Genomic DNA, 72,089 nt, shown 5'->3' with positions numbered 1-72,089 from the left:
TTTTATATGATTAAAGAAATAAAAAATAGGTACTTCCTAACTAATGGGAACTTACATTTTGCCAAAGAAAGGAGAACATTGCAGACACAAATTTCTCAGAAATTTTGGCATGCAAAATATCAGTAGGCATTATGTTTCAACTCCTTAAGTACTCCTAATTTCTGTAAATCAGTGATTAACTATTCCATGTAAATGATTTCCAATAAGTTAAACTTATATCACTGGATACTGAAAACAAATCACTATTAAAATACACTACAGAGTTTTGGGTTATTTTGTTTGTTTGTTTCCAAGATGACAGATTAGAGGTCGTCAGCATGCCTCAGCCACTTAGAAATAGCAAAACAGTGCGTCAAGTTCAACTCTGTGAGCTTTAAATCAAAAAGGAAAATGGGAATTCACAGGAAGAGTGAAGGACACGTCAAACACGGGAGGAGAAGGTGTGCAAGTAGCCCTCACGATGATGTTTGGCTGATAAAGTGGGTGAAGCCTCAATATGTGAGAGGGGCAGCTAGTCTTCCTCTGTCTATCACCTTTTCAGTAGTGATCTTTGCAACCCGGGCCAAGGGAGAGTATCTGTTTCTACCAAGCCCAGGAGATAGCTTGGGGAGAGACAAAGAGACACAGAGAAGAAAAGACACTGGAAAAAGTTCAGGCATTTTCTCAGACCCAGAACTGAGAGGAAGATGCAATCTTTAATCAGAGCTCAAAAAAGTCAGTCATTGTTTGACAACCTGACAACCATGGCCACTGCAGACATTGGCCTGGCCAGTCTAAGGCTGGAGATTGGAGTGCTTGCTCTGGAGTAGGGTAAGAGCCCCACAGTCAGAACTGAGCAGTGAATGTGGAGAGCACCACAGCAGCAGGTGCTGGAATTACGCTCTCTCCCATCGCAGAACTTGAACAGAAGTAAATTTGCTGAAACTTAGGTTTCTTCTGAGTGGAATGGCTTGTTACTAGTGACAGCTTATCAACCTGGATCCAGTCTGTGTGTTTCACTGTGGAGTGCCCAGTCCACCCCCTTGGTCAGTTTGGGGATAGTGTCCCATCGGCTCTAAGAAGGGGGTAGGAGGTGAACTCTACTCTCTTAGATATCTAACCTTTGGTGTGGACTGCCACTAAGAAGAGGGCAGCACAGCCTGACAAAGCCACCCTTGGGTCAAAGGAAATGTGAATGTGGTGCCAGTCTTTGACAGAGAAAACAACAAAGCCACAGTAAGGACTTGTAGTCGGGAGTCATCTCTTGCCCCCTCCCGGTAACTAACTGCTGAAGACAGCAGCAGTTCTTCCATTGGGGCCCAGAGAGCATGGGCTGAAAGAGGTGCTTCCCAGGCTTCTCCAGCGGTTTCACCCTTGCCAAAGACCAACGTAGCTGGGGAAGAATATTTTTCGTGCTTCTCTATTTACTCCACCACTGCAGAAGGCCAGCCAAGTAAGAGCCTACCTGCCAGCTCTTACTCTGAAGCGCCGTCTACTGGAAGTCAGACTGAATTATACCACCACTACACCAAGCAATCTTGAGAAAGCCATCTGAAACCGAGGACCCTGCACAGAGCTCTGTATCTGTAAAAGCACTCAGAAATAATGCCAATTGATCATTCACAAAATACACCGGAGTCATGCCCTTGAGGGAAGAAAGAATAAACAATAAAAAATCAAAGCAATGGCAAATTCAAAAAGGAAGCACCAGTTCCCTTGATTGAGAAAGAATCAGTGCAAGAACTCCAACAATACAAAAAGCCAGAGTGTTTTGTCACCTCCAAAGGATCCCAATAGCTCCCTAACAATGAATCCTAACCAGAATAAAATATCTAAATGACATATATAAAACTTAGGATATGGATGGCAAGAATAATAAATGAAATCCAAGACAAAGTTGTAATCCAACCCAAAGGAAATGGGAAAAAAATCCAGGATTTGAAAGATGACACAACTATATGAAGACAGAACTGAACAGAACTTCTGGAACTGAAAAATTCCTTACAGGAATTTCAAAATGCAATTGGAAACCTTAACAACAGACTAGACCAAACAGACAAAAGAATTTAAGAGCTCCAAGAATGGTCCTTAAAATCAACACAGTTAGAACAAAAAAACAAAAACAAAAACAAAAAACAAACAAACAAAAAAACACATAATTTAAAAAAAAAAGCCTTAGAGAAATATGGGATTAGATGGGGCAAACAAATCTATGATGTATTGGAATTCCTAAGAGAGAAGAGAAAGAAATCAAATTGAAAAACATACGTGAGGATAAAATTCAGGAAAATTTCCCCTATCTTGGTAGAGAGGTTGACAGAAAGATACAGAAATACAGAGAACTACTGTGGGATAATATGCAAGACAACCATCCCCAAGACACAGCGTCATCAGACTATCCAAGGTCAGTATGAAAGAAAAAAATCTTAAAGACAGCTAAAGAAAAGGACCATATTACCTATAAAGGAAAATCCATCAGACTAACAGTGGGCTTCTTAGCCGAAACTGTACAAGTCAGAATAGATTGGAGGCCCATCTTTAGCATTATTGAAGGAAAGAAATAAAAGCCAAGAATGTCCTATCCCACCAAACTAACCTTCATAAGCAAAGGAGAAATAAAGTCTTTCCCAGGGAAACTATCACTAAGGGAATTCATTACCACCAAACAGCCCATACAAGAGTTGCTTAAGGGCATTCTAAACATGAAATGAAAGAATGAAACTTGTTGCCAGAAAAGCACATGTATAGCACACAGCCCACAGACTCTATAAAGCTACTGCACAACCAAGACTAGAAAGCAATTAGCAAACAACACTAAGACAGGACTAAAACCTCACATATCAATATTAATTTTGAAAGTAAATTGTCTAAATTCTCCACTAAAATAACATAGAGTGACAAATGGGATTAAGAAAAAAAGACTGATCCTTCTGCCCTCTTTGAGAGACCCATCTCATATGTAACGACTCTTATAGGCTCAAGATAAAATCATAAAGATGTATAACTTGAATGGGAAAAGAAGGAAGCAGGATCACTATTCTTGTATCAGATAAAACATATTTTAAACGAATAATAGTTTTTTAAAAGCCAAAAGGAGCATTAAATAAAGATAAATGATTCAGTTCACCAAGAAGATTTAACTATCCTAAATATACTCATTCAATATTGGAACAACCAGATTCATAAAACAATTACTTTAAGTCCAGGAAAAGACTTACACAGACACACAATAATAGTTGAAAACTTAAACACCCCACTGACAGTATTAGAAAGATTCTGATGGCAGAAAACCAACAAAGAAATTCTGGACTCAAATTTCATGCTAGATCAATTGTACCTAATAGACATCTATAGAATAAGAATAGTCCATCCAACAATCACATAATGTACATTCTTCTCATCTGCATACAGAGCGTACTCTAAGACTTACCACATGCTCAGTCATAAATCAAGTTTCAATACATTCAAAAAATCAAAATTATGCTGAACATCTCTTTGGACCACAGTGGAATAAAAATAGAAATTAATACCCAGAGGAGCTCTCAAAACCACACAATTACATGGAAACTAAACAACTTGCTCCTGAATGACTTTTGGATAAGCAACAAAATAAAAGCCGAAATTCTAAAAATCCATGAAATACGAAAATAGAGACACTACATATGCAACCTCTTGTATGCAGCAAAAGCAGTGTTAAGAACATTTACAACACTAAACACCCATGTCAAGAAGTTAGAGAGGTAACATTATACCATCATAACTAAAGGAACTAGATAAACAAGAAAAAGCTAATTCCAAAGATAGCAGAAGGAAATGAATAATTAAGTCAGAGCAGGACTAAATGAAACTGAGACGAAAATCCAAATAAGCACAATCAGAAATGACAAAGGTGACATTGCAAATGATCCCACAGAAATACAAAATATCTTCCAAAACTATTATGAACACCTCTATGCACACAAACTAGAAAATCTAGAAGAAATGAATAAATTCCTGGAAAGAAACAGACTTCTAAGATTGAATCAGGAAGAAATTGAAACCCAGAATATACCTATGAGTTCCAAAATTAAATCAGCAATAAAAACAGTTGCCAACCAAAACAAAACTATAGATGAGATGGATTCACGGCCAAATTCTAATAGACATACAAAGAAGAGTTGATACTAACCCTACTGAAACTATTCCAAAAAATGAGGATGAAGAATTCCTCTCTAACTCATTCTTTGAAACCACTATCTTCCTGACACCAAAATCTGGCAAAGCCACAACAAAAAAAGAAAACTATAGGCCAATATCCTTGGTAAGCACAGATGCAAAAAACTTCAAGAAAATACTAGCAAACTAAATCTAGCAGCACATCAGAATGTTAATTCACCATAATCAAGTGGGCTTTATTTCTGGCATGCAAGATTAGTTGAACATATGCAAATCAATAAATGTGAGTCACCACATAAACAGAATTAAAATTAAAAAAAAACATACGAGCATCTCAATAGATGAAGAAAAAGCATTTGATAAAATCCAAAATCTCTTCATGATAAAAACCCTCAAGTGACTAAGCATCAGAGGGACATACCTCAAATAATAAGAGCCATCTGACAAACCCACAGCCAACATTATACTAAATGGGGAAAAGTTATAGCATTCCTCCTAAGAACTGGATGAAGAAAAGGATTTACACTCTCAGCACTCCTATTCAGCATAATACCAGAAATCCTAGAGCAAAATCAGGCAAGGGAAAGAACTAGACATCCGAAAAGAAAAAGAGGAAGTCAAATTATCTGTCTTCACTGGTGATATGATTCGATACCTAGACAAGCCTAAAAACTTTGTCAAAAGACTCCTAGACCTGATAAATAACTTCAGCAAAGTTTCAGGATACAAAATCAATGTGCAAAAGTCAATAGCATTTCTAAACGTCAGTAACATTTAAGATGAGAGACAAATCAAGAACATGATTGCATTATAATAGCAAAAACAAACAAACAAACAAAAAACTCATAGAAATACATTTAACCAAGATCAAGAAGGTGAAAGATCTCTACAAAGAGAACTGCAGAACACTGCTGAAAGAAATGATAGATGACACAAAAAAATGGAAAACCATTCCATGCTCAAAGATTGAAAAAATCAATATTGCTAAAGTGTCCATACTGCCCAGAGCAATCAATTCATTCAAAAGTATTTCTATTAAATTACCAACAGCATTTTTTACAGAATTAGAAAAAAGTACTCTAAAATTTATATGAAACTAGAAAGAGCCCAAATATCCAAAGCAATCTTAAGCAAAAAGAGCAAAGATGAAGGAATCACATTACCTGAATTCAAGGTATGGTATAACCAAAACATCATGGTACTAGTACAAAAATAGACACATAGATCACTGGAATGAATTAGAGAACCCAGAAATAAAGCCACACACCTACAATCAACTGACCTTTGACAAAGTTGACAAAATTCAATAATTGGGAAAAAATCCTCTATTCAATAAATTCCGCTGGAAAAACTGGCTAATGATATCCAGAAGGAAGAAACTGGACTCCTACCTCTGACAACATACAAAAATTAACTCAAGATGAATTAATCATCTAAATGTAAGACCTCAAACTATGAGAATCCTAGAAAAAAAAACCTTGGAAATACCCTTCTTAATATCAGTCTTGGCAAATAATTTATGGCTAAGTCTTTAAAAGCAATTGCAACAATAACAAAAAATTAACAAGCGAAACCTAATAAAATTAAAGAGCTGTGTGGCAAAAGATACTATCAATAGAATAAATAATCAACCTACAGGATGCAAGAAAATATTTGCAAAACATTAATCCAACAATGGTCTAATATTCACAATCCATAAGGAATGTAAACAAATCAACAACAACAAAACAAATAACCCCAATAAAAAATGGGTAAAGAATATGAACAGACACTTCTTAAAAGAAAACATATATGTGGCCAATAAACCTGAAAAACTGCTCATCATCACCAATCATCAGAGAAATGCAAATCAAAACCACAGGGAGACACCATCTCATACCAGTCAGAATGGCTATTAAAAAGTCAAAAACTAAAACATGCTGGTGAGGCTGCATAGAAAAAGGAACACTTATACACCGTTGGTGGTAACGTAATTTGGTTCAGCCCCAGGGGAAAGCAGTTTGGTGATTTCTCCAAGAACTGAAAGTATAACTACTTTTCAACTCAAAAATCCCACTACTGGATATATACTCAAAAGATAATAAACCATTATATTAAAAAGACACCTACATTTGTATATTTTTTCACAGCACTATTCACAAGAGCAGAGACATAGAATCAGCCTAAGTGTCTGTTAATGGTGGATTTGAATTTTAAAAATGTGGTATGTATATACCATGGAATAGTATGCACCCATAGAAAAGAATGAAATCATGTTCTTTGCAGCAACATGGATGCATCTGGAGAACATTATCCTGAATGAATTAACACCTAAACAGAAAACCAAATATTACATGTTCTCACTTACAAGTGAGAACCTAAATGTTAGGTTCTCATGACATACAGATGGGAACAGTAGACACTGAGGACTCCAAGTGTGGGAAGGGATGGAGAAGCACAATGGCTGAAGAAGCTGGATATAGTGTTGGGTCCTATGTTCACTGTTTGGGTGACAGGGTAAATAGAAGGCCAAACATCAACATCACACAACATACCCTTGTAACAAACCTGGACATGTACCCCATGAATCTAAAGTAAAGAGAAATAATTTTTTTAAAAAACTACAAAAATGAAAACACTATTTTATTCAATCTATTAATCTGGTCATAGGTGTTCTTTTGATGCATTAAACTTGTAGCATTAATTCTATTTTTTCTTCTATCAAACAATAAATAGATTAAAATTATGCCTGGGAAAATCATGGTCTTCTGTGGGGAGAAGAGAAAAAGGAAAACTTCTCCTTAGGCACATAATCTGAAAATTTAAATTCACCAGTGCCCATCAATCCTTAGTTATTTTTTTCATGAACCTTGAAATATGTGACTGTGTATTTTTTATGTGTACATGTAAACTTTTAAGGTAAATAATATTGAATCTTTAATATGAATGCATCTTGACCAAGAGAGCAACCTTTTACTACAATGCAACCTAATATGGAGGCCATAGAGCTGTCCCACTGAGAACACAATTCTCAGCCAAGGAAAATCTTTTACCTAATACAGGGAAGTAATGACTAACAGTCATCAGGGTGGATTTCCTGAGAAGATCATTAGACCTTCTCAGACTCCTCTGAACCCTCAAAACCTACAGAGGTAGCCCATCTACCCTGTAAAGAGCTAGTATATTTATTTGAGAAAACTCTGCAGAGATATTCACCTGCAAAGCTAATAGGTGAACCCTCAGGAGCTAATCTGGGCTGATAATTATAGTTAAATCCCATCATAACCAGTCTGGTAATATGCAAAGTCTGATATAAGAGGAAGAAAATTACAACCCTAAAGAGCTGCAAAAATGAGCTAGCATGTAACAGGATCCAAGGGAGTAGGCCTGATACTGGATTTTATTCCTAGCAACACCATGTTTTATTAAATAACTCTTCAATCTTCTGTCAGTAAAAGCCCCCTTGGTTGCTGCTCTGACCTTGCTGGTTTTTACAGTGGTTCAGCAATACAACTTGGACACTACTGCTCTATTTCAAGGGCTCTGGAATGTAAACTAAATAGGTAAGAATTCATTGACTTAGGGTCACTTTTATGGAACACAAGATTTAATACCCTGGCAGGGATCCCAGGGGATTATGCAAACTAGTTGCTGGGGTGACTTTTTAAAACCCGGAGATCATATTTGTCTTTTTGTGCCTGGTTTATTTCACTTAGTTTAATGTCCTCCAGGCTCATCCATGTTTTCATAAATGGCAGAATTTTCTTCTTTTTTAAGGTGGATAAATACTGCCTGATTTCACTTACATGTGAAATCTAAAATAGTAAAACTCATAGAAAGAGTAAAATGCTCGTTATCATGGATTGGGGGCAGGAGAAATGAAAAGAGACTGGTCAAAAGGTACAAAGTTTCAGTTATGCAAGATGAATAATTCATGGTAATTTAATGTACAACAATGTGGCTATAGTTAATACTGTATTATAAACTTGAAATTTGCTAAGGTAAAAGATTTTAGTTTTCGTCTCACAAAAAAGAAAGAAAAGGAGAGATGATGGATGTAGTAATTAGCTAGACTACGTTAATCATTTCACAGTGTATATGTATATAAAAATATCAAGTTGTATGCCTTAAATATATGCAATTTTTATTTGTAAATTAAATAAAAATGTTTCAATAAAGCTGGAGATAAAACCTTGGAGAAGCTGATGGCTTATATTAAGTAAAGTTGAAGTACCTCAGTTACTGTGGCAGATGGTAGATAAAAGAAATAAAAGGACTCAGGGGTGTGTTCATAAAATGATTACATAATGTAAGGTCAGAGGAACTGCTAAAGGACATTATTGCATGGAAAGACCCAGAGCCCTTCACCTTTAGCCAAAGTCTTAATAATTGTACTGGCAAAAGTAACACTGGTCTAGCTAAAAAGTGACTCTCTTCTACAGACTAGTGGTGATGATGGTAGAAGATGTAGCCACAGAGCTTGTCTGTTAATAGTGAAGGAAATTATGGATTGCTAGAGGGATAGAGGCCAGGTGTTATTTCTTAAAGCCAGGGAGTAACATTGCTGTAAAGTTCAGCCAGATCAAAGGGATAGTACAGGGAGCTTTATTAACAAGTTGATGAGTTAGTTAATAGAAGAACATGTTACTGTTATTGTTTCCTAAGGGAAAAATAGATAATGAATAAAGATGTTGTTCAATAATTATAATCAGAAGAAACAAGAGTATTTGGGTGGCTTTCCCAATAAAATCTTGTGACCTCTTCATCAGTTACTAGCCAATGTTCGGGTCCAGAATCCACTGACTTAAGCAAGCATTTAATCATTCCTTCAGTTCTTCTCCATAAGGGTCTATGGACATTTACCCACGTGACTGTACACTGTGTGAATGTGAACACTCAGGTGTATGAGAACTTTTGGACATAGGGTCATAAATTGGGATTTATACCTGGAAGCTCAAAGTGCCATTAAAACCCCATATTTGAGTGGAGATATGCAGAAGGAAGATAGTAAACGCTTACATAAATATCCATGGCATTTTTCATTCCCTGAGTGTTACAATTGAGACAAAATCAGTAACTGCAACATAGGGCCCTTGGCCTGAAAAGTAGAGCTATAATTGAGGAAAGCTCAAAGGAAAGCCTCCAAAATTGTCCCTTACAAGCCAAGACGGTAAATCAGAACAACATTTCTTGAGGGAGCAGTGGCAGAAAGAGAGAGAATAAACTCAAACAATGGTGCAATTCTTTTTTTTTTTTTTTTTTTTTTTAGACAGAGTCTCACTCTGTCACCCAGGCTGGAGTGCAGCGGCATGATCTTGGACCACTGCAAGCTCTGCTTCCCGGGTTCACGCCATTCTCCTGACTCAGCCTCCCGAGTAGCTGGGACTACAGGCACCTGCCACCATGACTGGCTAATTTTTTGTATTTTTAGTAGAGACGGGGTTTCACTGTGTTAGCCAGGATGGTCTCCATCTCCTGACCTTGTGATCCGCCCACCTCCACCTTCCAAAGTGCTGGGATTACAGGTGTGAGCCACCATGCCCAGCCAATGGTGCAATTCCTGAAGTTCCAAAGGATTCAGGCATGGTAGTCCTAATTGTAACTCCCTTTAATTAACTAGTATGCCCTCTGCTGAAATCAGATGGTTCTTGGAGATCACTGTAACTCATACAAGTAGCCCCAGTTGCAGCAGTCATACTAGTCATACTTATTGTTTCTAGAGATTAATACAAGATCAGATGCATAGTATGCAGTCATTTATTTGGCAAATACACTTATTTTCATTGCAATCAGGAAAGAAGATTCAAACCATTTTATATCCACCTGGATACTACAGTAATATTCATATGCAGTTGTACCCAGGCCTATGTGAACGCTCCTGCCATCTGTCATAATATATTTCAAAGTGCTTTAGACTATCTGAAATATCCATCAAACATCATATTAATCCATTACATCAATGACATCATGCTGATTAAGCCTGATATACATGAGTTGGCCAGTTTGCCAGACACTTTGGGCAAGCTACATATACTCCAGAAGGTAGCAGATAAACCTTTTAAGATGAAAAGATCCGCAACTTCTATAAATGTTTAGTGATCCATTAAGCAGAACATGCCAAGACATTTCCTCCAATGTAAAAAATACGTTGCTGTACCTTGCATTACCTACTGCAAAAAAAAAAAAAACCATAATGCCTCACAAACTTACCTGCATTTTGGAGTGAATGTATTCTACAAGTAGGAATACTGCTATTGCCCATATTCTCTGTGACATAGGTGCCTGCCAGATTTAAGTAGGGCTGAAAATTCCACTTTACTTGTGTATTAAATGCTTTTTAAGAAGCAGCCTCTGGTACATTACAGGTCTAGGCCTCTCACAGAGACAATTGCTTCACTTTGTCTTACTAAATGCCTGGGAATTTGGGGCTGCTCCTTTAGAAGGCGAGTTTTATTGGACCTACAAAGTAATAAAGATAGATCGGCAAAGGATTAGTCCATCATAAGATCAAAATGCTGTATATAGTATTAAGCCCAAACAGGATTTATGTATGTCAGTCCTCTATAGAACTCATCATAGTGCAAAAAAAAAGTGCTCCAAGGTGAGAATATATACAGATCTCTGGACTGCACTTGATGGCTTAGACTTCTTCCACGTTCTGAAATGAGAAGATCTAAGACAAAGAAGTCTAGAGTAGAATCATTTACATGAGAATATAACATTGGATTAAGAATTATGAACATTTCAATTACATGTTAATGCATGTTTATTATAGATGCAATAAGATACCAAGTATATAAAACGAATTGCCTCATTGCTACCGACCGGCCTTCATCATTAGCGAGACTAGAATGATGAGCACATGAATGATCCAGCCACAGTGACAGATATAGAGGCCACACTTGGGCCCCAAAGCATAGATTTCCACCTACAGAGCCCATTGTAGCTATTTTCTCCTATGAATGACTGTTTTGTCAGTAGCAGAGACCCATACTGAGCCCCTTGTTTGTCACTATTACTCATGGAAAGAAAACAGCCATTTGGTTGTAAGTTCATCACTTTGGTCGTCTTCTGAACTGGAAGAGCTACGAGTTCATGGTCACAGGGATAAATATATTTTCTGAGGTTGGGTTTTCTTTCCTTATCTGTAAAGTCTCATCTAGCATCACTAAATGGGAGCTTGCTGTATTAGTCAGAGTTCTCTAGAGAGACAGGGCTAATAGGATAGATGTATATATGAAAGGCAGTTTATTAAGGAGTATTAGTATTGGTTCACATAATCACAAAGTGAAGTCCCACAATAGGCCATTTGCAAGCTGAGGAGCAAGGAAGCAAGTCCGAGTTCCAACACCTCAAAAGTAGGGAAGTCGACAGTGCAGCCTTCAGTCTGTAGCCAAAAGCCAGAGAGTTCCTGGCAAACAACTGGTATAGGTCCAAGCATCCAAAAACTAAAGAACGTGGAGTCTGATGTTCAAGGGTAGGAAGCTTCCAACATGGGGGAAAGATGGAGACCAGAAGACTCAACCAGTCTAGTACTTCCATGTTGCCCTCTCTGCTTCCATCCTAGCCACACTGGCAGCTGATTAGAAGTTGCTCACCCAGACTGAGAGTGGATCTGCCTCTCCCAGTCCACTGACTCAAATGTTTAATCTCCTTTGGCAACACCCTCAACAGACACACCCAGGAACAATACTTTGCATCCTTTAATCCAATCGAGTTGACACTCAGTATTAACCATCACACTTACCAAATGTCTTACCAATAGCTATAAAATCTCATAGACCATAGCATCCAACCAAGAAACACACTTCATAGAGTGAGACCATGACCTGTGAACTACTGATTGTATCACATGACATACTATAAAGAAGCAAACAGCCTGATAACTCATTGGGATGTCTTATTGACAATGCAGATGAAGTGCTAGCTCAGAGCAAATATCAAAAAAGGAGAAATTACTGTACCTTAGGATACATACACTAAAACACAGTGTGCCTCCCCAATAGAAAGGATACATGGTTCTGGTAACCAAAATGGGAAGAAGAAGTAGCCTACTTACCATCCCTACCAATGACCTGCTAGAGAACTTTGTGTCCCTGTCCGTGAAACTCTAGTTGAGTCCTGGTTTCCACAAAGGCCATATTCTTGCCTGGTAACATACCAAGAGTTCCACTGAAGTTCAGATTACAGCTATTATCTTAGCACTTCATGATTTTTTATTATTTTAAATTTGTTTTATTGTAGATTTGAGGGTACGTGTGCAAGTTTGTTATATGGATATGTGGTGTAATGGTGGATTTGGGGCTTCTAGTGTACCTATAGTAACCACTGTACCAAGTAGATAATTTTTGAACCTCATCATGTCCTAATCTTCCCACTTTGGAGTCTACAGTGTCTATTGTTGTCATCTTTATACTCATGTGTACCTATTGTTTAGCTCCCACTTACAAGTGAGAACATGTGGTATTTGATTTTCTTTTTCAGAGTTATTTCACTAAGGATAATGGCCTTCAGCTCCATCAGTGTTGCTCCAAAGGACATAATTTTATTGTGTTTTATGATAAAATAGAATTCCATGTGTATATATACCATATTTACTTTATACCATCAACTCTTGATGGACTTAGGTTGATTCCATGACTTTGCTATTATGAATAGTCCTATGATAAACATAGACACAGGTGTTTTTTTTAATACAATGATTTTTTTCTCTTTAGTTACCCAGTAGTAGGAATGCTGGGTTGAATGGTCCTACTATTTTTGGTTCTTTGAAAAATCTTTATACTGTTTTCCACCGGGGCAGAGCTAATTTACATTCCCTCTAATAGTGTATAGGTCTACCCTTTTCTCCACAGCCTCGATACAATCTGGTGCTTTTGATTTTTAACAATAATCATACTGACTGGTGTAGGATGATGTCTCATTGCAGTTTTCATTTGCATTTCCCTGTTGATTAGTAACAGTAATAGTGAGCTTTTTTTTCATATATTTGTTGGCTGCTTGTATATTTTCTTTTGAGAAATATCTGTTCAAGTCCTCTGCTCATTTCCTAATGGGGTCATTTACCTTTTCTTTGTTGATGTGTTTGAATTCCTTGTAGATTCTGGATATTGGTCCTGTGCTGGAGGCACAATTTAAAAATGTTTCTCCCATTCTTTAGGGTTTCTGTTTACTCTGCTGATTATTTCTTTTGCTGTACAGAAGCTTTTTAGCTTAATTAAGTTTAATTTATCTAATTTTGTTTCTATTGCATTTGTTTTTATGTTAAGCAGAAATTATTTCCTTACGGCAATGTCCAGAAGAGTTTTGTCTAGGTTTCCTTATAGTACTTTTATATTTTCCAATCTTACATTTAAGTTATTTATCCATCTTGAGTTAATTATTGTATATGGTGAGAGGTAGAGGTCCAGTTTTATTCTTCTGCAGATAGATAGCTAGCCAATTTTCCCAGCACCACTTATTGAATACAGTGTCCTTTCCCAATTGTTTATCTTTTTTAACTTTGCCAAAGCTCTGTTGGTTGTAAGTATGTGGCTTCCAAATTGTAAAAGAGGAAGTTGAATTATCTCTGTTTACTGATGAAATGACTTTAGAAAACCAAAACGACTCCTCTGGAAGACTCCTAGACATAAACGACTTTAGTCAAGTTTAAGGATACAATACCACTGCACTAAAATCAATAGCATTTCTTTTTTTTTTTTTTTTTTTGAGATGGAGTCTCCAGTAACAGTCAAGCTGGGAACCATTTCGAGAACTCAATCTCATTTACAATAGCCACACATTAAATATATACCTAAGAATATACTTATCCAAGAAAGTGAAAGATGTCTACAAGGATAACAACAAAACATTGATAAAAGGATTAATAGGTGACACAAACAAATGGAAAAACATCCCATTCTCATGGATTAGAGAAATCAATATTAGTAAAATTACCCAATTGCCCAAAACTATCTGCAGATACAACACAGTTCTGACCAAACTATCAATGCCATTCTTCACAGAATTAGGGAAAAAATCCTAAAGTTTATATGACACCAAAAAAAGAGCCTGGATAGCCAAAACGATCTTAAGCAAAAAGAACAAAGCCAGCCTGTCTCTACTAAAAATACAAAAAATATCCGGGCATGGTGGTGCACACCTGTAGTCCCAGCTACTTGGGAGGCTGAGGCGGGAGAATGGCTTGAACTCGGGAGGCAAAAGTTGCATCACATTACCTAACTTCAAATTATACTACAAGGCTATAGTAACTAAAACAGCATGGTACTGGTATAAAAATAGACACATAGATCAATGGCACAGAATAGAAAACCCTGAAATATCTGAGCACTTTGAGCTCTTTGGATCCAGGAACCAGTGGGTAAGAAGTCACTATCTTGGCAAGCTTCAGAGGAGGAGCCTGCTTTTTTTACCTGAATTCATAGGAGGATCCAGATGTTTTCACATAATGGAAGTCAGGATAGAATCCCAGGGATTTGTCTGTGTAACATTTGATTCTCTCTTGCCTAATTGTTGCAGTGAACAGGCAAATGCAGTCACCCTCACCTTGAGAAGCATAAGAATATCTAAGTCTTAGGCACTCATAATACAAGTTTGGGTCACACTACTAAAAAACCAAACACACACACACACACACACACAAAAACCACCACCACAACAAAAACCCGAAGAGGTGATAATTCCGAGAATAAGGGAATATTTAGAATGAATAATGGAGAAGGGAGAAGATGATTACCTGATTCAGTTCTGAGACCTGTATTAGAGGAAGTGACTATAATTTGTCCAACTAAGTTCTCTCTTTTAGGTTTCTTTTCTGAAGAGAAGGTCTCAGTAAACCTGCAGGAACTGCTTGCCAAAAATATGTGGAGTAGATTGGTACTGTGCAAGGGATATAAGAAGTCAGCCATGGCTGGGCTTGGTGGCTTACGCCTGTAATCACAGCACTTTAGGAGGCTGAGGTGGGAGATCACCTGAGGTCAGGAGTTCGAGACCAGCCTGGCCAACATGGTGAAACCCTGTCTCTACTAAAAATACAAAAATTATCCTGGCATGGTGGTGCACACCTGTAGTCCCAGCTACTTGGGAGGCTGAGGCAGGAGAATGGCTTGAACTCAGGAGGCAAAGGTTGCAGTGAGCCAGCATCATGCCACTGCACTCCATCCTAGGTGGCAGAGAGAGAGACTCTGTCTCAAAAAAAAAAAAAAAGCCGTTTAAGGTGTGCCACTGGACCTCCCTTCAAGTGAGAAACTACTCTGAGACTTACAGTCAGACAATAGCCTCCAGCTTTCACGCCTTCAGGATCTACTGCAACACTGAGGTCATATTCTCTTTGGGCTGCTCCCAGACAATGTCTAAGCTCAGCAGGAATACTAGAGGTACAAAGGCTATAGTCTCAGCTGCTCCCAACTACCATGTGTCCCCTTTCTCTTCTCTTTTCACAACTATCATATCTACATTGAAGTAAAAGTACTCCCTGCCAACTTCTGCTCCTTCCTCCCTTTAACTTTAGAAGGCATTACTCACACCAAATCCCATTCACATTCAATTCGCTTTATGTTTCTTCTTCCTAGAGGACCCAACATGGCACACTAACTTTACCAATCTACTAACTCTTGCCTTCATATGAGACAAAATAAGACCAACACTGTTTGTAACACTATAGTTCAATTACAGTCAATTCATTTCAAGATGCATTTACTGAGTACCTTATGTGTGACAAATAATATGGACATATGTTTATGTATATATACACAGCCACCCACACATACTAAAAAATTAGGCATGATTTCTATCTTTAAGAAATATAGAGTTTATCTGGAGAGACAAACAGATTTAAAATACTGTAATCCCATATTTTAATGGGAGTTCATTGAATTGCTTTGGGATAAGAGAAGCTCAAAACACTTATGACTAGGAGTCTCTGGGATAATTTTATAGTGAATGTTTCTAACACTTGACCCATTTGTGATACATTTTGTTTTCCAAAAATCGCCATAAGACCATTTTTAGTCTCATATGACGCTCCAGAAGCTTAGCAGTCTCTTCTAGAGGTGGAGTCCATTTTCCCTCCCTTGAACCTCTGATGGTGTTTGAAACTGCTGCTTTTAATAGAGTAGAATGCAGCAGAGGTGATACTGCATTACTTCTAAGTTTTAGGTAAAAAAAAAAAAAAAAAAAAAAAAAGTTGATACAATTTTCCTCTCAGGACATGCAAGCCAATATAAAAACCAAAACAAAACAAAACAAGAACCTGTGCTTCCTTAAAGAATCAATGTTGGAGAGACACAGGAAGAGACTCCATGGAGATAAAAAGAAATGCCCAAGAAGGCTTGGCTGTTTGAGGTGTCCTACTCCAAGCCTTAACATGTGTGTGAGCAAGACATCAGATAATTCTAGCAAACAGTCTTCCAACTGCACTGGGGTAGCAGAGACCAGCTTTCCCTTTCAAGGCCTTTCCAAATTTCAGAGTCATGACTAAAACTACTGTTATTTTAATCCACTCAAATTTGATGTAGTTCATTATGCAACAACAAATAACTGAAAAAGACAATTAGACAAAGTGTTTGGCAAAGCACTGAAGTATTTGTGATTTAAATTATGATTATTTAAGTGCCAGAATTAAAAAAAATAAATCAATAAACAAATACTAAATGTGAAAGATATGTCTGTTAAAAGTGCATCCCTGCATTTCTATCTCTCCATCTATACATACAGCATCTGTTATTCTGATAGGTATGGTTTATATATAACATCTTTTAGCATTATGCAATTTTTATTATGGGCAACAAGTTAAAGATTTTCTTTAAACCATCAAAGTCAGTGTTTTTTGGCAATATTTTCATCTTACACAATGTCAGTAAATATTTTTGAATGAATTAAATAATACGAACTTCAGAAAAATAAGATTATACTTTACTATCACATAAATGTCAGAAAAGGCTATAGCTTAATAATCAGAATTTTATAATATTCAATTTCTTGCAGATGCAATGTTTCTAGGATTATACATATAGAAATACCACATTATACTCAAAATATGAATATACTTTAAGACAGCATATATAGGCAAAAATATACAGGAAAATAAATTATATATGTATCTACTTAATATATATAATCACAGACAAAAATATAAAAAGAGCTCATCTGATATTAAAATTACTGCTTAATATTATTATTTCTATATAATAGGTTATCTAAGATTTACAAGTATAAGGAAGGATATGTGATTGAAATGTAATATGTGATTTAATAACTTTTTATATATTTGTATCTATAAATTTTGTTTGACTTCACTGAATGTTTCTCACCTTAAATCTATATCATGTACTGTGGTCCAGGAATCTATAAAATAGCTTTTACTTTTGCCTAGTAAAAAGAAAGAAAAAACTAGTGGAGATCACAGAAATTTGGTTTTAATACTAGAAAATGTGTATGTATTCACAGTCCTGGAAATATACGGCTAGAATAAAAAATTGTGGTCCACTAACACAATTTCCTCATTACACACTAAAAGATGATATTGGTCCAAAATACAAAATTTCAACAACAACAACAAAAAGTAAATAGAAAAAAAAATCCTCTCTCCAAGTTCATGAGGCAGGTTCTTTTTGAAATCAAATAATACTTCTTTGAATTCATCTGGGGTATTTTTTGTTTTTTATTTTATTTATTTATTTATTTTGGAGATAGTGTCTTGCTCTTTCACCCTGACTGTTGTGCAGTGGCACAATCTCCGCTCACTGCAACCTCCACCCCCTGGGTTCAAGCAATTCTCCTGCCTCAGCCTCCCTAATAGCTGGGATTACAGGTGTGTGCTACCACACCCTGCTAATTTTTGTATTTTTTGTAGAGACAGGGTTTCACCATGTTTGCCAGGCTAATCTTGAACTCTTGACCTCAAGTAATCTGCCCTCCTCGGCTTCCCAAAGAGCTGAGATTACAGGTGTGAGCCATTGTGCCCAGCATCTGTGGCACTTTTATCTTTCCACTTACTTGGTGAGCATTGTTTCACCCCCTACGACCAGCCCACCTCCCACCAAAATCTGTAAGATCAAAGCAAAATAGGGTCCTAACTTAAATAAACTCTAAGGAGTCTCCAAGTTAGCCCAGTGGTTTCTGGTTGATAATGCATAATTTGGGTTAACTACATATATTGGCAACCAGTTTGGGATAATTTTGCAAGTGACAAAGTTATCCACAAAAGCAGTCAAGATTATTTTAATAGAGAAAATTTTATAAAATATCTTGTTTACCAGGGCATTAGAAACTATAAGGGAAAAAAGCAAAATAAACAAAAATGGACATTGCATTTTTGCAATAACTGAAGAAGCAGTTTCTACACCTAGGATTGGAAGGATGAACAGAAGTTAGGATTACTAAAACTTTGTGGCTTAGAGGAAAGTATCTGGAAACCTCAGACTCAAGGCGGTAGGGCACTAGGTGGCTGGCAGAGGGAACTTTGATGGGCCATCGTGAGGGAAATCAGGTTGAAAAAAACTGCAAAATGGAACCCTATGCTACTATTAGAATCAAGGATCCCTGTTAGGACGGAGAAATAGTGCTGTGATAAAGCTGGCAGGTAGAAGCAAGTCCTTTTTACATTCTCCAGACCAAGTAATCCTCTTTGCCATAGCTTAACTGTGATCTAGTAGACCAAGGAGGGGTTTGCAGTCTTTCATCCCAGCTCACATACAAGATTATTGAGGTGGACTAAGAGCTGAAAGACAAAAGATTAATAAAAAACACACTTTTCTTTTTGAGTAAACAAATATACATTATCTATAGGTATTATTACTTATAATGTTTGAGAACATCTATTTCAGTTTAATTCTACACTTGAAGATCACCTAGTAAGTGCAACTTATTGTTCAATGTGCTGAAGATTAATAAATTGACAAAATACAGCTTCTGCTCTTAAGGAATTCACAATATTTTAAAGTAGATATAATAATTAAATGTAATAAGTAAATGTAAATAAATTAAAGTAAATGTAGAATAGTAGAATGGCACTTAATTTTAAAAGGAAAATTCAAACAATGTCTTGCCTTTAAAAGCAATCTCTCTCTCTCTTTTTTTTTTTTTAAATGAGTTTCACTCTTGCCACCCAGGCTGGAGTGAAGTGGCGTGATCTCACCTTACTTCAATCATTGCCTCCTGGGTTCAAGAGGTTCTCCAGCCTCAGTCTCCCATTATGATTAATGCTGCTGTGAACATTCATGAAAAGTTGTGTGTACATAAATTTTTATTTTTTCTGAGTACATACCTAGGAATCGAATTGTGGGTCAGTTAATATCTCTATATTTTTTAGCCTTTTCAAGTGTTGCCAATCTGCTTTCCAAAGTGTCTATAACATTTCACATTTGTATCAGTAGTGTAGTGGGTTTTAATTTGTTCATATCCTTACCAACAATTGAAATTATCTCCCTTTTTCATTATCACCATTTTAGTGGGTGTGAAGTGGTACCTCATTAAGATTTTAATTTGCATTTCCCTGATGCCTGATGATGTTAAGCATCTTATTGTACTTATTGGCCATTTGTATTTCTTCTTTGGAGAATGTTTATTCAGATCAATTCCCCATTTTGTAACTGGATTATTTGCCTTTTTGTTATTGAGTTGAAAGAGCTCCTCATATATTGTAGATAAAAGTCTTTTCTAAGTTATAATTTACAAAAATTTTCCACCCATTCTGTGGGTGAGTTTCTAATCTCCTGATGATGTTCTTTAAATCACAAAAGTTTTTAATTTGATGATGTCCAATTTATTTTTATCTTTTGCTGCTTGTTCTTTTGATGTCATATCTAAATAAATTGTTTAATCCATAAAAGTTATGCTTTTGTTGTCTTCTAAGAGTTTTCTACTTTGATTCCTACCTTTTAGATATTTTATCTACTTTTAAGTTATTTTTTAATATGATGTGACATATAAATCCATCCCTTTTGCATGTGGATATCCAATTGTCCCAATACCATCTGCTAAGACTACCTGCCATGGAGTTTGCTTGGTACTCTTGATAAAAGTTAATAAGACTATAAATGTGAGGGTTTATTTCTGGACTATCAATATTATTACAATGATCTCTATATCTACTCTTATGCCAATACCACACTGTCACAATTAGTGTAATTTTGTAGTAAGTTTGAAAGTAGGAAAATGTGAGTCCTTCAACTTTGTGCTTTCTTTTCAAGGTTATTTTGGCTATTTTGGGTCCTTTGAATTCCCATATGAACTTTAAGATCAGCTTATTAATTTCTAAAAAGAGGCCAGCTGGAATTATGATAAAGATTGTGTTAAATTTTTAGGTCAATTGCTGTCTTAACAATATTTATTTTTCTAATCCAGAAACCTAAGATTTTTTTTTCTTTTTATTTGGATATTTAAAATTATTTTTAACAATTCTTTGTACTTTTCCAAGTATATTTTTGGATTTCTTTTGTTAATGTATTCCTTTAATAATTATTCTGTTTTGATATTATTGTCAATGGAAATGATTTAATTTCATTTTCAGTTTGTTAATTGCTATTGTATAGAAATGCAGTTGGTATTTGTACACCGATTTTGTATTCTGCAAAGAGGCCAAATTTATTAGTTCTTATAGGATCTTAGTAAAATCCTTGAAGCTTCCTATATAGACCTAAAAATAGAAATACTTTCACTTCTTGCTTTGAATGCAGATGTATGTTCTATTATTTCATTGTTTAATTGCCCTACCACCTCCAGTGTAATGTTGCATAGAGATAGAGAGACTGGGCTTCATGGCATTGTTTCTGATTTTAGTGGGGAAGCACACAGTCTTTCACAATTAAACAAGATGTTAGCATTAGGTTTTCATACATGTCCTTTATCAGATTGAGCATCTCATTTTTATTTTCAATTTTAATTTGTTGAGCACTTTCTCATGAAAGTGTGTTGAATTGTGTCAAATGTTTTCTGCATCTATTGAAACGATCATATGGATTTTGCATGTTATTCTATTTACATGGTGTATTCTATTTATATTAATTGATTTTCAGATGTTAAACCAATGTGGCATTACATATGTACATAAATCTCTGTCTCTATCTCTCTATTTATTGATCGATCTCTCTATAAGGTTATTCAGTTTGCTAGTATCTATTATCTTGTGGGGCATTTATTTTGATTACATTTCTAAAGGATATTGGTCTGCGTTTTTTTTTTTCTTTCTTTCTTTCTTTCTTTCTTTCTTTCTTTCTTTCTTTCTTTCTTTCTTTTCTCATGATATCTTTGGTATTGGTATCAGGATAATACTGGCCTCAAAGAATGAACAGAAAAATGTTTTTGTCTTCCATTTTTTGGAAGGGTTTTGGAAGAATTTCTGTTTTGTTTTTTTTTTTTGTCTGTTTGTTTGTTTTGTTTTGTTTTTACCATTTGGTAGAATTTACCAGTGAAGCCATCAAGGCCTGGGCTTTCTCTTTTATTTTTTGTCATTCCAGTGGGATTCATCGAGGTTTGTCAATTTTGCTGATAGTTCAAATAACCAGACTTGGGGTTTCCTGATTTTCTTTATTGTTTTACTAAACTCTGTTTTATTAATTTCTGTTCCAGTCCTTATTATTACTTTCTGCTCAGTCCTTATTATTACTTTCTGCTTACTTTTTGTCTTTTTTTCCAGGGTCTTTAAGGTGAAAATAAGTAGTGATTTGAAATATTTTATTTTTTTTAAATATAGACAATGTTAGGTATACATTACCACCTATATTTTACTTTAGCTATATTGATGTTTTTATTTTAATTCATCCAAAAGATTTTTGGCTTGTTTGTTTACTTTTCTGTGATCTTTTTTCTTTGACCAATTGGTTATCTAAAAGTCTTTTTTAATTTTCTTATATTTGTGAATTTTTAAAGTTATATCCTGTTATCAATTTCTTATTTCACTCAATTGTGAACAAATGGCTTACATTTGATTATTTCAATTAATTTAGATTTATTGAGACTTCCTTTATGGGCTTCCATATAGTCCATCCTGGAGAATGGTTCATGTGCACTTAGGAAAAATATGCATTCTCCTGTTGTTGAGTAGAAAGTTCTATAGATGTGTGACAGGCCTAGTTTGTATATAGTATTGTTGAAATCTATTTTTATGTTGCTTTCTTTTCTACCAGGTAGTATACTTTAACCACATAATTTTTATTTGGTTATTTTTTCTGTTGAATACTATTTTTTTTTCTGTGTATGGGTTATACTTTCCTATTTCTTTACATATTTCATAATATGTTGTTGTTGTTGTTGTTGTTGTTGTTGTTGTTAAAACTTGGGTATTTTTTCCAGCCTGGGCGATAGAGCAAGACTCTGTCTCAAAAAAAACAAAAAAAAACTGGGTATTTTGGTTGGGTGCGGTGGCTCACGCCTGTAATTCCAGCACTTTGGGAGGCTGAGGCGGGCAGATCACGAGGTCAAGAGATCAAGACCATCCTGGCCAACACGGTGAAATCCCATCTCTACTAAAAATACAAAAAAATTAGCAGGGCGTGGTGGCAGGCACCTGTAGTCCCAGCCACTCAGGAGGCTGAGGCAGGAGAATTACTTGAACCCAGGAGGCAAAGGGTGCAGTGAGCCGAGATCGCGTCACTGCACTCCAGCCTGGTGACAGAATGAGACTCCCTCTCAAAAAACAAACAAACAAAAAAAACTGGGTATTTTAAGAAAAGTGTTGTACCAACTCTGGATACTAGTCCCTGTCCCAACCTTAGGTTTTTTTCCTTAGGGCTGTATGGTATGACGCAATTTCTTTCTTTCTTTCTTTCTTTCTTTATTTTTAATTTCCATAGGCTTTTGGGGAACAGGTAGTGTTTGGTTACATAAGTAAGTTCTTTAGTGGTGATTTGTGAGATTTTGGTGCTCCCATCACCCAAGCAGTATATACTGTACCGAATTTGTAGTCTTTTATTTCTCACCCTATTCCCATCCTTTCTCCCAAGCCCCCAAAGTCCATTGTATCACTCTTATGCCTTTGCATCCTCAAGCTTAACTACCACTTTTTGTTGTTTGCTTGTTTATTTTCTTAGAAACACGAATGAAATATATTACTGATGTCTATTACACCTAGAGTATGAAGCCTGTGGTGTGAAGCCTTTGGCGTAGCTACGCAGAGGGCTCAGCCTAGGGATTGGGCACAGTCACGCTGAGATAACAATGTTTTTTTGGCCAGGAAGTTTACCTCTGATTGTCTCTTTTTCTTTTTTCTGTTTTAAGCCATGGACCTCTTTGGTATTACACCTGCCACATAGGCTCAACTATTTACAGGCTGATTGCTATATTATTTTAAATAATGCTCTGGGGCATAAATGCTTCGCAGACTGGTCTAAATAAATTTAGTCAGAGGTAGTTTTAGAAGCAGGCATAGTTTTTGAAATATAATTTTTCCTTAAATACAGAATCTTAGTTTCTTTTTATTTCAACACTTTAAATATTTCACTTGACTCTTTTTTAGTCATATGGGTTTTTAAGAGAAATCCAGTTTAATTCTTATCCTTGTTTCTCTACAGATAAGATACTGAAGGGTAGGTATAGATTACTTACTATTTATCCTGCTGGGTGTTCTGTGAGCTTCCTGAATCTGTGGCTCAGTGTCTGTCTTTAGTTTTGAAAAATCCCAAGTCATTATTATGTCAAGTGTTTCTTCTGTTCCTTTCTTTCTGCTTTTAGTATTCCCATTATGTCTCCATAATCCTTGTGGGATTATAAAAACTGTGATCCCACAGTTCTTGCATATTTTGTTCCTTTTTTTTTTTTTTGGCGGTTTTCTTTTTTTTTTTTTTTTTTTGAGACGGAGTCTCGCTCTGTCGCCCAGGCTGGAGTGCAGTGGCGCAATCTCGGCTCACTGCAAGCTCCGCCTCTCGGGTTCACGCCATTCTCCTGCCTCAGCCTCCCGAGTAGCTGGGACTACAGGCGCCCGCCACTACGCCCGGCTAATTTTTTGTATTTTTAGTAGAGACGGGGTTTCACCGTGTTAGCCAGGATGGTCTCGATCTCCTGACCTCGTGATCCGCCCGCCTCGGCCTCCCAAAGTGCTGGGATTACAGGCGTGAGCCACCGCGCCCGGCCGGCGGTTTTCTTTTTACTGTCTTTACTTTTCAGTTAGAGACGTTTCTATTGACATAACTTCTAAATCACTGCTTTTCTCAAAAGTATCCTGTCTATTGAAAAGCCCGTCAAACACTTTCTGTCTGTTATATTTTTAACTTCTAGCATTTCCTTTTGAGTCTACTGTAGTTTCTTTCTCCTGCTCACATTACCCATCTGTACCTTTGTGTTGTTTACTTCTTTCCACTGGAGCCCTTAGTATATTAATCATAGTTATTTTAAATTCCCTGTCTCATTATACTAAAACTTCTGACATATTTGTATCTTGTTTGTCTCTTCAAACTTTTTGCCTTTTAGCATGTGCCATGGTCTGAATGTTTGTGTCACCTCAGAATTCATATGTTGAAACCTAGTCCCCAATGGTATTAGAAAGAGAGGTCCTTTAGGAAGTGATTAAATTATGAATGGGCTTAATGTCTTCATAAAATTGGCCCAACAGAGCACATTCATGCCTTCTACCATAGATGACACAGCTAGAAGGCACTGTTTTATAAGCCAGAAAGCAGTTCCTCAGCAGGTGCCAAGTCTGCCAACACCTTGATCTTGGGATTCCCAGCCTCCAGAACTGTGAGAAATACATTTCTGTTCTTCATAAGCAACCCAATCTATCATATTTTGTTTCAGCAGCCCAAAAGGACAAAGATAGTTTTGTCCAAAAATTCAGTAAAAATTTTGTACAAAAATTCAGTAATTTTTTGCTGAAAATCAGACATCAGGGATTGGATAAAAGAAACTGAGGTAAGTAATCTTTTAATATGAGGTTTTATGTTTATCGGTTTATGAGTTAGTCTGTATGTTTGCTATACCTGTATGTCTCCGACCTGTATGTCTCAGATGCTTCAACTTCCTCCAATGCCCTCTTTGGTCTTCCTTATTGTCTTTGAGTTTCCCTAGAAACTCTTTCTTAAATAGGATCTTAGTTTTACAGTTCTTTTAGCTATAATCCACTGTTATAATACAGGTGCTTGATTTAATGTGGTAGCAAGGTATGGAGGGAAAGGAAGTATTCTTTTTTTTTTTTTTTTTTTTGAGACAGAGTCTCGCTCTGTCACCCAGGCTGGGGTGCAGTGGCATGATCTCGGCTCACTGCAAGCTCCACCTCCCAGGTTCACGCCATTCTCCTGCTTCAGCCTCCCAAGTAGCTGGGACTACAGGCGCCCGCCACCACGTCCGGCTAATTTTTTGTATTTTTAGGGTTTCACCACGATGGTCTCGATCTCCTGACCTCATTATCCGCCCGCCTCGGCCTCCCAAAGTGCTGGGATTACAGGCATGAGACACCGTACCTGGCCAGGGAAAGGAAACATTCTATGTTTCCGTTGAGTCTCAGTCTTTTAGTGAGCCTGCATCATGGTGTTGTAACTTTCACAAGTGCTTTTCAGCTTTGTTTTTTTCTTCCTTAGGTGAGACAAGGAGGATAGAGGGGGCTTAGGTTATCTGTATACCTTCATTTACATCAAAAGCTAGATGGAGCTAGAATTGGCTGTTTTCTTTCCCCACATAAAAGGCAGGAATGAAGTCGGATATTTTCCTCACCCCAGGCTAGTTAGGCACCGGTAAAACCCTAGTAGGTTAAACTGTGGTGAAAATGCTTTATTTTAAGAGCAGTTCCTTTTAAAGGAGAAGAGAATGTCGTAGACATATATTGAAATGGTTGTCTTTTCTCTTCTGCTGCCAGAAGCGAGAGAGGATTGTTTTGATGTTGTTGTTCTTCACCCTGAGAACCTGATGAAACTGCTGGAGGTAAAACTCAGAGAAATGTGCTCTCCCCTCTCCTGCCCCACTGTCCCTAAAAGTTAGGCCTCCAGTGTTTTTAACTCTCAAGTTAGTCCACAATAGATTGCTAGAAATGGTTCAGTTGCAACTTGAATATTTCTACCGGTATTATCTCCAGTTGTCTTCTGCCCCTGAGGCTCTACTCCTGTGATTCTGCTTCTAGTAATCTGTAATTGTCAGTATCCATATATAATTTCACTTTGCAGAGCAGTGATTTTCCCTATAACTTCAGTTATCTGGTGGGTATAAAATGAGTTGCTGCTCTTCGGTTTGTTCAATTTTATTTTATTATGAGAATGGTAATGATGAACACTAAGATAATTTTAGAAATTGGAATTCCTAATTTTTAAAAAGTATATTGTAGTAATTCATTGCTACCTCCTTAGGAATAACTGCTGCCTCGGCTTTCAGGACTGATTTTGAGTTGTAATGATCTTTTATTATGGTATCATGAACTGGTTTTGTTGTCAGAGTAATTATAGCCTCATAAAATGTGTTGGGAGATATTCCTACCTCTTGACATTTTTGTAAAAGCACGTGTGTCTTCATTTTATTTATAATTAAGCGTTTGGTAGGACTTACCATTGATGCCATCTGAGCCTGAAGTTTTCTCCATGAAAAGATTTTTAAGTACATATTCAAACTATTTGGTAGGGAGTTACACAGTTACAAAGGAAACAACTTTGATCATTTGTGTCTTTCAAAAAAATGGTTCATCAAAATCATCAAGTTTTTATAATGTATTAAACTATAGTTGTTCATAACTTTAACATAGTATCCTTTAATATCTGTAGACTCTATGGTGATATTGACTCTCTAACTTCTGATATTGGTAATATGAGATTTTTCTCTTTATACCTAATCTGTCAGGCTGGGGCTTTATCCATTTTTGATCATCAGATCTGCCATTTGGCTTCCTTCATTTTTTCCATTTTTTTCTGTCTTATATTTACTAGTTTCTACTCTGATATTTTTAAAGTTTATTTCTCTTTTTCTAAACATTAACCTTCATTCCTTCTTTTTTAATTTTCTCAAATGAAAAATTAAAAATATTAATTTGAGACATTTCAAATTTTTAGAATGTATTAAACTATAGTTGTTCATAACTTTTCCATAGTATCCTTTAATATCTGCAGACTGTAGTGATATTGCTCTCTCACTTCTGATATTGGTAACATGACATTTTTCTGTTTGTACCTAATCAGTCAGGCTATGGCTTTATCAATTTCTGATCTTCAAATTCACCTTTTAGCTTCCTTCATTTTTTCTACTCTTTTTCTGTCTTATGCTTTACTAGTTTCTGCTGTGATTTTTTCAAAATTTTTCTCTCTTTCTAAACATTGACCTCCATTTCTTCTTTTTTTTTATTTTCTTAAATGGAAAACAAAATATTGATTTGAGACACTTCTTGTCTCTAATTTTTCATTCTATTTTCCTTTGGTCCAAGTATTATTTAGAATGTTAATTACAAGTGTTTTATTTTTGTTTCCAAATATTTGGGCACTTTCCACATATGTTTCTATTGTTGAGTTCTAATTGAATTCTATGCTTGTCAGAGAACATAAACTTTGTGAGTTGAATATTTTATATGTATTAAGACTTCTGTGATCTAGAATACAGTCTCTCTTGATAGATATTCATGTTCTTTGAAAATACTATGTAGGCTAGTGTTGTTAGATACAGTGTTCTATAATGTCAATTAGGAATATGTTTGATAGCACTGTTCAAGCTTTCTGCATTCTTACTGATTTTTGTCTTTTTGTTCTACCAGTAACTAAAAAACATTACAAATTATTGAAACTATACCAGGTGGATTTGTTTATTTCTTTTCAAAATAGACTACCAGGTATAGTGTATTGTAGAAATCAGGAAGGCATTTTTAAACTTATTATTTCAAAATAATTTAAGGACATCAATAAACTTACAAATGTAGAGTTCCTATACACCCTTCACCTTGCTCCACCTAATGTTAACATCTTCTATAGCCATTGCGTAATTATCAAAAATTTCATGTTAATATGATACATGAACTAAACAATAAAAGATAAGGTGTTCTAAAACTCCATGATTAGATGTGTGAATGATTCGAATTATTGGGGGTTTTTGATAAATTGAATACTTTATCAATATGATGTAACCTTTTTGCTGTTATAATTATTTTATCTGAAGTCTTTGTTTAATACTAATAAAGTCACTAAACTTTTCCTTTTTCAGTTAGTGTGAACATGATACATTATTTTATATTCTTTAACTTTTAATCTGTTTGTGTATTTATAATTCAAGTTGTTTGTGAGTAGGCAGCATAGAGTTGTGTTTTATTTTCTGGTCCAATCTGACAATCTGCAATTTATTGGGCTGTTTAGACAACTTATATATTTAACTTTATTATTTATGTCTTAATTTTTTTTTCAATTTAGATCTACTATTTTTTATATTTGCTTTTTATTTGTATCAACCACTTTTGTACTCTTTTTCTATCTTCTCTAACTTATTTTGGATTATTTGAATATTTTGCATAATTCCATTCTATATCTTTTGCCTGTCACTCACAAATTACTGATGGCAAAATAACATACAGTAATGTTTCCATAGAGAATATTTCAATTTTTATACTTTCTACAAATTACATAGTTGTTTAATGAGTTTTGCCATTAAGGGCTTTGCATACAGAAATTCACTTATTTAGGAAAAATAATCAAAATAAACCATTTTAGATCATAGCTACTTAGCTACTTCCTGAACTGATATGGTTTGGCTGTGTCTCCAGTCAAATCTCAGCATGAATTGCAGTTCCCATAATTCCCATGTGTAGTGGGAGGGACCTAATGGGAGGTAACTGAATTATGGAGGAAGTTACCTCCATGCTGTTCTCATGATAGTTAGTTCTTATGAGATCTGATGGTTTTAAAAAGGGGTTTCTCCCCTGACCCTTTCACTTTCATTCTTATCCTTCTTGCCACCATGAAAGACGGAGGTGTTTGCTTCCCTTCCATCATGATTGGAGGTTTCCTGAGGCCTCCCTATCCCTGTGGAGCTGTGAGTAAATTATACGTCTTTCCTTTATAAATTACTCAGTCTCAGATATATCTTTATTAAGCAGCTTGAGAACAGACTAATACAGTAAATTGGTACTGGGGGTGGGGTGATGCTATAAAGGTACCCAACAATGTGGAAGCAACTTTAGAACTGGGTAATAGGCAGAGGTTGAAACAGTTTGGAGGGCTCAGAACAGGAAGGGAAATTGTGGGAAAGTTTGAAACTTCCTAGAGACATGTTGAATGGCTTTGACCAAAATGCTGATAGTGATATGGACACTAAGGTCCAGACTGAGGTGGTCTCAGATGGGGATGAGAAACTTGTTGGGAACTGGAGTAAAGATCACTCTTGCTGTGGAAAGAGACTGGTAGCATTTTGCCACTTACCTAGAGATATGTGGAACTTTGAACTTAAGAGAGATAATTTAAGGTATCTGGGGGAATAAATTTCTAAGCAGCAAAGTGTCAAGAGGAAGCAGAGCATAAAAGTTTGGAAAATTTGCAGCCTGATTGATGCGATAATAAAAGAAAATCCCATTTTCTGGGGAGAAATCCAAGCCAGCTGCAGAAATTTGCATAAGTAATGAGAAACCAAATGTTAATCACCAAGACAGTGGAGAAAATGTCTTCAGGGCATATCAGAGACCTTCCTGGAAGACACTCCTGTCACAGGCTTGGAGGCTTAGGAGGGAAAAATTGTTTCCTGGGCCAGGGCCAGGGCCTCCCTACTCTATGTAGCCTTGGGACATGGACCCCTGCATCATAGCTGCTTCAGCTCCAGCTGTGGCTAAAAGTGGCTAATGTACAGCTCAGGCCATTGCTTCAGAGGGTACAAGTCCTAAGTCTTGTTGGCTTACAGGTGATGTTGGGACTGTGGGTGCACAGAAGACAAGAACTGAGGTTTGGGAACCTCTGCCTAGATTTCTGAGGATGTATGGAAATGCATGGATGTCCTGGCAGAAGTTTGCTGCAGCAATGCAGCCCTCATGGAGAGCTTTGCTAGAGCAGTGCAGAAAGAAAATGTAGGATTGGAGCCCCCATACAGAGTCCCCACTGGGGCACTACCTAGTGGAGCTTTGAGAAGAGGGACAGCATCCTCCAGACCCCAAAATGGTAGATCCACCAACAGCTTGCACCTTGCACCTGGAAAAGTCACAGACACTCAATGTCAGTCTGTGAAGGCAGCCAGGAGGGGGACTTTACCCTGCAAAGCCACAGGGATGGACCTGTCCAAGGCTGTGGGAGGCCACCTTTTGCATCAATGTGACCTGGATATGAAAACATGGAGTCAAAGGATATTATTTCGGAACCGTAACATTTAACATCTGTCGTATTGAATTTCAGACTTGCATGAGGCCTGTAGCCCCTTTGTTTTGGCCAACTTATCCCATTTAGAATGGGTGTATTTACCAAATTCCTGTACCTCCATAGCATACAGGAAGTAATTAACTTCCTTTTGATTTTACAGTCCCATAGGCATTAGGGACCTGCCTTGTGTCAGATGAGACTTTAGACTTGGACTTTTGAATTAATGATGAAGTGAGTTAAGACTTTGGGCGACTGTTGGAAGGGCACGAGTATGTTTTGAATTGTGCGGACATGAGATTTTGGAGGGGCCAGGGGTTAAATGATATGGTTTGACTGAGTCACCAGTCATATCTCATCATGAATTGTAGTTCCCATAATCCCCATGTGTCATGAGAAGGACACAGTAGGAGATAATTCAATCATGGGGGTGGTTACCTCCATACTTTTCTCATGATAGTAAGTTCTCACAAGATCTGATGGTTTTATAAGGGACTTTCCCCCTCTTCACTCTAATTCTCCTTCCTGCTGACACAAAAAGAACATGTTTGTTTCCCCTTCCACCATGATTGTAAGTTTCCTGAGGCCTCCCCAGCCCTGCAGAACTGTGAGTCAATTAAGCTTCTTTCCTTTATAAATTACCCAGTCTCCAGTGTGTTTTTATTAGTAGTGCAAGAGCAGACTAATACACCAACTAATAGCTGATATTTTCTGCATTAATAAACCATTCAAGATCTTTTCTTTTTGATCAACCCAGAACTCTAAAGTAGAAATATGCAAAAGTTTTGGTCAACATAATGTGAAATTATAGGCAGAGAATGTATTTAACTGTCACCCACATGTGGTCACATCATCTTCTGAACTGAATGTTAAAATGAATATCACATTGGAATTTATAATCAATTTTAATCTTTAACCCTTCAGTATGACAGATTTCTTTACTCTCCACCCATACTTCACCTTGCCTACCATGCCTCATTCATGCCCTAATGATATCAACTCCATCTTTCCATGTGGTACAATTATATTACCTAAAATAATATCCCCAACTATTATTTAATTCTATATTATTTTAAATTATTTTTGTCAGTGTAATTCTATTAAAGTTCTAAGAAATAAGCATACTGTAATACTTAAATGTTTATTCAATATCCAGAATCCCAACATCATAGCCTGTATTTGTAGATTATATATAAACACAGAATCTTTAATATATAGTTTTCCCATTCATTAGGCATCCTTAGTGGTGGAAACATCTTAAAACGAAATATCCTTGGTATGATATTAATGAATTAAGTAAAGTTCAATTCTCTTGTAAAGGAAATGTTGAATAGCAAAATATTAGAATATACAGGAAAGATAATTTAAAGATAGGCTTCATGATCAGAGATAATAGATGGAAATTACAAAGTAAACATTTTACTTCATGCAGACTGAAACAAATTGTTTTCCTAATCTTATATTATGGTAACACATACTCTCTCTTCTATCTTTCTGCAAGGTACACATTTCCTACTGCTTACTTATACAGTAAGCAGTATAAGTAATATATTACTTATAAGTCATATAGGTCAAAAATTCAGAATAATTCTAAAACACATTATGCACCATGCTTATTGATTCTTAAAAGAAGTTTTCACTAATTTTACATAAGTTTCTATGATGGGGTAACAGGAATGAGCTCTGAGAATGCTTGCTATCTCTCCAGAAATGCCATGTACAGATTTAGGAAAATTAAAATTTGAAATATTGTTATACATTTATTGGGTTTTTAGATTACTAGATCTAATTGATGAAATAAATTAAACACACAAACACAAAAAACTAGAGCAACTGTTCAAACTGGCATTTTTTTCCTCTTTCTGTACATAGCTTTGGAATGCATTACTTTGGAGAATCAGTTACAAAATACAACAAAAATCATATGCTATATACAAGCAACAGTCATATTTATTGGATACCCAGTAGTTAATAAAATAAATCTTCACAACCTAGATAGGTTCTTGGAAACTGAAACTTTAAGCAAAACAATGTATAATAAAACCATTTTTAATCAATGTTATAAAAAATAACATTACATGATGACATGGTTTGCTGTGCCCCTACCCAAATCTCATCTTAAACTGTAGTACTCCTAATCCCTATGTGTCATGGGAGAAGCCTTGTGGGAGGAGATTAGATTATGATTGAGTTCTCACAAGATCTAATGGTTTTATAAGGGGCTTTCTCCCTCTTCACACTGCACTTCTCTCTCCTGCCATGTAAAGAAGGATGTTTTTCTTCCCCTTTTGCCATATTTGTAAGTTTCCTGAGGCCTCCCCAGCCATGCGGAGCTGTGAGTCAGTTAATGCTCTTTTATTTATAAATTACCCAGTCTCTGGCATTTCTTCACAGCAGTGTGAGAATGAACTAATACACGGGAAAAAATATTGTTTCAGAACCTGCTGTATGTTCTTTTGCTTAAAGTCACAGTTTCCAAAAACTGATCAACAATGTTAAGTGAGAACATACTAAAAAGTAGAAATATGTCCTCTTTAAAAATTTTTTCCATGTTATTTTAAAACTCAATTTATGATTATTAGCCTTTACATTATGGATTTGATGTATATTTGAGGTAAGAGTAAATATAAATATTTTTATCAAGTGACATTTTTCCATTGGTTTAAATATTGTCTGAAAATTAACACTTTTTGACTGACTCAACAGACTGTTACAATTTGTTTGCCAGCCACTGACACACACTATAAATTCAGGGAGAAACAATTCTTTCCTTTTAGGAGCTCTTTCTCTTGAATGAGAGAAAAAGCATAAATATCAATATTAAAAATACCTCAGAAAGTAATACACTTCAAAAAATAAACAAAAAAATAAAAACTGCTTTAGTAATTTAAAGAAGCAGGACATTTTGTTTAGCTTGCCTGCTGAAGGGCACATGAGGAATAATATGTAGTGATTCAAATTATAAAAATTTTGGTTTGCATATTAGGTAAAGATTAAGAAGCAGACTCAGAAACTAATACAGAGCCTATCCTAAAATGATTGAAGGCATTTCAAGACCAAACAATTGTGAATGCTACTGGATACCATAGCAGATCATTTCATGAAGTAGGAGATTTCACAATTTATATTTATCACAACTCTCATATTTATGTTTAATGTGCTTAAACTGCACTCCATATTGAGAAAATGAATACTTACACACAACATACAGTTTAGTCTAGCCTTTATATCAACAATTTCTTGCAATGCATTGTTAAATAATTAATATAAAAGCAAGATTTGATTCATATCTGTATTGGCAAATTGATTGAAAGGTGGTGATAGACTCAGAGTGACAACATTGACATTATTATCTTAAGAAATATCTATGAAAAATAATAAGTTTCATGAATTATATAAATGTGTTTAGTATCATCACAGCATAAAGAAAATAATAACACTTAAAAATTTGTTTTCTGATTTGCTTGCTTTGCAATTGTTTTATCAAATATTTGAAAGCTTTTCATTATTTTTCAACCCATAGACATAGAATTAAACACAATAGGTTTTTGATTTAAAACAACTCTAAAATCTCATTAAAGCATCATTCTCTGCAATAGGCTATGACAATAAGTAAGTGTTTTAGAGGTTTTTTAAAATCAAACTGAGATTTTATATTTAGGAAAATAATATATGAAAATAAGTATTTGTAATGATACATTTTATGACAATAATTCTGTCAACCATTATGGCATGGCATTGGACATATTTTGTATTCTGCATTGGATAAGGATGTCACAATATAAAGTCAAACACAGTGAATATAAATTACCATATGTGAAATTTCTAAGGAGAGGAAAGGTTTGGACTAAAATCTATGAGCTAGAGACAATTATTCTATAATTACTTTTGCTTCAGGAATCAATGTATTATAGGGGTGTGTGTGTGTGTGTGTGTGTGTGTGTGTGTGTAAAAGCCACCTTATTTTTAAGGACGGGTGAGTTATACATAAATAACTGTCTAACTCAATGACTCAGAGGCAGCACAGATTCAATTACTGTGGTATAAGCATAGGAATACTCTATGCGAGGTCTGGGACACAATCCAAAAAATAAAAGTACTATTCTGTATCCATGGATATGTAGGTTATTATTCTCAGTCAATAGAAGATAACTCAATATGCCCAGAATTTTGGTAGACAAAGAGGTTAAACATAAAACCATTAGTGGGGAATGGTGATCATTTAACTTAAATATCAAATCAAATCCTTTGCAATTTGGTTAGAAGAATAAATTTATCACTGCTGCTAAAGTGCAGTATACTGTGTGCTATAGACTTCTTTGCAGAAAACAATGACACATGTTTAATATATATTCATACTGTAGAGTGATTTCCTATTGCAAATGATTGGAAAACACTTCTGGCATCCTAATGTTCCTGTGCTGATGGGCTCTTCTGTTGTTCAATGTGTCTAAAGCAATAAAATCAGCTTGTAAGCTTTGCCTCAGCAGCTGAGCACTGCATGCGTTCAGGTCATTATGGCAGTAGGGATGCTCAGTTGGGAAAATGGTGTATAAATAACTGACAACATGAGCGAAGTCTGATTTTACTGGCCAGTTACTATTTTTAGGATCCCCTTGCATTTGAAAAGATGTATGCTCCTGAGGAATTGAGTGTAAGAGCATGAATGCTAACTCCACTCTGACAACACAAAAGCCATTGCTAGGAAATGGTTGTTTTAGAAATGAGTTTCGAAAATCAAAGTAGTTCTTTTTTTAATGTAAGTATACTGTACGTTTTGTTAAATATCACTATGGGAACATTTAATAAAATTCCCTCAAAATCTAAATCTCAGGGCAAGTCAACACTAGTTTTGCATTAATATTACATGCTATTTACTAGTGCTGTACTTTTGATGCATTCTCTACCACTTTAAGAATTTTTATTTCATTATTTTTAAAAATTTACTTTTAGTGCATACATACTGTCATTTCCTCTCTCTCTTCTTCTCTGTTTTCTCCCCACTCTCTCTCACAAACATAAACACAAACCGCCCATAAACATATTCAATATTTTTGACAAATGTAGAATTCAAATAGGTATACATGTATACGCTTATATTTACTATATGTGACTTTTGTACAATCGTATTTCACAGTCTACAAAGCAACATTGGCATACTTCCAAGCCAATTAAGTATTTTAGCTCTTAATTAAGTAAAAAGAAACAAGCTTATTTTGTCAAATAATAGCACATATTTTATATAATCTATAATTACATATTTTAGTAAGGTTTTCTTTACTTAAGAAATAAAGCATATGATGGAATTATACTTATCTATTTATTTGTATTATTTTCTGGGCTTGGAACATTTAGGATTTGATAAATATTAACGTAAGATCATTGAGGCACCTAACTGAAATTCGTAAGTATAAAAATGCGAATGCTATATACATAAATATGCCCTAACAGAATTAATCATTTTCTTAATTCCAATATGATAGACTTCTTGGTACTTTATTCTAGGCATTTCTTAGATGATTGATAAATGATGTTGATTAGTGCCACTTCTCCTGTGACCAACTACCATTTTTTAGCATCTACTATGTGAGAGATGCTAATCTAACTGTTCACAAAATAATTTCTAATTGTCAGACCAACTGTAAATGTGATAGTGTCCTTTTTATACAAATGTGGAGGACGATGTAGTTCAAGAGCAACAATCTTAATCTATATTCACAGAACTACCAAGTTAGTAAGCCAGGATTGTAATGCAAAGCTTTATGGCCCTAAAACCGTGCTATTTTAAAAATTGTCCTGCTACCAAAGGTTGATTTAATTTGACTTTTACTTTTAAATAATTTTATAATTCATCTGAAACCTGATCATAATCGCTCATCATTATCTCTTACCATGGACAAAATGCATTTTCAAAACTAGCCACAACCATATATAGTGTGCATTTGTGACTCATGTTGGCCAATGAGTATTACAAAGGTGAATGTGAAAAGTTCCATGCACAAATAAACACACTGAAAATTGTAATGAATAATAGTGATGTATATTTATATATAGAAAGAGATTCATAAATGCTATAAAGGAGAAATTAATTTTGACATGTATTCTGACAAGTTTTATAAGAGGTTTAGTTTACAGATGAGTGAAATTTCAACACATGGTGTGGTTACAAGAGAGGAAAAAGTAAAGACTTTAAGCAAAGACACTAAAGTTCGGAAACACTGAAAATGGCAAATCTGGTTGAAACACAGTTTTGCTTTGCAGCGGTTTTTATTGTAAGTTGTAATAGTAATACCACGATAAAACTCTAAACCCATCTTTTCTTCTTTCCTCCTTCTTCTGAAAATACTAAAGGTGATGACTACATATACTACTAAAATTATATATTCTGTAATATAAACCCGCTTTCATACATACCTTAGGTTATGTTTATAACTCCATAATACCTTAATATATAAAAATTACTTTACTGGCCTATTGACTATTGTTATGATTGAAACTACCTGAACTCTAAAACTAATTTTATTTGATTATTAGAAACTTTAAGAAAGAATTAAACTTGGCAAGAAATTAAACCTATTAAAGAATGTGTAAATATATAGATTATTTGTTAAATATTAACTACTACCTGCTATATGTTCTCTTAGCATTTTGTACCTGCCCTTAATATATAATGTATGCAACTCCAATTGTAATTATTTAATTTAAATTTTTGTTGCTCACCCAAAATATAATCTCCTTTATAACCACCATTCCACATGTTTCCTTTCTTTAGATTACTAGGCCCAAATATAATGCCCATCGTAGTTTTATCTCTTTAAAAGACATAAGATTGATGCATGTTTGGTAATGTCTTGTTACACTAAGAAAGAATAATGTTTTCTCTGAAAGCAGAAGTATTGCCATATTTCCTACAGAAATATAATCCACACATATATGACTCTGTACCAAATACATCTGATTTATGAAATATCTTACTTGCAGCTTTTAAATATGCAAAAAAATTTCAAAATGATGTTTTATAGGGTTATATTATTGTAAATAAATATGCACACCTCCTTTACATAAATGTCTACAGAAATATTTGAAAGCATTCTGTTTTGAAGAAAAAGACATCATTTACTACTGTTAAAATAAGTATAATAAGTTTAACACAATGGAAAATGTGAAGGAAACTAGTAAGTTTAAAGTATCACTAAGAGGCCAGGCTCGGTGGCTCACTTTATCTGACAATATAGGTTGTGATTTTTTCTTACTATTATGTTTAATATATCTTTATATGTATAATAGTTATACATACAGGTAGCACACACACAAACATACGTATATTTTTGTTTTAGACTAGGTACACAGAATTTAGATAATCATGCTTCTTAATTAAGTATATCATCAATATCAATTAATGTAAACCCATCTCATTTTCATCTTTCCCGAATTATTCATTTCCAGTCCCATTTTTTTCTCTCACTAAACGCACATACCCTAATGTGAATTTTGTTGCCTCATAACATTTTATAGATGTTTTTGTTTATACATGTTTATGCATATTTTACTTAAAATTTTCATAACTGTTATTACTCTTTAGATATCATTCTGTTTCTCACTTTTCTCTCTGAACTCTATGTCAGAAAACCTACATAGTTAATACAACTTATGTATATTTACATTTATAAATGTAATATTATTTCTCAGGATTTCCTAATTGAGCAAACAATTGGAGTAGAACCTTTTTTCTCCTGACATTTTAAACTACTGCCCCTAAGTTTAACTTCGGCTTCAGTCATACATTCCTTTGGTCCAAGATCACTTGTCATATTTCTCTTTCCTTTCCACTCTTTTTCTCTTCCCCAAATCCCTCATCCTTTTCTGTTTGTTTAGAGAACTCGCCTCCAAACATTACTTCTTTATTTGAGGCTGATTTTATCATTAATGAACTAAAAAGTGAAGCAAATTAAGTTTTAAATTGTACACACACACATCCCAACACACATACACACACACACACACATCCCAGTATACAGAATCAGAGTCTTAAAGAAAAGGCAGGTAGAGAATTGATCCAAGGACAGAATTTTGCCAAAATGACCCAGTGGTCTCCCTTGTTTTGCTCTGCACCAACCATGTTGCTACATCTTGAGACTGGATTCCCTTATAGGTGCAACAACAATTTGGGCTATGTTTCCCCACTCATACATCTGAACAAGAAAGGCTGTCTTCCTCAGGCTGTGTATTCATAGTAAGAAATATTTTCATAGTAAGAAGCCCCCTTTCCAGGGAGGCTCTGTCAAATTTGTCCTCAGGTTTAATTAATTAAATTTTCTTAGGCCTGCCTTTTTGTAAGCCAGTTACTGGTAAGAGGAAATAGGTTTTCCAGAATAAGACTAGATTGTTAAGAACCTACCAATTAGTTGAGAATGTGAGTAAAGCAAACACGTGGAATTGTGAGTCAATTAAACCTCTTTCCTTTATAAATTACCCAGTTTTAGGTATATCTTTATTAGCAGTATGAGAACTGACTAATACACTCACCTACTCTCCTCCCTCACTTTGTTATTCTATCAAAGGACAGATGAGATCACTGATACAGTCAACGTACTGTTCCATCTTTTGAGCAGAGAAGGTGAAGAATGCCTGGACAGGCAAAGGGGAATATCCACCATGGTTTTAGGAAAAGGTAAAAAATATGGGCTTTGCCTATCATACATTCTTAAAAATCCATTGTACTTTTTATTATGGGATACAATTTATGCTCTGCCTCCTATACAGAGTGTAATTCAAAACTGCAGAACATACAACATTAAGGCAGCATATGAATTATAAACTCAGAGTCATTTTTTCTGCTTTCCTTGGGTGACATTCCATCCTTGAGACAATGACAAATTAGATGAGGGAAGGGCTATAGAGCAGAAGGAAATTACCACAAACATAAAACATATTAGTTAATACATTAAAGTAACATCTCCTACTTTGGTAATAATTACTTCAATTTCTATGATAATATTTTCATTAATATTAAAATATTAATATTTTAATATTTTTATATTTATAGGTTTATTAAAATTGGCAGGAATTTTAATTTCATCTAATCTTTAATTTGGTAAATACAGTAGACTATAATTCTGCTATAAAATGGAATGAAGTTTTGATATATCTACAACGTCAATGAACCTTGAAAATATTATGCTAAGTGAAACAGCCAGACGTAACAGGACAACTATTGCATGCTTCTTCAAAACTGCCAAGCTCGTGAAAAATAAGGAAAAGCTGAGAAAATGATGATAGCCAGGCAGTGGTTACTGCAGGCCTTGGGCAAGATCCAGTGTTAGCTGACTTCAAGTCTAACGCAGCACAGTCACAGTGATGGTAGCCACAGGAGGGCTTCTGTCACCCCTCCTCCAACTCTAGGCAGCTCAGCATATATAAATAGATGTCTTTTGTAATGGAAAAAGTAAGGGAAGAATACAAGAGTCTATGCCTTATAATCCAGATAATTCTTCTGGATCTTATCCAAGACCACCAAGGCAGAACTTCTACTACTTCTACAAGTCTGTCTGCAACAGCCACAACATTACTGGGCTTGGGGTGTCCCCTAATATAGACATGGCTGCAGTGGACAAAACTTAGATCGCTATACCCAAGTTACTTTGAATATCTGGAAAGTTTTCTCAGGAAGGATGAGTACAAAAAAGCCCAGACTGCAAAGACTACAATAAACACCTAATTCTTTAATGCCCATGCACTGACAAACATCCACAAGCATCAAGACCAACCAGGAATACATGCACTGGCCAAATGAACTAAATAAGGGACCAATGATCAATAATGGAGCAATAAGGATATGTGACGAACTTTTACCCAGACTATCTACAAAAAGAAAAAAAAAAAGTGGGAAGACTAACATAATACAATCAAAGTTTTAAAAGGAGACATTACAAATGATACCACAGAAATGCAGATGATCACTAGTGGCTGCTATGAGCAACTATATGCCAATAGATTGGAAAACTGAGAAGAAATGGATAAATTCCTAGACACATACAACTTACCAAGATTGAACCATGAATAAATGAAAAAACCTCAGTAAGCCAATAACAAGTAAAGAGATTAAGGCCATAAAACTTCCCCCCCAAAAGAAAACCCAGATAATGATGTCTCACTGCTGTATTTTCCCAAACATTAAAAAAAAAACTACTGCTAATACTACTCAAACTATTCAAAAAAATAGAAGACAAGTGAATACTTCCAAACTAATACTACAAGGCAGGTATTACCTTAGTACAAAAACCAGATGAAGACACATCAAGAAAACTACAGGCCAATATCCATGACTACTACAGATGCAAAATTATTATCAAAATACTAGTAAAGTGAACCCAACAAAACATTTAAAAGATCATTCATTATGATCAAGTGGGATTAATCCCAGGGGTGCAAGGATAACTCATCATATGCAAATCAATCATTGTGATACATCATATCAATGGAATGAAAGACAAAAATAAATATATATGATCATTTAAATTGATGCTAAAAAGCATTTGATACAAGTCAACATTCCTCCATATAAAAACCCTCAAAAAACTGGTTATAGAAGGAACATATGTCAACATAATTAAAGCCATATATGACAGACACACAACTAATATCATACTGAATAGGGAAAAAATGCAAGCCTTTTCTCTAAGATCCGGAACAAGTAAGGATGCCCACCTTCACCACTATAATGCAACATATCACTGGAAGTCCTAGCTAGAGCAATCAGACAAGAGAAAGAAATAAAGGGCATCCAAATGGGAAAGGAATATGTAAAATTATCATTGTTTGAAGATTACATTATTTTATATTTTAAAAAAACTCAAAGACTCAACCAAAAAAGCTATTAGAAGTGATAGACAAATTCAATAAAGTTGTAGGACACAAAATCAATGTATAAAATCAGTAGCATTTTTATATGCCATCAGTGAAAAATCTAAAAACAAATCAAGAACATAATCCAATTTACAGTAGGTACAAATAAAATAAAAATACATAGGAATAAAGTTAATTAAATAAATGAAGGACTCCACATGAAAACTATAAAATGTTGATGAAGGAAGGGCAAAGAACACAAAAAATTAGAAATATAGTCCATGTTCATGAATTGGAAGAATCAATATTGTTAAAATTTCCATACAATCCAATGTAATCTACAGGTTCAGTGTAATGCCTGTCAAAGTTTCAATGTCATTCTTAAAAGAAATAGAAAAAAGAGTCCTAAAATTTATGTGGAACCACAAAAGATGCAGAGGCCAAATGTGTTCTGAACAAAAAAACAAAACTGGAGGACTCAAATGACCTGATTTCAAGTTATAGAACAGAGCTATAGTACCCCAAACAGCAAGGTATGGGCATAAAATCAGACAAATAGAGCAATGGAACAGAATAGAAAACCTAGAAACAAATCCAATCATCTACATTGAACTAATTTTTGACAAACGAGCCAAGAACACACATTGGTGGAAAGGCCAGTTTCTTCAATAAATGGTGCTGGGAAAATTGGATATCCTGAAGCAGAAGAATATAACTAGACCCATATGTCTTGCCATACACAAATTAAATCAAAATGCATTAAGGCCCTAAATATTAAGACCTGAAAGGGTGAAATGACTAAAATAAAACGTTGAGGAAACTCTCCAGAACATCAGACTGGGCCGAGAATTCTTGAGTAATACCACCAAAATACAGATAATCAAAGCAAAAATAGAGAAAAGGGATCATGTCAAGTTAAAAATCTTCTACATAGCAAAGAAAACAAAAAAGTTAAAACTCACAGAATGGGAGAAAATATTTGCAAAGTATCCACCAGACAATGGATTAATAAATCGAATATAAAAGGAAATCAAACAACTCTATAGGAAACAATTCTAGTAATCCAATTTTTTAAAATGGCAAAAGAGCTGAATAGACATTTCTTGAAAGAAGACATGAAAATGCTGAGCGGTTATATGAAAATGTCCTCTACATCACTGATCATCAGAAAAATGCAAATAAAATCTACAATAAGATACCATCTCCCACTTATGAATGAGAACATATGGTGTTTGGTTTTCTTTTCCTGTGTTAGTTTGCTGAGAATCATGGTTTCCAGCTTAATCCATGCCCCTACAAAGGACATGAACTCATCCTTTTTTATGGGTGCATAGTATTCCATGGAGCATATTTGCCAACTTTTCGTTATCCAGTCTATCATTGATGGGCATTTGGGTTGGTTCCAAGTTTTGCTATTGTGAACAGTAAACATATGTGTGCATGTCTTTTTATAGAAGAATGACTTATAATCCTTTGGATATATACCCAGTAATGGGATTGCTGGGTCAAATGGTATTTCTGGTTCTAGATCTTTGAGGAATTGCCATACTGTCTTCCACAATGGTCGAACTAATTTACACTCCCACCAACAGTGTAATGTGTTCCTATTCCTCTGCATCCTCTCCAGCATCTGTTGTTTTCTGACTTTTTAATAATTGCCATTCTAATTGGCGTGAGATGGTATGTCATTGTGGTTTTGATTTGCATTTCTCTGATGACCAGTGATGATAAGTTTTTTTTCATATGTTTGTTGGTGGCAAAAATGTCTTCTTTTGAAAAGTGTCTTTTCATATCCTTTGCCCACTTTTTGATGGGGTTGCTTTTTTCTTGTAAATATAAATTTGTTAAGGTATTTATACATTCTGGATATTAGCCCGTTGTTAGATGGATAGATTGCAAAAATTTTCTCCCATTCTGTAGGTTGCCTGTTCACTCTGATGATAGTTTCTTTTGCTGTGCAGAAGCTGTTTAGTATAATTAGATCCCATTTGTCAATTTTGCCTTTTGTTGCCACTGCTTTTGGTGTTTTAGTCATGAAATCTTTGCCCATGCCTATGTCCGGTATTGCCTAGGTTTTCTTCTAGGGTTTTTATGGTTTTAGGGTTTTTTTTTTTTTTTTTTTTTTTTTTGAGACGGAGTCTCACTCTGTCGCCCAGGCTGGAGTGCAGTGGCATGATCTCAGCTACATTGCCTTGGTTTTGCAGAGAAGGGAAAAACACCCTTCTCTGCCCCTGCTGGTCTCCCACTGGATTGTGTGCTTCCCAAGTCCACTGGCTCTGCGCCTAGCCCAGCAATATAACTTGCCCAGGAATTGCAGTCCTTGTGGCCTAGAGTGCCTTTCATGTTTGCTTGGGACCCCAGACCAGTTTAGTCCATGGTGGAGAGGCTTACCAGAACTCAGGTTCTGACAACTGGGATGGGCAATTCCCAGTGGCTAGGGTTGGTCTAAATACTCCTTCCATAGGCATGAGCTGAGTATTGCATCATGTGGCTTTCCACTAGGACAGAGCAGCACTGAGTTCCAATACAATGTCCCACAGTAACTGCACTTTCCCTCCCCCAAGAACGCATATTATCTTTCCGTTTCAGGATGCCAGTGTTGGGGGCTGGGGGAGGGGTGGCATGAACAATTCAAGGTTTTATTTCCTATTCTCTTCAGTGCCTTTTTCAGTAATATGAACTTAATACCAGGTACTTTGATTGTTTACCTGACTTTCAGTTCTTATGAAGGTGCTTTTTTTTTTTTTTTTTTTTTTTTTGAGACGGAGTCTCACTCTGTGGCCCAGGCTGGAGTGCAGTGGCGCAATCTCGGCTCACTGCAAGCTCCGCCTCCTGGGTTCACGCCGTTCTCCTGCTTCAGTCTCACGAGTAGCTGGGACTACAGGCGCCTGCCACCACGCCCAGCTAATTTTTTGGGTTTTTTTCTATTTTTAGTAGAGACGGGGTTTCACCGTGTTAGACAGGATGGCCTCGATCTCCTGACCTCGTGATCTGCCCGCCTCAGCCTTCCAAAGTGCTGGGATTACAGGCGTGAGCCACCTCGCCCGGCCTCATGAAGGTGTTTTTTAATGTGGAGAGTTGTTCAATTTGGTGTTCTTGAGGGGACAATGATCAGTGGAGGCTTCTATTCAGCCATCTTTCTCCACCTATCTATGCTGACATTTTATGATGCTCAATAAATTTTTCATGACTGAGAGTCATAAGCTTCTTGGAGATGGTAGTGCAGGCTTTTAGTATGTTTTTTACGTGGTAACCATTGTAAAACATTCTTATGATTAGGTTACCAACCAAGACAGATTACCATGTGTCTCTGATTTTGGTATACTTGTATTAAAAGGTTAAATTGAAAGATATTGTAGAGAGGAGAATCATAGAATATTTACCAGGAATTGTGCACACCCATCTACATGTGCTGAGCTGAATTAGGAGATATTCCTGGTATTCTTCAATACATTTTAATACCCTCAATCATGACATTTAATTTCAGATATCACATCTTTATTTTTATGTTATTTTTCCCCATTTTTTATGGCTTTCCTCTCAATGTTGCCCATTTTTAACAATTCTAAGTAGTGAAATCCTGCTGTGGAAGAAACATTTTCCATAAGTCTATGATTATTTTTGTATTTTCATGTTTATGGCTGGGAATTCATAAGGCATACTATTTTTAAAAGTGTAGGTGGATATGTTTACCTTGTTTTGTGGTCAATGTTGCTCAAAATAATTTGTATATTAACTGATAGTTGTATAAAGATTTCATAATAATGCTGTAGTGTAAATAAAATTTATTCCAAATAATGTTAAGATTTATATGAACAAATTATCCAGTATTTTTCTATGACAACTATTTTTTTCCCTTTATTTCTTCTAAAAAAAAAAAGCAGGATACATATGCAGAACGTTCAGGTTCGTTACATAGGTATATATGTGCCACGGTGGTTTGCTAAACCTATTGATCTGTTCTCTAAATTCCCTCCCCTAACTCTCCACCCCACAACAGGCCCTGGTGTGTGTTGTTTCCCTTTCTGTGTCCATGTGTTCTCAATGTTATGCTCCCACTTATGAGTGAGAACATGCAGTGTTTGGTTTTCTGTTCCTGTGTTAGTTTGCGAAGGATAGTGGCTTTCAGCTTCATCCATGTCCCTGCAAAGGACATGATCTCATTCATTTTTATGGCCACATAGTATTCCATGGTGTATATGTACCACATTTTCTTTATGCAGTCTACCATTGATGGGCATTTTGGTTGGTTCCATGTCTTTGCTATTGTAAATAGTGCTGCAATAAACATACGTGTGCATGTGTCTTTATAAAAGAATGATTCATATTCCTTTGGGTATATACCCAGCACAGTAATAGAATTGCTGGGTCAAATGGTATTTCTGCTTTTAGATCCTTGAGGAATCACCATACTGTCTTCCACAATGGTTGAACTAATTTATACTCCCACCAAAAGTGTAAAAGCATTCCTATTTCTCCGCAGCCTTGCTGGCATCTATTTTTTCTGACTTTTTAATAATAGCCAGTCTGACTGGCATGAGATGGTATCTCATTGTGGTTTTGATTTGCATTTCTCTGATGATCAGTGATGTTGAGCTTCTTTTCACCTTTGTTGGCCACAAAAATGTCTTGAGAAGTGTCTGTTCATATCCTTTGCCCACTTTTTGATGGGGTTGTTTGTTTTTTCTTGTGGTATGTTTAAGTTCCTTGTAAATTCTGTATATTAGAACTTTGTCAGATGGGTAAATTGCAAAAATTTTCTCCCATTCTGTAGGTTGCCTGTTCACACTGATGATAGTTTCACCTGCTGCGTAGAAGGTCTTTAATTAGATCTCATTTTTCAATTTTGGCTTTTATTGGAATTGCTTTTGGCATTTTTGTCATGAAGTCTACCCATGCCTATGTCCTGAATGGTATTGCTTAGGTTTTCTCCTAGGTTTTTTATGGTTTTGGGTTTTACAATTAAGTGTTTAATCCATCTTGAGTTAATTTTTGTGTCGGTGTAAGGAAGGGGTCCAGTTTTAGTTTTCTGCATATGGCTAGCCAGTTTTCCCAGCACAATTTACTGAATAGGAGATCCTTTCCCCATTGCTTGTTTTTGTCAGGTTTGTTGACGATCAGATGGGTGTAGATGTGTGGTGTTATTTCTGAGGTTTCTGTTCTGCTCTATTGGACAATATATCTGTTTTAGTCCCAGTACCATGTTATTTTTGTTACTGTAACTTTGTAGTGCAGTTTGAATTAAGGTAGCTTAATACCTCCAGCTTTGTTCTTTTTGCTTAGGTTTGTCTTGGCTATTCAAAGTCTTCCTAGATTTCATGAAATTTAAAACAGATTTTCTAATTCTGTGAAAAATGTCAATGGAATTTGATGGAAATAGCATTGAATCTATAAATTACTTTGGGCAGTGTGGCCATTTTCATTATATTGATTCTTCCTATCCATGAGGATGTAATGTTTTATCATTTGTTTGTGTCCTCTCTTATTTCCTTGAGCAGTGGTTTGTAGTTCTCCTTGAAGAGGTACTTCACAACCCTTGTTAGCTGTATTCCTAGGTATTTTATTCTCCTTGCAGTGATTGTGAATGGGAGTTCATTCATGATTTGGCTCTCTGCTTGTCTGTTGTCAGTGTAAAGGAATGCATGTGATTTTTGCACATTGATTTTGTATCCTGAGACTTCTGAAATTGCTTATTGGTTCAAGAAGTTTTGGGGCTGAGATGATGGGGTTTTCTAAATATAAAATCATATCCTCTGCCAACAGAGACAGCTTGACTTTCTCTCTTCCTATTTGAATACAATTTATTTCTTTCTTTTGACTGATTGCCCTGGCCAGAAATTCCAAAACTATATTGAATAGGAGTGGTGAGAGAGGTCATCCTTCTCTTGTACCAGTTTTCAGAGGGAATGCTTCCAGATTTTGTCCATTCAATATGATATTGGCTGTGGGTTTGTCATAAATAGCTCTTATTATTTTGAGATATGTTCCATCAATACCTAGTTTACTGAGAGTTTTTAACATAAAGGGATATTAAATTTTATCAGACGTGTTTTCTCCGTTTCTTGAGATACTCATGTGGTTTTTGTCTTTGGTTTTGTTTATGTGACGGATTATGTTTATTGATTTACTAATGTTGAACCAGCCTTGCATCCCTGGGATGAAGCTGACTTGATCACGGTGGATAAGTTTTTTGATGTGGTGATGGATTCAGTTTGCCAGTATGTTACTGAGAATGTGTGCATCATTGTTCATCATGGATATTGGCCTCAAGTTTTCTTTTTTTGTTCTATCTCTTCCTGGTTTTGGTATCAGGATGATGCTGGCTTCATAAAATGGGTTAGGGAAGAGTCCCTCCTTTTCAATTGTTTTAAATAGTTTCAGAAAGAATGGTACCAGCTCCTCTTTGTATTTCTCGTAGAATCCACCTGTAAATCCATCTGGTCCTGGGTTTTTTCTTTTGATTGGTAGGCTATTAATTACTGCCTCAATTTTATAGCTTGTTATTGATTTATTCAAGGGTTCAACTTCTTCCTGGTTGATGCAACCCTTGATAGGGTGCATGCATCCAGGAATTTAACCATTTCTTCTAGATTTTCTAGTTTATTTGCATAGAGGTATTTATAATAGTCTCTGATGGTAGTTTGTATTTCTGTGGGATCTGTGGTGATATCTCGTTTTTCATTTTTTATTATGTCTATTTGATTTTTCTCTCTTCTTCTTTATTAGTCTAGCTAGTAATCTATCTATTTTGTTAAATTTTTTAAAAAAACAGCTTCCAGCCGGGTGCGGTGGCTCAAACCTGTAATCCCAGCACGTTGGGAGGCTGAGGCGGGCGGATCACAAGGTCAGGAGATTGAGACCACGGTGAAACCTCATCTCTACTAAAAATACAAAAAATTAGCTGGGCGCAGTGGCGGGTGCCTGTAGTCCCAGCTACTCAGGAGGCTGAGGCAGGAGAATGGTGTGAACCCAGGAGGCGGAGCTTGCAGTGAGCTGAGATGGCGCCACTGCACTCCAGCCTGGGTGACAGAGCGAGACTCCATCTCAAAAAAAAAAAAAAAAACTGCTTCCGAATGTGTTAATTTTTTGGAGGTTTTTCATGTCTCTATCTCTTTCAATTCTTCTCTGATCTTACTTATTTCTTATCTGCTAACTTTTGGATTAGTTTGCTCTTGCCTCTCTAGCCCTTTTTATTGTCATGGTAGTGTGTCAATTTGAGATTTTTTCAGCTTTCTGATGTGGGTATTTAGTGCTATAAATTTCCCTCTTAACACTGCTTTATCTGTGTCCCAGAGATTCTGGTATGTTGTCTCTTTGTTCCCATTGGTTTCAAAGACCTTCTTGATTTCGGCTTTAGTTTCATTATTTACCCAGGAGTCATTCAGGATCAGGTTGTTCAATTTCCATGAAATTGTGTGGTTTTGAGTGAGTTTCGTAACCCTGAGTTCTAATTTGATTGCACTGTATTCTGAGGGGCTGTTTGTTATTATTTCAGTTCCTTTGCATTTGCTGAGGAGTGTTTTACTCCCAATTATGTGGTCAATTTTAGAATAAGTGCCATGTGGCCCTGAGAAGAATGTATACTCTGTTGATTTGGCATAAAGAGTTCTGTAGAAGTCTACTAGGTCCACTTGATCCAGAGTTGAGTACAAGTCCTGAATAACCTTGTTAATTTTCTGTCTTGCTGATCTGTCTAATACTGACAGTGGGGTGTTAAAGTCTCCCACAACTATCGTGTGGGAGTCTAAGTCTCTTTATAGGTCTGTAATAACTTGTTTCATGAATCTGGGTTCTCCTGTATTGGGTTCATATATATTCAGAATAGTTAGCTCTTCTCGTCAAATTACAATTACATTATGCCCTTCTTTGTCTTTTTTGATCATTGTTGGTTTAAAGTCTGTTTTGTCAGGGACTACAATTGCAACCCCTCCTCTTTTTTTGCTTTCCATTTGCTTTTCCTCCATTTTTTTAATTTTAGCCTGTGTGTGTCTTTGCATGTAAGATGGTTCTCCTGAATGCAGCACACCAATGGATCTTGACTCTATTCAATTTGCCAGTCTGTGTCTTTTAATTGGGGCATTTAGCCCATTTACATTTAAGGTTAATATTGTTACGTGTGAATCTGATTCTGTCATCATGATGCTATTTGGTCATTTTGCACCCTAGTTGATGCAGTTTTGTGTAGTGTCATTTGGTCTTTATATTTTGGTGTGTTATTGCAGTGGCTAGTACCAGTTTTCCTTTCCATATTTAGTTATTCTTTCAGGAGCTCTTGCAGGGCAGGCCTGGTGGTCACAAAATCCCTCAGCATTTACTTATCTGGAAAGGATTTTATTTCTCCTTTGCTTGTGAAGCTGAGTTTGCCTGGAAAGGAAATTCTGGGTCAAAAATTATTTTCTTTAAAAATATTGAGTGTTGTCCCCAGTCTCTCCTGGCTTATAAAGTTTCTGCTGAGAGGTCCACTGTTAGTCTTATGGGCTTCCCTTTATAGGTGACCTGGCCTTTTTCTCTGGCTGCCCTTAACAGTCTTTCCTTCAGTTCAACCTTGGAGAATCTTATGATTATGTGTCTTGGGGTTGATCTTCTCATGGAGTATCTTAATGGTGTTCTCTGTATTTCCTGAATTTGCATGTTGACTTGTCTTGCTAGGCTGGGGAAGTTTTCCTGGATAATATTCTGACCTATGTTTTCCAACTTGTTTCTATTCTCCCTGTCTCCTTCTAGTATTCCAATTAATCATAGGTTTAGTACTTTTTATGAAGTCTCATATTTCTTGGAGGCTTTGTTCATTCCTTTTTATTCTTTTTTCTCTGTTCTTGTCTGCAAGTCTTATTTCAGTAAGGTGGTCTTCAAACTCTGATGTCCTTTCTTCCACTTGGTCGATTTGGCTATTGATGCTTGTGTATGCTTTGCGAAGTTCTCATGCTGTGTTTTTCTGCTCCATCCAGTCGTTTATGTTTCACTCTTCATTGGTTATTCTAGTTAGCAATTAGTCTAACATTTTATCAAGGCTCTTAGCTTATTTGTATTGGGTTGGAACATGCTCCTTTAGCTCAGCATAGTTTTCTATTACCCATCTTCTGAAGCCTACTTCTGTCAAGTCGTCCATCTGATCCTCTGTCCAGTTCTGCATCCTTGATGGACAGACACTGTAATCCTGTAATCATTTGGAGGAGAAGAGGCACTCTGGCCTTTTGGGTTTTCAGCATTTTTTGTTGATTCTTTCTCATCTTCGTGAGTTTGTCTAGTTTTGGTCTTTGAGGTTGCTGACCCTTGGATGGGGCTTTTGTGGGGGCCTTTATTGTTGTTGTTGTTGTTGTTGTTGATGACGCTGTTGTCACTTTCTGCTTGTTTGTTTTTCTTTCAATAATCAGATTCCTCTTCTGTAGGGCTGCTACAGTTTTCTGGGGGTTCACTTCAGGCCCCATTCTCTGATTTGCTCTTGTGCCTGAAGGTGTCACTCAAGGAGGCTGGAAAGCAGCAAAAATGAGTGCTTCCTCCTTCTTATGGGACCTCTGACTTCAAGGGTCACCAACCTGATGTCAGTAGGATCACTCCTGTATAGGGTGTGTGAGAATCCCTATTGGAGGGTCTTACCCAGTTGGGTGGCACAGGGAGCATGGCCTATTTAATGAAGCACTTTGTCCCTTGGTGGAGAAGGTGTGTTTCACTGTGAGGAAACCCACTCATCTGGGCTGCCCAGATTCCTCAGAACTACCAGGAGGAGAGGCTACGTCTGCTGGTCCACAGAGACTGCGGCCACCCCTCCCGCTAGGGGCTGAGACCCAGGGAGATCTGAATTCTGTCCCTGAACCTCTGGAGCTATTGGAGATCCTGCAGCAGGAAGCCCTACCCACTGAGGAAGGATGGGTCAAGGTTAGACCTGAAGAGGCACTCTGGCTGCAGACTGCCACAGTGGGTGTGTTGGGCTGTGGGAACAAGGCTTGGGACCAAGCCATCCAGCCTCCCTGACTCCAGCAGGGGGAAAAGCACAGTCTGGAGCTATACAAAATGGGTACTGCCCTTCCCCCTACCCGGGGAGCATACAAAATGGTACTGCCCTTCCCCTTACCCCTTAACCTGTTAGGCAGTTGAAATTCCCAGTGCTGGCTGCTGCCACGCCCACAAGGAGCTCAAATGGCTTAGACAGCAGGCAGCTGCAGCAGTTGCTCGTTGCCCCTCCCCCTAGGAGTTTGGTAGGCTTAAGCAGGTTCCAGCTAAAAGGCTGTAAGAATCTGCATGTTCTGGGGTTGGGACTCTAGGCCCTGGTGGCATGGGCTTGTGAGTGGGATCTTTCCATCCGTGTGGGTTGCACAGTTTCCCCAGCTGGGTATCACACTCACTCACCACCTCCCTTCGCTGAGAGGAAGGGGTTTCCCTTCCCCATGTGGCTCTCAGGTGGGTCACACCACACTGCTCTTCCTTCTCTCTGTGGGTCATGCCAGCTTTCATGTCAGTTTTGACGACAGAACCTGGATACCTTGGTTGCTAGTGAAAGGTTCACATGCTTATTATGGTTTTTGTCGAAGGGAGCCTCCGAATCCTGCTGCTTCTAGTCAGCCATCTTCTATGACAACTATTATACGTAACATTTACTGGGCTTCTGGAATGTACTGAAGAATTGAAATAATGTAAATTATATATAATGTATGGTAGAGCTATTCAGAGTGTAGAATGTAAAATGTAAAGATACTCAAATTGTGATATATGAGGCAGCCAAAGTTTGATATATTAAGTATTGTGACCTGTTTTTACTTAGGAAATATTTGTAACATCCTATGCTCACTTCTCTCCCATATAGCATCACTCCCCAGAACAAAAAGAGTAAGATGGTTGGCCTTAACATTTTGTAAGCTAAGGTCCAGGCATACGTAAGAGAAAATATTGAATCAATAAGTGGTGACAGAGTTAGTTTTCCTTACCTTTGAATAATAGCTCAAATTAGTTTGACTGAGAGAAAGGACAATATAATATAACAAGATCAATAGAGAAGTCACCAGTGTATATATATCTGAATAAAGGGTCTGTGAATTGCAGGGCCCTCTGGAATGAGGTTAAAAGGCCCACAATTCTACACTAAGGAGGTCAGATTAATACCATAAAAAATGGCAAGTCACTGTAAAATATTAAATATGGTAGTAACAGGTTTAAATTTGCATTTTACAATAATAAATATTACTGAAGCATGAAAAATAGAGGAGGACTTGGTTAAAACTAGGGATAGTTAGTAGTCTATCATAAAATCATCAGGAGAAATGGAAGCTTAATAATAAATAAGCAATAAGGAAAGAAAAAAATAAAATGCAGAGTGATTTTTCCAGATTACTTGAGAGGGCTTCATAAAAATAATAGTAGCTAGTATTTATACAGTAGTTTCAATATACCAAGCAATGTGCTAAGCAATGGAGGATAGTACATGTTTAACAACCAGCTCTCCGGGGACACACAGTGTATGTGGAGCAGAATACCTGATTTATAGTTTGTCAAATTTAGTTGTGGAAATACACCTAGTGTGGTCAATGTAAACCTCCCAATGTATTTCCACTCAATGAAAGTTGAGCAGCGATGTGAACAACCTTATCTCACAAGCTGGTATGAGGTGGCTCTAGTATACCACTAGAAGCTTTTTTAGAAGTGTTAATTTTATATCATCAAAAATGTGCCCTTGTAAGCTAGGGTTTCTTAACCTTGACACTAGGACTTTTTGTCAGCTTATTAATGAACGATTGACAAAAATTGTATATATTTAAGGTGTACAACTTTGTGTTTTGATATATGTATACATAAGAAAACGATCACCACATTTAAGCTAATTAACCTATCATCAGCTCATATCATTGTTTTGTTATTGTTGAATGTGCTCAATCTCCTCTAATCTCAGAAGCTAACTGGGCTTTTTTATGCTTGAATGAGACATTATTTATGCTTTGAACCAGATAATTATTTGTGGGGGTCTTATATAAGTGGTAGAATGTTTATCAGCAGAATCTCTAGCCTCTACCCACTATTTAGCAGTAGCATTCCCCATCTCAAGCCCCAAACCATTATGACAACCAAAATATCTCCAGTCATTGTCAAATATTTTCTGGGGAACAGGATTACCCCCATTTGATGGCTACTACTTAAAGATACACCGTATAATTTTCCCATTTTCTCGTTTTTATCTTCTTCTTCTTCATTTTATTCATCTTTTATTTTCTTTTTCATTTTTGCAAATAAAGAAACCAAAGTTTTGAAAAGCTACAGTTACTGATTTGATATATAAACACAGATAGTCTACCTCCAGAGTAAGTAGATAAAAGAGGTATGTATATGAATATAGTTGATATATAAACACAGTCTACCTCCAGAGTAAGTAGATAGATAGAAGAGGTACGTTTATGAATATAGATTAGTGATATACATATATAGACATTAATTGTCATATTATTAGTGTGAAGAATATTATTATTGTGTAGAAACTGAAGTTTTGAAAAGTTACAGAGTTACTAATTTGATATGTAAACACAGATAGTCTACCTCCAGAGTAAGTAGACAGATAAAAGGGATATGTGTATGAATATGGATTAGACATCGATACAGATATATAGTCATTAATTCTCCATATTATTATTATTGAGTGACAACCTGTCATGAATCAAATGGCTCTTATCCTGATGCTCATTTTGCATAGACAGTGACTTTTTCTCCTTCTCTACAAATTTGAGGAATCATAGAATTCTATATGTAGAATTTAACCAGCAGGACCTTGCTACAACTACATCACTAATGTTATAAGAAAATTACAGTTGCATTATTTAAAAAAATCTGTTACTACTAAAAAGGTTACTTATCTAAAAGTTAATACTCCTAGTTTATCAGAAGAATAGAAAGAAGTAGAAGGAGAAAGGTAATAGAAGAAAAGAGAGAAAAAATAATTCGGGAAACTTTATTTAAATATTACAATTTTTCAAAATTTTCAAATACTTTCAATGTATATTTAGAAGTTAGAAAAAACATCATCATAATTCTTAAGAAGCATAAGCTTGAGCATGGGGATCAACTCACCAAATTATTCTACAACATGAGCCATATGGTTTGTCTGCCAAAAAATAGAAAAAGCCTAAAAGAATTTTACTAGAAATAACTTTGTTTTATATGCTCCTTTTTATTAAATAAATCTATTGTACATTGGTTGATAAACATGATTATATATAATGTTCTCTGATTTCCACAATGAAGTTAGAGAGAAGGTTGACTGAAAACAAAAATACCAAGTTCTTCTGCAAACAATATTGTAAGGAGTTGCCCTTGAAGGCAGGTATTCAGTTTTTTTCCTCCCATGTACTGATATTATCTCCATCAAATTTAACATTTCAGACACTCTTTGAAGTGTTAGGTTTGTTTATGAATGTTTGAATTTTAAAAATTTAGCTCATTTTAAGAAGAAGAAATGAAATTATATTTTGGATAGCTTTTTCTATCTCCCTAAGATTTCATGCTTAAACACTGCACTATTTCAATCTTAGCAGTTAGACAAAATAGAATTTTTAAACTCAATTCTTAAAGTAATTCACTCACTATTCTTATTCAACAAAACACTGAAAGCCTTGGCCAGAGTAATCAGGCAAGAGAAAAAAATAGAAAACATCTAATTAGGAAGAAAGGAAGTCAAACTATCCCTGTCAGCAGATGACATGATTCTATACCTAGAAAATCTCACAGTATCTGCCCCAAAGCTCCCTTATCTGATAAGCAACTTCAGCAAAGTTTCAGGATACAGAATCAATACACAAAAATCAGTAGCCCTCCCCTACAGCAACAACATTCAAACTGAGAGCCAAAGCAAGAACACAATTCCATTCATAGTAGCCACAAAAAGAATAAAATCCCTAGGAATACAGCTAACAGTGGAGATGAAAGATCTCTACAATGCTAATTACAAAACGCTACTTAAAGAAATAGAGAGGACACAAACAAATGGAAAAACATTCCATGCTCACGTATAGAAAGAATCAGTATTGTTAAAATGGCCATACTGCTCAAAGCGATTTACAGATTCAATCAAACTAAATTGAATATTCAGTTTGGTATTCCTATCAAACTACCAATGACATTTTTTACAGAACTACAACAAAAACTATTTTAAAATTCATATGGAACCAAAATTTTAAAAAAAGAATGAATAGCCGTGACAATCCTAAGCAAAAAGAAAAAGACACATTATCTGACTTCAAACTACACTACAAAGTTACAGTGACCAAAACAGCATGGTACTAGTGCAAACACAGACACATAGACCAAGGGAACAGAGTAGAGAACTCAGAAATAATAATGCTGCATGTCAGGCCTCTCAGCCCAAGCTAAGCCATCATATCCCCTGTGACCTGCATGTACACATCCAGATGGCCAGTTCCTGCCTTAACTGATGACATTCCACCACAAAAGAAATGAAAATGGCCTGTTCCTGCCTTAACTGATGGCATTATCTTGTGAAATTCCTTCTCCTGGCTCATCCTGGCTCAAAAGCTCCCCTACTAAGCACCTTGTGACCCCCACTCCTGCCTGCCAGAGAACTACCCCCCTTTCCTTTACCTACCCAAATCCTATAGAATGGCTCCACCCCGTCTCCCTTCGCTGACTCTCTTTTTGGACTCAGCCCACCTGCACCCAGGTGAAATAAACAGCCTTGTTGCTCACACAAAGCTTGTTTGGTGGTCTTTTCACATGGATGTGAGTGAAATTTGGTGCCATGACTCAGATCGGGCAAGCTCCCTTAGGAGATCAATCCCCTGTCCTCCTGCTCTTTGCTCCGTGAGAGAGAGCCACCTATGACTTCTGGTCCTCAGACCAAGCAGCCCAAGCAAGATCTCACCAATTTTAAATCTGGTAAGCAGCCTCTTTTTACTCTCTTCTCCAACCTCCCTCACTATCCCTCAACCTCTATCTCCTTTCAATCTTGGTGCCACACTTCAATCTCTCCCTTCTCTTAATTTCAATTCCTTTCATTTTCTGGTAGAGACAAAGGAGGCACATTTTATCCGTGGACCCAAAACTCTGGCGCTGGTCATGGACTAGGGAAGGCAGCCTTCCCTTGGTGTTTAATCATTGCAGGGACACCTCTCTGATTATTCACCCAGGTTTCAGAGGTGTCAGACCACGCAGGGACGCCTGTCTTGGTCCTTCACCCTTAGCGGCAAGTCCTGCTTTTCTGGGGGAGGGGCAAGAACCCTTCAACACCTTCTCTTTCACCCTTAGTGGCAAGTCCCGCTTTTCTGGAGGAGGGGCAGGAATCCCGACCTAATATCTCTGCACCCCGATCCCTTATTTCCATGCCCCAACCTCTTATCTCTGTGCCCCAACCCCATATTTCCACGCCCTGACCCCTTCTCTGCTTTTCTGGAGGGCAAGAACCCCCCACCCCTTCTCTGTGTCTCTACTCTCTTTTCTCTGGGCTTGCCTCCTTCACTATGCACAAGCTTCCACCTTCCATTCCTCCTTCTTCTCCCTTAGCCTGTGTTCTTAAGAACTTAAAACCTCTTCAATTCTCACCTGACCTAAAATCTAAGCATCTTATTTTCTTTTGCAATGCCGCTTGACCCCAATACAAACTCGACAGTAGTTCCAAATAGCCGGAAAATGGCACTTTCAATTTTTCCATCCTACAAGATCTAAATAATTCTTGTCAAAAAATGGCCAAATGGTCTGAGGTGCCTGACATCCAGGCATTCTTTTATACATCGGTCCCTCCCTAGTCTCTGTTCCCAATGCAACTCGTCCCAAATCTTCCTTCTTTCCCTCCCACCTGTCTCCTCAGTCCCAACCCCAAGCATCACTGAGTCTTTCTAATCTTCCTTTTCTACAGACCCATCTGACCTCTCCCCTCCTCCCCAGGCTGCTCCTCACCAGGCTGAGCTAGGTCCCAATTCTTCCTCAGCCTCCACTCCTCCACCCTATAATCCTTTTATCACCTCCCCTCCTCACACCAGGTCTGGCTTACAGTTTCATTCCCTGACTGGCCCTCCCCAACCTGCCCAGCAATTTACTCTTAAAAAGTTGGCTGGAGTTAAAGGCATAGTCAAAGTTAGTGGTCCTTTTTCTTTATCCCAAATCAGATAGCATTTAGGCTCTTTTTCATCAAATATAAAAATCCAGCCCAGTTCATGACTCGTTTGGCAGCAACCCTGAGATGCTTTACAGCCCTAGACCCTAAAAGGTCAAAAGGCCGTCTTATTCTCAATATACATTTTATTACCCAATCTGCTCCCGATATTAAATAAAACTCCAAAAATTAAATTCCAGCCCTCAAACCCCACAACAGGACTTAATTAACCTCGCCTTCAAGGTGTACAATAATAGAGTAGAGGCAGCCAAGTAGCAACATATTTCTGAGTTGCAATTCCTTGCCTCCACTGTGAGACAAACCCCAGCCACATCTCCAGCACACAAGAACTTCCAAACACCTAAACCGCAGTGGCCAGGTGTTCCTCCAGAACCTCCTCCCCCAGGAGCTTGCTACAAGTGCCAGAAATCTGGCCACCAAGCCAAGGAATGCCTGCAGCCCGGGATTCCTCCTAAGCTGTGTCCCATCTGTGGGGGACCCCAGTGGAAATCAGACTGTTCAACTCACCTGGCAGCCACTCCCAGAGCCCCTGGAACTCTGGCCCAAGGCTCTCTGCTGACTCCTTCCCAGATCTTCTTGGCTTAGCGGCTGAAGACTGACACTGCCCGATTGCCTCGGAAGCCCTGTAGACCATCACGGACGCCGAGCTTTAGGTAACTCTCACGGTGGAGGGTAAGTCCGTCCCCTTCTGAATCAATACGGAGGCTACCTACTCCACATTACTTTCTTTTCAAGGGCCTGTTTCCCTTGCCTCCATAACTGTTGTGGGTATTGACAGCCAGGCTGCTAAACCTCCTAAAACTCCCCAAATCTGGTGTCAACTTAGACAATACTCTTTTAAGCACTCCTTTTTAGTTATCCCCACCTGCCCAGTTTCCTTATTAGGCTGAGACACTTTAACTAAATTATCTGCTTCCCTGACTATTCCTGGAGTACAGCTACATCTCATTGCCGCCCTTCTTCCCAATCCAAAGCCTCCTTTGCTTCCTCCTCTTGCATCCCCCCACCTTAACCCACAAGTATAAGATATCTCTACTCCCTCCTTGGTGACCAATCATGCACCCCTTACCATCTCATTAAAACCTAATCACCCTTGCCCTGCTTAATGCCAATATCGCATCCCACAGCATGCTTTGAAAGGATTAAAGCCTGTTATCACTCGCCTGCTACAGCGTGGCCTTTTAAAGCCTATAAACTCTCCTTACAATTCCCCCATTTTACCTGTCCTAAAACCAGACAAGCCTTACAAGTTAGTTCAGGATCTATGCCTTATCAACCAAATTGTTTTGCCTATCCACCCCATGGTGCTAAACCCATATACTCTCCTATACTTGATAACTCCCTCCACAATCCATTATTCTGTTCTGGATCTGAAACATGCTTTCTTTACTATTCCTTTGCACCCTTCATCCCAGCCTCTCTTTGCTTTCACCTGGACTGACCCTGACACCCATCAAGCTCAGCAAATTACCTAGGCTTTACTGCTGCAAAGCTTCACAGATAGCCCCCATTACTTCAGTCAAGCCCAAATTTCTTCCTCATCTGTTACCTATCTCAGCATAATTCTCAGAAAAACACATGCACTCTCCCTGCTGATCGTGTCCAGCTAATCTCCCAAACCCCAATCCCTTCTACAAAACAACAACTCCTTTCCTTCCTGGGCATGGTTGGATACTTTCACGTTTGGATACCTGGTTTTGCCATCCTAACAAAACCATTATATAAACTCACAAAAGGAAACCTAGCTGACCCCATAGATCCTAAATCCTTTCCCCACTCCTCTTTCCATTCCTTGAAGACAGCTTTAGAGGCTGCCCCCATCCTAGCTCTCCCTGACTCATCCCAACCCTTTTCATTACACACAGCCGAAGGGCAGGGCTGTGAAGTCGGAATTCTTACACAAGGACCGGGATCACGTCCTGTAGCCTTTTTGTCCAAATAACTTGACCTTACTGTTTTAGGCTGGCCATCATGTCTCCATGCAGCGGCTGCTGCCGCCCTAATACTTTTAGAGGCCCTTAAAATCACAAAATATGCTCAACTCACTCTCTACAGCTCTCATAATTTCCGAAATCTATTTTCTTCCTCACACCTGACACGTATACTTTCTGCTCCCTGGCTCCTTCAGCTGTACTCACTCTTTGTTGAGTCTCCCACAATTACCATTGTTCCTGGCTCGGACTTCAATGTGGCCTCTCACATTATTCCTGATACCACACTTGACCCTCATGACTGCATCTCTCTGATCCACCTGACGTTCACCCCATTTCCCCACATTTCCTTCTTCCCTGTTTCTCACCCTGATCACACCTGGTTTATTGATGGCAGTTCCACCAGGCCTAATCGCCACATGCCAGCAAAGGCAGGCTATGATATAGTACAAGCCACTAGCCTGCCTCTTAGAACCTCTCATTTCCTTTCCATCATGGAAATCTATCCTCAAGGAAATCACTTCTCAGTGTTCCATCTGCTATTCTGCTACTTCTCAGGGATTATTCAGGCCCCCTCCCTTCCCTACACATCAAGCTCAGGGATTTGCCCCCACCCAGGACTGGCAAATTAGCTTTACTCAACATGCCCCGAGTCAGGAAACTAAAATACCTCTTGGTCTAGGTAGACACTTTCACTGGATAGGTACAGGCCTTTCCCACAGGGTCTAAGAAGGCCACCACGGTCACTTCTTCCCTTCTGTCAGTCAAAATTACTCGGTTTGGCCTTCCCACCTCTAGGCAGTCCAATAGTAGACCGGCCTTTATTCATCAAATCAGCCAAGCAGTTTTTCAGGCTCTTGGTATTCAGTGAAACCTTTATATCCCTTACAGTCCTCAGTCTTCAGGAAAGGTAGAATGGACTAATGGTCTTTTAAAAACACACCTCACCAAGCTCAGTCACCAACTTAAAAAGGACTAGACAGTACTTTTACCTCTTTCTTTTCTCAGAATTTAGGCCTGTCCTCAGAATGCTACAGGGTACAGCCCATTTGAGCTCCTGTATGGACGCTCCATTTTATTAAGCCCCAGTCTCATTCCAGACATCAGACCAACTTGGACTGTGCCCCAAAAACTTGTCATCCCTACTATCTTCTGTCTAGTCATACTCCTATTCACCGTTCTCGACTACTCATATATGCCCTGCTCTTGTTTACACTGCCGGTTTACACCGTTTCTCCAAGCCATCACAGCTGATATCTCCTGGTGCTATCCCCAGACTGCCACTCTTAACTCTTAAAGTAAATAAATAATCTTTGCTGGCAAGGCTATGCTGAACCTCCTTAGGCACTCTCTAATTAGATGTCCTAAGTCCTCCCAATTCTTAGTCCTTTAATACCTGTTTTTCTCCTTCTCTTATTCCCTTTAGTTTTTCAATACATACAAAACCGTATCCAGGCCATCACCAATAATTCTAAATGACAAATATTTCTTCTAACAGTCCCACAATGTCACCCCTTACCACAAAATCTTCCCTCAGCTTAATCTCTCCCACTCTAGGTTCCCATGCTACCCCTAATCCCGCTCAAAGCAGCCCTGAGAAACATCGCCCATTATCTCTCCATACTATCCCCCCAAATTTTCGCCATCCCAACACTTTACCACTATTTCGTTTTATTTTTCTCATTAATATAAGAAGACAGGAATGTCAGGCCTCCGAGCCCAAGCTAAGCCATCATATCCCCTGTGACCTGCACATCCACATCCAGATGGCCGGTTCCTGCCTTAACTGATGACATTCCACCACAAAAGAAATGAAAATGGCCTGTTCTTGCCTTAACTGATGGCATTATCTTGTGAGATTCCTTCTCCTGGCTCATCCTGGCTCAAAAGCTCCCCTACTGAGCACCTTGTGACCCCCACTCCTGCCTGCCAGAGAACAACCCCCCTTTTTCCTTTACCTACCCAAACCCTATAAAACAGCCCCACCCCTATCTCCCTTCACTGACTCTCTTTTCGGACACAGCCCTGCACCCAGGTGAAACAAACAGCCTTGTTGCTCACACAAAGCCTGTTTGGTGGCCTCTTCACAGGGACGCAAGTGAAACTGCACACCTAAAAATATCTGATCTTTGACAAAGTCAACAAAAACAAGCAATGAGGAAATGACTCCCTATTCAATAAATGGTGCTGGTATAACTGTATAACCATATGCAGAAGATTGAAACTGGACCCCTTCTTTACATATATACAAAAAAAAACTCAAGATAAAGACTTAGATGTATGACTTCAAACTATAAAAACCCTAGATGATAACCTAGAAAATACTATTCCTGATATAGAAGCTGGCAAAAATTTCATGACAAAGACTCCAAAAACAATTGCAACAGAAACAAAAATTGACAAATACAACCCAATTAAATTAAAGAGCTTCCGTTCAGTAAAAGAAGCTATCCCCAGAGTAAACAGACAACTACAGAATTGAAGAAAATATTTTCAAACTATGCATGACAAAGGTTTAATATCCAGAAACTATGAGGAACTTAAATTTATAAGCAGAAAAGAAACTATCCCATTAAAAAGTGGGCAAAGGATATGAACATGCACTTTTTTCCAAAGAAGACATACACATGGCCTTCAAGCAAATGAAAAATACTCAAAATCACTAATCATTAGAGAAATCAAATCAAAACCACAATGAGATACTATCTCATACGAGTCAGAATGGCTTTTATTAAAAAGTCATAAAATAACAGATGCTGGTAAAGTTGCACAGAAAAGGGAATGCTCATACACTGCTGATGAACGTAAATTAGTTCAGCCACTGTGGAAAGCAGTTTGGCAATTTCTCAGATAACTCAAAGCAGAATTACCATTCGACCCATCAACCCCCATATACAGTATATACCCAGATGAATATAAATCATCCTACCATAAAGACACATGGACCTGTAGGTTGATCACAGCACCATTCACAACAGCAAAGACATTGAGTCAACCTAAATGCCCATGTATGGTAGACTGGATAAAGAAAATGTGATGCATATACACCATGGAATGCTATGCTTTCATAAAAGAAGTATATTGTGTTCCTTGCAGCAATGTGGATGGAGCTGGAGACCATTATTCTAAGCGAATGAACACAGGAACAGAAAAACAAATACCACAGGTTCTTAGTTATAAGTGGGATCTAAACACTGATTACGGATGGACACAAAAAAGGGAACAGCAGACACTGGGGCTAATTGAGGGTGGAAGGACGGAGGAAGGTGGGAGTCGAAAAACTGCCTATGAGGTACTACGCTTATTACCTAGGTGATGAAATAATCTGTACACTAAGCCCCTGCAACACACAGTTTACTGATATAATAAACCTGCACATGTTTCCCTGAACCAAAAATAAAAGTTAAAAATAAATAAATCAAATTTTAATGCTTGATTGCGCGTACTACAAAAGTATTCTCCAAAGTGGTTAAAGTAGTATGCACTACCATCAGTAATGTATATGAGTACTTATTTTATTGTGGTCTAATTTGTTGCTTGACATTCCTAGGATTGTTTGTAAACTACAAATCAGCAATTCTCTTTTTCACTTCTCTCACTTTACGGTTTGATAGAAAAAATGCAGATTTCTCCATGCAAGTTTTAAAGTATAATTCATTATTTTATTATGTATTTTCACAACCTCCCCCATTCCTTCCCAATATAAAATATGCACTTATAAATAACTATGTCTCTATAACTTCAATCTAATTAAATGAAATATAAATTGCAAATGCCAGGCATTCATCAAGACAGTTGTGGATCAGAACAAAGGACCAAAACTGTATAAACAGGGGAAACAATATAGCTTTCCCCAGTTTAGAACCAAAATGAGCAGGACACTTTGAATTAAAGAAAGAAAGGAAAAGACAGGAAGTAAGGAAAGACGGAAGAAAGAAATAAAGGAAAAAAGGTGAGACAAAGCAAGCAAGCAGGGACATTTAGAATCAAATCAGTTTTGAAACTGGTTCACCCTGGGGCTAGGAAACTGGAGAGGGAGGATAATTGGCTGCGGCTACAAAAGCATAGCAAAATCCTTTTGATGGAAAAATTCTCTGTCTTAACTGTGGTACAGATCTCATAAATCTATACATGTAATAAAATTACACAGAAATTCCATAAACACACTCAGAAGTGCATGTAAAATGAGAAGTCTGAATAAGTCTATTAGGACTCACTTAATGTCAATTTCCTGATCGTGGTAGTATACTCTGGTTACCAGACGTTATCATTCTGGGGCACTAGGAGAAGAGTATACCAGATTTGGGGTCTCTGTGTACTATTTTTACTGCATGTGAAACTATAATTATCTCAAAGCAGAGAAGTTTTTAAAACATGGGCCCATAATCATCTTATAAAACATAGAAAGGGGTTTGAAGTCTATTTTTCTAAGTCCTATCATTGGGGTCCCTGATTTCAAGTCTCCATGGGTAAATATTAGTAAAGTTTTAATGAAAAACAAATTTTATCTTTCATAACTGTGAATTGGTGTATATTCATTATTTTGAAGCCAATATAATAAAATAAGTATTATGGCATACAATTTTATAACTACAAACCTTTCAAGAGAGGGTCTAATCAAGTAATTTCCCCCCATTATGCTAAAATAGTTAAAAATATAATGAACATGGTACATCTGGTCCAGACTATAAATGGTCTTTAAATTTAACTCAAATAAACAATTTGCAGAATTTGCAATATACATTGCTCTATTATATTAGTTAGTTTCCATTAATAAAAGCTCTTACTTAGTAATCACCTAAATTTTGACATGAGACAATTCTATTTTCTTCTTGTTGAAACTGAAGATTCATAGAGCAATTTTAGAAAAAAAATAAATGAATAAATGAATAAACAGTTTATAGGGAAACAAGAGTGATGACAGGAATTTAGAAAGGGGGAAGCCTTCTTTATTTTGGAGATTTCACAACTTTCAACTGCTGAGAAAATTTCTTACACAGGAGAGAAAGAGATAATAAATGAGTCTTAGAGCTGTCAGAAACTTTCTCTAAGGAAACATTCACAAGAAGAATTCTGTACTCTTAAATCAAAAAGAGAAAATTCAAGAGTTGCATTAAGGAAATAATTATATAAGTACCAAGAGAAGCAATCCCCCATAGAAGCCTAATACTACCCCAAAGAACAAAAGAGAATCTCTAGATAGTGCCTATAGCCTGGCTTCCTTGCCCTATTATTCTGCATGTGAAGGATGAAGAAAGTTCTCATTTTATATCACTTGTTTGTTCATAGCAGAATTCTTGTTCGGCAAAAATCATTTTTTTCTTATAGTTCAGAAGAGCCGATCTCAGTTTTAGAATGCATATAAATACAAATTTAGTTCCACATTTATTGAAGCTCCATACGTTATAATTGAAAATTTAGTAGAAAGAAAATAAAAGATAATTTTAAGAGATTGAAGCAAAGATTGCTCTGGGAGAGTTGAGTACGCAAGCATAGCCCATCTTGAGAATTCCAGGAAAAATGTCCTTTAGGTGGTAATGTTCAGCTAAGAAAGTGCATTATTTGAGCCCATACATGGAAAAAACATGTAGATTGAACCCATAAAGGAAAAGGGAAAAATTATTTATAAATTTTTATTAACTATTTCTTCATTTAATTTTCTAGAATGTTGCCAGATGTTGCAAAGTTCAAGCTGTAAAGACATTAGCTTTGAAAATAAGTGGCAGGAGTTTGCTTTGTTTCAACATACAGCAAAAAACAAAAACAATAACCAAAATGAAATCAAAAAACAAAAATACATTTTTTATAGCACCAAAATATATTTGGATTTTTCCTATATAATATGATTTGAACTGGTGAAGACAACTTCTTAACATCACCAAATCAACCAGAGTTTTACTTTTTTTTTTCTCTAGGGTAAATACATTTGATCTCTGAAACATTTTTCTTGGTTTTTGTTCTCCCAGACTGCTAGTTTTAATTCTTCCTCTATAGCTGTTCCTTTTTAGCCACCTCAGAAAACACCTGTTCATTGCCTTCTCTTCTCATAAAACTGATTTACTCAGTATCATTACCTTGCCATTTACTCAAACATTCTTCTTTGGTACCATATTTGCTAGCATCACCTTACATTTAGTATTCAGAAATCTATGTATCTGACACAGATATGATAACCAGTTTTCATCTCGGCTCACCACATCTCTGCTCATATGCCAAACATCTTCACAAGTGTCTCAAATTAAAAATTCCTAAACCTACTTTCCATTCTGCATTCTCTATTCTAATGAAGGATGCCACCATACCCAGCTACCAACTCACAGTGCCACACATGACACCTTCCTCTCTCTTATTCACACTTTCAATTTGTCACCAAATCTTATTGTCATCCCCTGCCATTCTCTAAATTATCTTATTGCTCTTCATTCTAAAAGTCAAGGCATTGTCCAGATTATCATAATTTCACCTAGCTTTCTATAAGATCCCCCTTATCAATCTTACTAAATTCACATTTATCTCATTTGAAATAATGTTATGTGATGAATCTAAAGTAATCATAGTATGTGTACTGGATCACTTAATTCTCAAGTCTCTTGAAGAGGTTCACATTGAATTTAGGATTAAGTATCACCCCATTAAAGACACTTTTAGGATCCTATATTCATGTGTATGTCTTCAGCCTCATCTATTTTCACTTCCCCTTCTGACATCACCCTCCTAATATAATGGTTTATATCCAATCTAGGGATATTTATACATTTTTTTCTGAATCTTAAATACTTGCTACTTATTTATCTTATTCTACGTAGGAAATTCTATTATATTTCATGTTTTAGCTTAAACATTTGCTCACCCAATACCTGAATTCTGACACTGAGCGTAATGTTTATTCTTGTTTTTGTGTGGTGGTTAAAATAATCAAATAAATACTATATCCTCTAGAGTTAACAGAGAGAAAACATAAAAGAGTGATTACAGCTGGGCGCAGGGGCTCACGCCTGTAATCCCAGCATTTTGGGAGGCCAAGGCGGGCAGATCATTTTGGGAGGCCCAGGTGGGCCGAGGTCAGGAGATTGAGACCATCTTGGCTAACACAGTGAAACCCCGTCTCTACTAAAAATACAAAAAATTAGCCGGGCGTGGTGGCGGGCGCCTGTAGTCCCAGCTACTCGGGAGGCTGAGGCAGGAGAAAGGCGTGAACCCAGGAGGCGGAGCTTGCAGTGAGCTGAGATCATGCCACTGCACTCCAGCCTGGGCGACAGAGCGAGACTCCGTCTCAAAAAAAAAAAAAAAAAGTCATTACATAAGGAAATGTACAGAAACGGATAAGAAATTTAACAACGGATTTCACTGACAAACAAAACGGATCATGGAAGAAATGTAAAGAGCATAAATCTGCCTTACATACACTCAGATTTATTTCATTCTCTCTTTCTATTCTCATGAGAAAAAAATTATAAAACATATTTTTCAGAAATGTACTAATATTACATGTGAATTATGACACTTATTGTTAAACTTTTATCCCCTTATGTGTGCTAGTCCATCACAAAGCATTTACATCATTTTTTTTCCACCATGAAAACAAAAACAGTGAGCTGTAGTCCTCAGTGTGTACTTAGCATCAAGTTCAAATGTCATGCGGTAGAGAATAACATGAATAGTCAAAAACTTTTGCTAAACTCTTGAGATGAAGTATTATATGGTGATTATAAAAACAGATGCCAAAGCTAGATTGAATCTCTTCAAATATTGGCACTGCCGTTTCCAAACTATGTGATCTTAAATCAGCTACTTAATCTCATCTGTAAAACAGAAATGATATTAGTACACATAATATTGAGTTTGATGCTATTTAAAAGTTATAGGTGTGAATTTGGTAAAACAGTGACTAGCACAAAGTAAACATCTCATAAGTGACTGTTATTATAATAAATTATTTTTGCACCTTGCCATTTGTTACAAGATTTCTGTGAAAGAACAAAAGTACAAAGCAGACTCAAAAGTAACATATTCTAATCTCTTACTCAGTCTAGTCTAGTCAACTATCCAATATATATCAAAGAAAACACTGGATTGGCATTCATGAAAATTTCAGAAATAAACTAGTCAGCAGATGTGAGGACTCATACAAATTAATGTGCAAATTATACCAGGAGTTTTCCATATTAAAAGCGAAGCCATAAAAACAATGAATGAGTCTCTCACTAGGATTTAGGACATCAGGGATGCAGATAAATGTATTTTCCTCTTCTTCTTTTTTTTTTTTTTTTAATAAAGAAGTAGCCTGAAGTTTTTGCAGCATGGGAACTTACCTACTAGCAACAAAATGCTGATGTAGTTATACATATGTGGGACACTTTTGTCTCAGAATCTTACCTGTTTTCAAAGAACCGACACCAATTTGCCAAATACCTCCTCTGTGCTTCGTATCAGAAGAAGGAAAACACCACTCGCCTATACACCCACTATCATGTTATTTCTTAGTAATGGCTTAGTGTCTGACTCATATAAGGAACTTAATAAATATTTGTTAAATAAGTGCTTTATTTATTGGGATTTACACAAGAATAGATTTTATCTTAGAACCTATTCAATGAAATTAGTTTGGTATCAAAAATAACTTAAATGCATGCTCCATAATCAACCTAGCTGAAGTACATTTAATTATTTATGCACTGTTACTAAATAGGGAAGAAGAAGTAAAATATGAAAACTAGTTGGGGGCCTCTGGTATCTGACTTACATTAAAATGTGACTTCATCACTAACCAGCCATGTAAATGATTTATTTCTATGTCAGTAACATAGAGTAATCTTCATCTTATCACAGATATAATACTTTTTTATATATACACATTTATTTACGTACATAAAAGAAGAATTACGTGAAATAAAACAAGTTACTACCTCCTGTATTCTTTATACTCAATTAGGTCTATTCAAGATTATAGAGGAATTACAGGGCATGACCAGTTCTGCCATCAGCCATCAAGAAACTTATGATTTTGTTGTTAGGATAGAATTCATCAAGCCACTTAATCAGTTTGTATCTCAGAAATGGTTAGTACCTAGTGGATTTCCTGCACTGGACTAAATGTACAGGTTATGGGGAAAGCAGAATACAGAGAAATGACACATTTGTTCTTCCTTGAAGAAGCTTTCAAGTATTAAATGTGGCATGTCCAGAGTTCATAACTTTAAAATAGAAGATCTGGACTTTTTTGTCAAAATGTCTTTCCAACTTAATATTCTATATACTACAGCCATACAATAACAAACAACTCAAGAATATAGGTTAGAGACAAAATATTAAATACAAGCATCATTAAGTGTCAGATTTTTAAGGCAAGTTATTAGGAGGAAGATATTAGTAGGATTTGGATGGAACAAAATTGAACTAATTCCAGAGCATGGCAGACAATATGATTGTGGACACGGAGTCAAGAATTAAAAAGTGCAAGTAGGCTAAAGTATCAGCGAAGAGGTTTTTTTTTCAAAATCTGATTGTGCATAGATAAAATTCCAGGGTGGAATTTGAGAACTAAGATGGAGATAAAAGAAAGACAATAAGATATATATTTCAGAAGTCAAATAGATATGATGCCCAAACGAAAGTAATGAATAAATACGACTCTATGTTTTCACACTGAAGTTATTGGAAGAAGGAGGATATAACCAACCGACATAGAAACACAGGAGACATGTGTTTTTTGAGGAAAGCAATACTTTTTGTTCTTGACACATTGAGTTATAAGTGATGTTGAGTTACTCACCAAGTAGAAAGCTAAATGATGCAAATGATAAATTAACTGGAGTAAATGGTAGAGATTTAGACTCTGAAGGAATCTGTAAAAATAAAAGCTTACATAGTAAGAGTAGGTAACCCATGAAGGGAGAACACAACATTCCAAGAGCTAAGATGTGGAGAATAACCACTGCTAGGATTCAAGAGAAGGGAACGTGGATCAAGGAAACATGAAGCTAAATTACGTATGAAATGTTGTCTACATGAGAGCGAATGAAATGTTAATGTGAAATACCTTTAAAACATCACACTTTTTAGGTAAACACATTCTTTTAACATTGAAGAACAAAAATTAGGTAAGAAATAAAATGAAAGAAAGAACAAAAGAAAGAAGGGAAGGAAGAAAAGGAAAGAAGGAAGGATAGAAGGAAAAAAGGAAGGAAGTAAAGTCATTTTATCACAGGTAGATGTTGACATTTTAATTAGCAGACATGCATTACTCTTCTAACTCAAGTCCTGCACACCACATAGTACCTGTAAATTAAAAATGTGAGGGGCTTCTGATGGTGAGATTGAATATTCAATATCATGCTTGGCAAAAAGAACCTTATCTGGTCAACTCTAACATATTACCTGATCTCGTCATAATTAATTTGAGCGTTTCAGAACCATGTATCATATCAGAAAATTCATAACATAGAGATAGCTTTTATTTTGTGTGTCTGAAATGTGAGCAATCATTACCATTACATATATGTAAAATGTTTGTACATTAAAAATTTCTGCTCTTTCATATGAAGATTTTCTTCACATATAGATTTTTGCTAATTCCTGCTTTTGTTTGTTTCTTTCTGGGTTCCTTTGCTTAACCATACTTTTGTTTTACTTAATAGTTTTATTAATATTAGTATTAGTATTACTAGTTTCATTAATTATATTCATTTCCAGGAAATATGCAGTTCATTAAAAAGTATTCCACTACTGTATGTGCATTTTTGCAGGAATAAAAACATTCAGCATCAAATATGGCAGTCAGCATCTTATATTTTCCTTAAAATTTCCAATTATTTGATTATTTACTTTTTAAGTGTTTTTTTAATTTAATTTAATTTTTTTATTTTTATTTTAAGTGTTTTATATGCACCAACTTACCTTTTGCATAAGATAATATTATGAGGTACGTATGATCATTCTACCAATGTTTAAAGATGAGAAAAATGAGTCATGGAGCAGTTAAGTAATCTGCCTTGGCCATACCTGTATGAAAATCCAGATGCTCTCTCAAGACTGAGACTTAAAAACATAAGAGGGTATTTTTGGGGTATTACTGACCTGAAATCATTAGAAAACCTAAAATGTTGGCTATTCTATGATTCTGTTAGTTTTTCTTTTCCCATTCTCATCTTCACTTCATAAAATTTGCCATCGTTTCATATTTTTCTACAAGATTATTTATTCATAACTTGTTTATTTCTAATTATATTCTAGACACTATGATTATTTTTGGATATGTAATACAAATAAAGTAAAGTAACTAATATTTTGGTTGTATGGTTCAAACATTTGATTTTCTGCTAGTGTGAAACAATAAAAGAAGAACATTTAACACAAAACATTCTTTTTTTTCCAAGAAACATATTATTATAAAATTAGTAGAATTGATAATTACCAAATACTGGTTTTGCATGCATTTTTCAAGAACTGATACATTAGAAATTGTAATTTGATAAAATGCAAATGCCTGATTAGCTTTCTAATATTAATTTTGTCTTACGAATCATTGTTGAATTTGACTCTGGTCTGAAGTCGGTTTAAAGAAGAATTCACTTGGAAGTATTTCTCTGCAATTGTAGCTTTAAAGGAACTATATTGTGCCTTCTCTGAGCTTGAGTTTCCAATTGTTTTAGAATTTGGCAATAAAAGACTTTTACAAGTACTTACACCATCCCCTGTTCCCTATTAGGAGAAGTCTTTAATTTTCTGTGTAAATATCTGGAAGAATTTAAGTGCCTTGTTAGCACATTATTTTCTCTTTGGGTATTTTCTGCTCAAACTACCTCTTTTCTATTGGTTAAGTAGCTTTTGTACAAGGAAAATAATTCTGTGGCCCTTGTGGTCAGAAGAAATAAAGATTATAAGATCCCTTTTATCCTCTGCCTGGATGTTCTTCTCTAGTGAAAGGATTCATCAGCAATTTTCTCATTCTTTATTTCTCTTCACTGCTTCAGCCACTGGCAAGCAATGGTATTCATTCTGTGAACCCTGTGTTTCAGGCATCTTGCTTCTTAGCTCATTAATAGAGCAGCTAGAAAGAATGGTACTCTCTTAAAGGTATACTTTCTTTAAAAAAACAAACAACAACAACAACAACAAAAAACAAACAAAAAAGGCTGGGCGTGGTGACTCACCTCTATAATCCTAGTACTTTTGGAAGCTGAGTTGGGCAGATCATTTGAGGCCAGGGATTTGAGACTGGCCTGGGCAGCATGGTGAAACCTCATGTGTACAAAAAATAAAAATTACAAAAATTAGCCAGTCACGGTGGTACACGCCTGTAGTCCCAGCTGAGATGGGAGAATCCCTTGAACTCTAGAGGTAGAGGTTGCAGTGAGCCCAGATTGTGCCACTGCATGCAGCCTGGGAGACAGAGCAAGACTCTGTCAAAAAACAAAACAAAACAAACAAACAAAACAGAATATTTAACATTTTGTCTAAATAAGACTGTTTTTAAACAGAAATATACCGCGACTTTCACAATATTGGAAAAAAGCCTCTGCGACTAAAGTGTTTTTGGCTTTCTGATAAAAATAAATAATTAAGTGGAAAGCCATTGACCTTTTCCTCAACTCTTCTGTCTTACAATTGCCACTCATTTTGACCAGGTTACTGTTATTTTCCCTTAAAATTATGATATAATACTGGTAGCTCACAGCCGGGCGCGGTGGCTCCCGCACTTTGGGAGGCTGAGGGGAGTGGATCACCTGAGGTCAGGAGTATGAGACCAGCTTGACCAATATGGCGAAACCCCACCTCTACTAAAAATACAAAAATTAGGTGAGCCTGGTGGCCCGGGCCTGTAATCCCAGCTACTCAGGCGACTGAGGCAGGATAATAGGCTGGTTGTCCCTATGT

At 36.6% G+C, this 72,089-nt stretch overlaps 1 annotated feature.

The window, feature by feature from the left end:
• Positions 51,182 to 51,683: an enhancer, noted in NCBI's record as "H3K4me1 hESC enhancer chr3:166228025-166228526 (GRCh37/hg19 assembly coordinates)". NCBI's record gives its function as "activates a minimal SCP1, AML or CMV promoter by ChIP-STARR-seq in primed H9 embryonic stem cells {active_cell/tissue: H9 hESC(primed)}" and the evidence as "EXISTENCE:reporter gene assay evidence [ECO:0000049][PMID:30033119]".

The sequence above is a fragment of the Homo sapiens genome, chromosome 3, assembly GCF_000001405.40.
Source record: "Homo sapiens chromosome 3, GRCh38.p14 Primary Assembly".
Classification (NCBI taxonomy): domain Eukaryota; kingdom Metazoa; phylum Chordata; class Mammalia; order Primates; family Hominidae; genus Homo; species Homo sapiens.
Note: the sequence above shows the minus strand (reverse complement) of the source record. Positions and strands in the feature narration are given on the sequence as shown.